Here is a 72089-nt window from a genome sequence, read left to right on the forward strand (position 1 = left end):
CAATGCTCCTCCTTGGGTTTATGCTTCCTGGTCATACGGAGGGCCTTGCGTGACCAGCCGAAGCAAGAGGAGGGACCCTGCCCTGGGTTTGAAAATGAACTGGCTCTGGATGTGAGTGAAAGCTGAAAATAAATGGAGGCTGCATTACAGTCCCATTCAGGGGTGATTTTGAAAGACAGTGGTGAGAGGAAAATCTTTACAGTGGCTGGAGCTTCGACGGTATACCTGAACGTTCACCTTGTGCAGAAGGAGAAAGCGTTCAAGGTAAGAATGTATAGAGAGAATCGTGGACGGTAATGGATGGCCTGGTAGGCTGGTCAGGGACCTAGAAGAAAAATTCTGGAAGATTGAAGCAAGGAGTTCTGGAATAGAGGCAAGTAGATACACATATGAGAAGGGGCACAAAATGGAAAGATCTTTGTATTGTATGTTAACACCTATCAGGAAGCATCCAGGGGCTCCTGGGTGGCTCAGTCAGTTAAGCATCTGCCTCAAGCTCAGGTCATGATCCCAGAGTCCTGGGATCAAGCCCTGCATGGGATTCCCTGCTCAGTGGGGTGTCTGATTCTCCCTCTCTCTCTATCCCTCTGCCCTGCTCCTGTGCATGCGCTTTCTTTCAAATAAATAAAATCTTTAAAAAAATAAATAAAGTCGGGGTGCCTGGGTGGCTCAGTGGGTTAAGCCTCTGCCTTCAGCTCAGGTCATGGTCTCAGGGTCCTGGGATCAAGCCCCACATCGGGCTCTCTGCTCAGCGGGGAGCCTGCTTCCCCCCCCCACCCCCCATCTGCCTCTCTGCTGACTTGTGATCTGTCAAATAAAGAAAGAAAATCTTTAAAATAAATAAAGTAAAACGATGTCTTTCCAGACTAAACTTCCCCTGCCAAAACCATGATCTGGGGGTGCCTGCATGGCTCAGTTCCTTGAGTGTCTGCCTTAGGCTCAGGTTATGATCTCTGGGTGCTGGGATTGAGCCCAGCATCGGTCTCCCTGCTCAGCAGGGAGCCCACTCCTCCCTCTCCCTTGTGCTCTCACTCTCTCTCAAATAAACTAAACTAAACTAAAATAACCACCACTAACTGAAGGCTTAGAGTGAGGCACCTGCAGCCCTGAAGTCACACACGACACAACACGCAAGTGACTTCCCAGCAAAGGAAGTACAGTAGTTGGCCCACGACCATGAGATCCAATGGTTGTATCAGATACAATCCTATCCCAAAAGCAGCCAGGCTTCAACATCAGTGAAATGACCCACAAGGGTGCAAGCTTAAAGGCAATACTCCGTAATGCACCTCCGCGAGAAGCAGCACCCCCGTTGTGTGTGGAGAAGTGCCACAGCACAGCTCGGGAGAGGACCACGGCAACTGGTAACCATGGAGCTGCATCTCTGCGAGCTCCCTTGAAGAGCTTGGGGGTCTGCAGTCAGGAATGCAGTTGGCGGGCAGCCCCTCTCTGCAGCCCCTTCAGGGTCCCAATGAGCTGGGCAGCACCCCGCCAATGATTGAGCCATAGCTGCATGGTGTGGAACTCCTCTCTGGGTCATCTTTATATTGCCTTTGGAGGCAGGGAAATGGGGCTGAGACTTTATCCCCCTGCACCACAGTCTAGGGCTCTTCCTACCCAACAGTCTTTCTTTCCCTCTCTCCTTTTGGAGGTGTCAGACATGCATTAGATCCGAAGACTTCCTGTGCCTAATCTTGTTTCCCAGCTCCCTCCCCCCCTACACACACACATTCATTTAAGGGGATCTTAACCTGACAGTGATGTTTCACAGTGAGTCTTCTGCATTTGTAATTCTATCCCAGTGTTTCTTCCTGGAGGGCCTGAGCTGACACAAATGATAATCACATTTTTCCTACCAGTCAATACAATAAAATTAACTTAACATTTCCTGCCTCACCAATGGCCCCCTACTTAACACCATGCCGTTCAAGCACTTATTAATGACCTCAATTTGTGGTGTTAGCTACAGCTCCTATGAAAAGCCCTGAGTCACTAATGTATTCATTCAACAATTATTTATTTAGTACCTAGTCCCTGCTAAGTACAAGCACTAGAAATACAGTAACAAATCGGGGTGGGGGGGAGTCCTTCTCTTCATGGAACTTATATTCTTTTTTTTTTTTTTAAGATTTTATTTATTTGAGGGGCTCCTGGATTCCTCAGTGGGTTAAAGCCTCTGCCTTCCGTTCAGGTCATGATCCCAGGCTCTCTGCTCAGTGGGGAGCCTGCTTCCCTCTCTCTGCCTGCTTCTCTGCCTACTTGTGATCTATCTGTCAAATAAATAAAATCTTTAAAAAAAAAAGATTTTATTTATTTGAGAGAGATAGAGAGCATGCATGCGCATGCACGCACGCACACACACAACACACACAAGCGGGGAAGGGGCAGAGGATGAGGGAGAAGCAGACTCCCCGCTAAGCGGGGAGCCCCACTCAGGCAGAGCTCAGTCCCAGGACCTGATATCATGACCTGAACCAAAGTCAGACACGTAACCAACTAAGCCATCCAGGTGGCCCTGGAACTTACATTCGAATGGAGGAGACAGACAATAAAAAAAAGAGAGATCACCAGAAAAATGCATATCTATTGTATATTGGGTTTTTTCCTAGTGAAATTGCCTTTCACAATTACAACAGCCAAGAGTTAGTTTGAGCTTTCTATTATGGGCCAATATAAGAGAGAGTCATATGTAAAATCTCCACTGCATTATTTTAGTTAAAAAAAAAAAAAAACACCAACAACTAATTATAAATCCAATTTAGCCTATATTAGAAAGAGTACTTATTAAAAATGCACACAGGCTTTGTTCCAACTTCTACTTTTAAGAATTTATCCCAAGTAAATTATCATGGATATTCAAAAAGGTTTATTCATAGGAATATTAGTTGCAGGGTTTTTATACTTGTAAAAATAAACTGAAAACAGGGGCACCTGGGTGGCTCAGTTGGTTAAGCGGCTGCCTTCAACTCAGGTCATGATCCTGGGGTCCTGGGATCAAGCCCCACGTTGGGCTCCCTGCTCAGTGGGGAGTCTGCTTCTCCCTCTGACCTCTCTCGCCTCATGCTCTCTCTCTTGCTAACTCTCTCTCTCAAATAAATAAAAAAAATCTTTAAAATAAATAAATAAACTGAAAACAGCCTAATATATGACAACATAGAACCGCTTACATAAACATTTGGCTATCTATACAATGCAATACTGCACAGCATTAAGATGATATCATAGAAAATATAGCAAGGAAAGTGGTTCACAAAAGATGTAGTCAGAGCGGGGGAAAGCTAGTCACAAAACAATACCCCAGGGGCGCCTGGGTGGCTCAGTGGGTTAAAGCCTCTGCCTTCGGCTCAGGTCATGATCCTAGGGTCCTGGAATCGAGCCCCGCATCGGGCTCTCTGCTCAGCAGGGAGCCTGCTTCCTCCTCTCTCTGCCTGCCTCTCTGCCTACTTGTGATCTCCTTCTGTCAAATAAATAAATAAAAATCTTTAAAAAAAAAAAAAAACACAATACCCCATACTCTAGCTATAGGATCGTCCCATAAAATGTGTATCTAGAAGAACATACACCAAAAAACCAACTGTGTTACTTCTGGACAATGGGGTTATGAATCATTTTAATTTCCCAGTTCGCTTATTCATAGCTTCAAATTTTTCTACAATAAACAGACAAATTTCTCTAATCTGCTACCTTAAATTTCTTACACTTGTGTTTTCACTTTTGTTTTTGGTAAAGAAAAGGCAGTCAACATCTCTGACTTGAACATCCATAAATAAACCCGTCAAATGACTTTCAGGTTGGTAGCTGGAGATGTTCTAGAACTAAGTATTTTTAACGGCCACAACCCTCCCCCTCACGGCCGCTCTGAGAAAGGGGTTAAATTGCCTTGCACTCTCCCTTAATTAGCCTGAAGGAAAAGCAGTCCCCAAACACCGGTGTCCTCAGAAGCCTCTGCCCAGGAGCACAGATGCAGAAAAGCTGCTGAGCAACACAATGTTCCTTCAGCATTAATTGATTGATTATAATTGGTCTCCCTCTATGTCTCAGTTTTCTCTCTGTTAAGAGGTCTTCTCTTCTTCCCTACCTAAGTTAAGAAAAAACACACATATGAACACACACACATAGCATTCTGCAATACCAAGTTATGAGGGTTTTTTTGGAAAGGATTTTTTAATGAAATTCAAAGAAGGAGGGGAAAAAAACCCTCTTCTGCCTAATAAGAAGTCAGAAGCTGTATGGGAATTGAAAAAAGATTAACCCTTCCAGAATTGTAATGCTAGGTGTTTGAATTTTAATATATGTTTTATAAATAATTAAGGCTATTAATTAGATATCAATATATCTAATTAGATATCTATTAGATATAGATACATCTATATATGACATATACGTATGGATATTTTTTCAAGGCCAGTCATAAGGGGAAAAAAAAAACAAAACAGGCTGCCACTCCAAGTGTACACATCTCAGTAAAATTTCCCCTCTCCAATTCTTAGCATCTCCTTCTACTCAATTTTCAAAATTGGAGAGAAAAAAAAAAAGACAATGACTCAGACTGTACCCCACAAAGTCTTCAAAATTGAAAGGAATCTGGGAGAAACAACCAGCATCCGGGCTTCAAAGCCAATGGACTGAGTTCCACAGAGGAGGGAAGACATAGCCAGGTGAGGGAGAGGCAGCCCACAGGTCTGGGCTGAGAGGACTCCCGCTGGGGGACCAGCACCCTGCAAAGCGCAGCGGCAGGCAAGGCCAAGGCCAAGACCAGCTGACAGATTCAACTGGTAAAAACAACCGAGCCCTTTTCAGAGACAGGCGGTTTATTACAGATAGCAAAAGAGTAGCCTGTGGCGGTAGGGGGTGGGGGTGAGGGGGTGAAGGGGTGGGGAGGTGCCTGGGTAGTTGCGATGGTTAAGTGTCTGCCTTGGGCTCAGGTCATGATCCCAGGGTGCTGGGATCGAGACCCACGTTGGGCTTCTAGCTCAGCGGGGCATTTACTTCTCCCTCTCTCCCTGCCTCTCCCCCTGCTTGTGTTCCTCTCTCTCTCTCAAATGAATAAATAAAATATTTTTTTAATATTTATTTATTTACTTGACAGAGAGACAGTGAACACAAGCAGGGAGTGAGGGAGTGGGGGAGTGGGGGGGGGGGGTGGGGGAGGGGTTGGGAGAGGGAGAAGCAGGCTTCCCGCCAAGCAGGGAACCGGATGCGTGGCTTGATCCCAGAATCCTGGGCTCATGACCTGAGCCAAAGGCAGACGCTTAACAACTGAGCCACCCAGGCGCCCCAATAAATAAAATCTTTAAAAAAAGAAGAGTAGCCAAAACTCCAACTCCATCTTATCTTGTCCCACACAACAAAGAGGATGACCCCCAAATAATAAGAGGCAGAAGATTGCAACAAGACACGGCGGGGTGTCCCATGGCTGCAGAGCTAATTCTAGAATGCAGCGAGCGGGCTGTGTATTCTGCCGCCATATTCCAAAGGGGCGTGGCAGAAAACTCCATACCTCACCGCACCCCTAGGCGATGAGGAGCTCAGGGTTGATGGCCTTGGGCCACCGCATCATAGATCTCCTGTCCTCTCATGTTGTGGGAGAATAATAAGGCAGTCTGCCGAGACTCAGATTCGCTGTAGCTCAGACTTTTGCAGATATGACCTATGTGGGTGTGTATAAGGTTGCCACCCGCCATATGGAATCCTTCCTCTGGAGGCCCCACATAAATCCTATCCCTGTGAATCATATGCAAAGACTCAAATAAACATCTGGAATTCTGTGGATGCTTATTTGCAAACGGTAGGGGGAAATCAAACACCCAACCAACAATACTCAGGAGGAAGAACCAGGGAGGTCCAAAATTTCCTTCCTTCAAGATCATCTGATTGTTAGCCTGAAAATAGTATGTTAACCAAACCAATTTTACTAGTGGTCTTCACCACCTCCAAAATAAATTAACCCAGATTGTAGAGATACTGATACCCATGTTGAAGTGATTATAAAGACCAATTTGGATACTATATATGAAAAGCACAGTATATAGTATGTGGCAGATGCTCATCAAATGATAGTTCCTCCCCTCTCTTTATGCTCTCTCTCTCTCTCAAATAAACACATAAAATCTTTTTAAAAATTTAAAAAATAAATTATAAGGAAACTAATGAATGAAAGGAGCTATCATTTTAAAACCTTAACCATCAGCCAGATATTAAGTCAGATACTAGATAGATGTTAAGTTTAAAGTACACAAGGCCTGATTCTCATGAAGTCTCCAAGCTGGTGGGAAGACAGGCAAACAAAAAATATATATTCACAATTACGTATGCTAAGTGCTAAGCAGGAAAACCAGGTATTACACTAGACCTATGGAGAGACACAAAAATGTAAGGTACCTGATAACCATTACACCTTGAAGGAGCCTACCTAGTAAGGAGGATATGATGTTTGTGTTTTTTATAGAAAAATTTTACTGAAAAGACGTTTCAACCCCAGAACTTCTGTTTTGTTTTGTTTTTTTTTTTCCAATTTCTCTTTATTGATACCTCTGTTTGGTAAAGCATTGTTCTCACAGTTTAATTCTTAAGATATGGTTTCCTTTATTTACATTTATGTATTTACAATATTAATATTTATAAGTATTCATGTTTATATTTATCTTATAAATAGGAGTCCAAAATTCAGACCCCTCAGGAATAGTTTTCCAAGAGTGGTTTTTGGTTTTGTTTTGTTTTGTTTTGTTTCCCCTGGGCATGGGCCATGCTTTCCTGTTTCTTTGCAATCACATAAAAAAATTTTTTTATTGAAAACTGGACATTTTTAGGGGTGCTTGGCTGGCTCAATGTAAGGGGCATGTGACTCTTGCTCTCAGGGTTGTGAGTTCAAGCCCCATGTTGGATATAGAGATTACTGAAATGATTTTGTTTGAAAAAGTAGTCATTTAAGGGGCGCCTGGGTGACTCAGTCCTTAAGTATCTGTCTTTGGCTCAGGTCATGATCCCAGGGTCCTGGGATCACCAGCATCGGGCTCCCTGCTCTGCCGGAAGCCTGCTTCTCCCTCTTCCACTCCCCCTGCTTGTGTTTCCTCTCTTGCTGTCTCTGTCAACTAAATAAGTAAAATCTTTTTTTAAAAAAAAGCAGTCATTTTAGATAACGTGACAACTCTGGAAATCAGACTTTTCCCACCCCAGTGTCTTTTGTTGTTGCTGTTTTATTGTTATCGGGGCCACTGTTCGTTTCGCTAGTGGTCTTTCTGTAGAGACTGATTTTATAAACTCTTTATTCTCTAGAGTGCACAGACACTGAATTCTCTTTTCAATTAGCTTAGTGGTCAGTTAATGATTGGCCAGAGATTTCCTGAAATGCCTGGAACCAATACAAATTGCAACCTTTTGTGAGAAGCTCTGTGCGTAGGTATGTCGGGGCATGACCTCGCGACACGCGGGCTGTTTATAATTCTGCCTTATCCGTCACCTCCTTACACAGGGCCTCCAGCCAGCTCCAGGCAGCCAGAGGTGGGAGACGGGGGGGGGGGGGGCCCTCTTGGGTCTTTTCCAGGCATGCACACAGCCTAGCACAATTGCAGAGCCTTTTAGAACCCCAGGAATAAGTCAGAGCTTTTCAAGTCCTCCTACAGACACTTTGTTCCCCCAAATCTGCCTTTTAGGTTTGGGCCAGGGTCTTGTTGGCCCCAACTGGCATCACAGCTGTGGTGTGAAACAAAGGCTGCTGGTTGTTTTTGACGAGGGTCCCGAGGAAGGAGCTTTTCTGCAGATTAAACTCAAATCAGGACAGAAGGCAAAAAACAAAAAACAAAAAACACCCATCCTGGGTTTTCTTCCAGGAAGCTGCAGGACAGACAGCTCAAATAGAGCGAGTGTTCTGGAGATAGGACTTTTTGAGGAGCTTGATACTCACTCTGGCCCCTCCAGGAGCTGCAAGGCTGCGGGTTACACGATGACAGGGGAGCTGGGGAAAAGGTAACGGGAGCAGGACAGGTTAAAATGCCACAAAGCCCACTGTTCCTCCTTGAGAGGCAGCAGTTTTTCCTGAATAAACATTCCTCATAGTACTGCAAGACTTTGGTTAATTTCCCAAGTTCTGGAAAAGTAGATTTGGACATATTTTCTCAGCATTCTCATTGTTCCTGTGGATGGGAACATGTATAGAGGTGTTCACTCTATCGGTCCAGAGACCTTGGCCTCTTTTAGAAGACAGTAGGCATAAGATGAAGAAGTCCAAGAGGAGGTTAGTAGCCCCGGGATGGGAGATGGGAGAAAGTGTAAGTAAATGTGTAATACAACTTGGCATTAGGATATGGTGGCCAAGAAAAAAGTGAGGAGACAGAGATGATGGTGAGTCTACTGTGTTATTCTCCCCAACCCAACTACAGGCTCCTCGTGTTCATTCAGAGGCTGGCGTGATTCACAGGCAGAGCGGCCTCTGCTTAAACACTGGGCCCTCCTCCCTCACCCAGGGCGAGCGCTCAGTGCCTCCAGTTATCATCAGGCACTTTCCTCTCAAGCAAATACTTCCTGAACCATTTCCTTTTTTGTTTGTTTGTTTGTTTGTTTGAAAATTTTACTTATCTATGACAGAGAGACACAGCGAGAGAGGGAACTCGAGCACAGGAGAGTGAGAGAGGGAGAAGTAGGCTTCCTGCCAAACAGGGAGCCCGATCCTGGGCTCGATCCCAGGACCCTGGGACCATGACCTGAGCCAAAGGCAGGCACTTAACAACTGAGCCACCCAGGCGCCCCTCCTGAACCATTTCCACACAGTTTTATTGTGGTTCAGAAGAAAAAGAGAATTACTTTGGCGTGAATCCTAAGCCCTAAGTACTATATAATGAAAACGTTTCTGTATGTCTGAGAGAAAGGTCACATTTTCAAAACATAATCACAAGCTTTTCCATTAGACAGGGGTTGAGGAAGAATGCCAGGCTCCGTGGTTATTCCTTAGAGCAATTTAACTCACTAAATCTGTACCAGAAGTACTTTAAGGACTTTAGCCTGTTAAACAAAAGTTCTGTTGCCACAATATACCTGCACCTAACTAAAAGGGATTTTTGCCCACAGTCTCACGGATGGCAAGAGAAATCAGCTGCTCTGTGACTGAAAAGGATGTAGAAAAAAAGAACAGAGGGTTTAAATTTACATAACTTAAGCCACATCATTTGGAAGGAGTATAATCAACAATATCTGAGAAGAAGCTAGTCTTCTCTTGATTAACACCTAAAGTGAAGTGGCCATTTTTCTTCAAAATAATCCTCATCAAAATCTTTCATTTAACAGGAATTTCATACATTTTCTCTCTGAAAGAAATTATCTCCCGATAGAGGCATGTTTGTCTGAATTAGAGTAAGTGCCCTGTAGGGACTCAACCACCGTGTCCTCTGTGCGGGCTTTGTGCTTTTGTTCAAAAGCCTTCGGAGATGGTTGCTTTGAAATACAGTAGCTGCCCCTTATCTGCGGGGCACACATTCCAAGACTGCTCATGGACGCCTGAAACCATGGGTAGTATTGGCCTCTATATATACTGTTTTTTTCCTATACTGACACACTGACAATAAAGTTTAATTTATAAATTGGGACAGTGGGTGGCTCAGTTGGTTAAATGTCTGCCTCTGGCTCAGGTCATGACCCCAGGGTCCTGGGATCCAGCCCCACATTGGGCTCCCTGCTCAGGGGGGAGCCTGCTTCTCCCTCACCTTCTGTCCCTCTCCCCCACTCGTGTTCTGTCTATCTCCTCTGCTCTTTCTCTCTCTCAAATAATAAACCTTTTTTTAAAAAGTGACAAGAATACACCAAGGGATTAGAGCAGTTCGCCCTCACCAACAGGTTCAGTTCTCCAGGGTCCACCTCAGTCTAGAAGCCGATGACCGCCTGCTGGTGAATCACTAGAAGGCCAACCGCAGCCTAACTCAACTTCATTAGCCTCCGCCATTCACCACACTTCATCTCTTGTCAGGTCAGTGTTTAATCATCTCACATCAATGCAGGAAGGGTGAGAACAATACAATGAGATATTTTAAAAGAGACTACTTTTATCACAGTGTATTGTTTGAATTGTTCTATTTTATTACTAGTTACTGTTGTTAATTTTTTAAAAGATTTTATTTATTTATTGGAGAGGGAGCACAAAAAGGGAAGCTGCAAGCAGAGGCAGAGGCTGAGCCACTCAGGCACACCTCTTGCCACTCTGCCTTAAAAAATGTCTCCCTCAGAAAGGGGAGCGGAAGAGAAAAAGGAATATGGCTAAAATTGATGATCAAAGGAGATAAAAGTCATGAAAAGTTTCCTTCTTTGTAAAAAAGAAAGTGACTTCAAAGAAATATAACACTGTTAGTAATCTAGATGAAAGCAACATGGATGTTATTTAATATTCTTGCTTTCTCCTTTATTTTATAAATCTCTCAATATAAACAATAATGTAGATGGTATACAGATGTGCCACATTCACCCAGAAGGGACGGCTAAAGGTGGGCGACACCAAGCTAGGCCAGTTGCCTGTTGCAGGGGGTGCAGAAATGAAAAGCACATTCCAGCCCTCACAGTGTTGTGGTCAAGCATGAGACTGAGAAAAGATAGTTGCAGGGTCTGTGACAGAGGTGAGCCAGGAAAGGCTACCTGGAGGAGGTGAGACTAGAGCTGCCTTTAAGAATCAGGGCTGGCGGGAGGAGTCAAGATGGCGGAGAAGTAGTGGGCTGAGACGACATCGGGTAGCAGGAGATCAGCTAGATAGCTTATCTAACCATTGCAAACACCTACAAATCTAACGGGAAATCGAAGAGAAGAAGAGCAACAATTCTAGAAACTGAAAATCGATCACTTTCTGAAAGGTAGGACCTGCGGAGAAGTGAATCCAAAGCGATGGGAAGAGAGACCGCGGGGGGAGGGGCTGGCTCCCAGCAAGCAGTGGAGCGACGGAGCACAAAATCGGGACTTTTAAAAGTCTGCTCCATGGAGGGAAATCGCTCCAGAGGCGAAACCAGGGGGAAGCCCACGCAGGGTCAGCGTAACCCCAGGTCCCGCGGGGACACAGAAGGACCGGGGGTGTCTGAGTGCCGCAGAGCTCCCAGGTATTAGAGCGGGGAAGCCGGCTACAGCGACAAAGCCAAGGAGCGAGCTCTAAGCCCGGGGTTACCTTGTGCCGGTCGCAGGCTGGGTGGGCTCAGAGCGCGGCCGGAGGCCACAGAGACAAAAGTGACCCGGCGCTTTTCTCCAAGTGCCAGCAATTGACCGCTTTACTCCAGGTGCAACCGGAGGTCAGGGAGGCAGAGGCCGTTGGGCGCTTTTCTCTGAGGACACACTGAGGAGTGGGACCCCAAGCTCTTGGCTCCTCTGGGCCAGAGATTGGGAGGCCGCCATCTTCATTCCCTTCCTCCTCCGGAACTCTACGGAAAGCGCTCAGGGAACAAAAGCTCCCGAAACTAAACCCCAGCGGATTACTTAGCCCGGCCCCTGGCAAGGGCGGTGCAATTCCGCCTGCGGCAAAGACACTTGAGAATCACTACAACAGGCCCCTCCCCCAGAAGATCAACAAGAAACCCAGCCAAGACCAACTTCACCTACCAAGAACAGCGGAATTCTAGAGGAGGAGAAAGCAAGTCTTATCTGGACAAAATGACAAGGCGGAAAAACTCACCACAAAAAAAAAGAACAAGAGGCCGTACTGAAGGCTGGGGACCTAATCAATACGGACATTGGTAACATGACAGATCTAGAGTTCAGAATGACGATTCTCAAGGTTCTAGCCGGGCCTGAAAAAGGCATAGAAGATATCAGAGAAACCCTCTCTGGAGAGAAAAGCCCTTCTGGAGAAATAAAAGAACTAAAATCTACACAAGTTGAAATAAAAAAAGCTATTAATGAGGTGCAATCAAAAATGGAAGCTCTCACTGCTAGGATAAATGAGGCAGAAGAAAGAATTAGTGACATAGAAGACCAAATGACAGAGAATAAAGAAGCTGAGCAAAAGAGAGACAAACAAATACTGGACCACGAGGAGAGAATTCGAGAGATAAGCGACACCATAAGACAACACAACATTAGAATAATTGGGATTCCAGAAGAAGAAAGAGAGAGGGGAGCAGAAGGTATATTGGAGACAATTATTGGAGAGAATTTCCCTAATATGGCAAAGGGAACAAACATCAAAATCCAGGAGATGCTAAGAATGCCCCTCAAAATCAATAAAAATAGGTCCACACCTCGTCACCTGATAGTAAAATTTACAAGTCTTAGTGACAAAGAGAAAATCCTGAAAGCAGCCCGGGAAAAGAAGTCTGTAACATACAAGGGTAAAAACATTAGATTGGCAGTGGACCTATCCACAAAGACCTGGCAGGCCAGAAAGAACTGGCATGATATATTCAGAGCACTAAAGAAGAAAAACATGCAGCCAAGAATACTATATCCAGCTAGGCTATCATTGAAAATAGAAGGAGAGATAAAGAGCTTCCAGGACAAACAAAAGCTGAAAGAATTTGCAAACACCAAACCAGCTCTACAGGAAATATTGAAAGGGGTCCTCTAAGCAAAGAGAGACCCTAAAAGTAGTAGATCAGAAAGAAACAGAGACAATATACAGTAACAGTCACCTTACAGGCAATACAATGGCAATAAATTCATATCTCTCAATAGTTACCCTGAATGTTAATGGGCTAAATGCCCCAATCAAAAGACACAGGGTATCAGAATGGATAAAAAAACAAAACCCACCAATATGCTGCCTACAAGAAACTCATTTTAGACCCGAAGACACCTCCAGATTTAAAGTGAGGGGGTGGAAAACAATTTACCATGCTAATGGACATCAGAAGAAAGCTGGGGTGGCAATCCTTATATCAGATCAATTAGATTTTAAGCCAAAGACTATAATAAGAGATGACAAAGGACACTATATCATACTCAAAGAGTCTGTCCAACAAGAAGACCTAACAATCTTATTAAATATCTATGCCCCTAACATGGGAGCAGCCAACTATATAAACCAATAACAAAATCAAAGAAATACATCGACAGTAATATAATAATAGCAGGGGACTTTAACACTCCCCTCACTGAAATGGACAGATCATCTAAGCAAAAGATCAACAAGGAAATAAAGGCCTTAAATGACACACTGGACCAGATGGACATCACAGATACATTCAGAACATTCCCTCCCAAAGCAACAGAATATACATTCTTCTCTAGTGCACATGGAACATTCTCCAGAATAGACCACATCCTGGGTCATAAATCAGGTCTCAACCGGTATCAAAAGATTGGGATCATTCCCTGCATATTAACAGACCACAATGCTCTGAAGCTAGAACTCAATCACAAGAGGAAATTTGGAAAGAATGCAAATACATGGAGACTAAACAGCATCCTTCTAAAAAATGAATGGGTCAACCAGGAAATTAAAGAAGAATTGAAAAAATTCATGGAAACAAATGATAATGAAAACACAACGGTTCAAAATACGTGGGACACAACAAAGGCAGTCCTGAGAGGAAAATATATAGCAGTACAAGCCTTTCTCAAGAAACAAGAAAGGTCTCAAATACACAACCTAACCCTACACCTAAAGGAGCTGGAGAAAGAACAACAAAGAAAGCCTAACCCAGCAGGAGAAGAGAAATCATAAAGATCAGAGCAGAAATTAATGAAATAGAAACTAAAAAAACAATAGAACAAATCAACGAAACTAGGAGCTGGTTCTTTGAAAGAATTAATAAGATTGACAAACCCCTGGCCAGACTTATCAAAAAGAAAGGAGAAAGGACGCAAATAAATAAAATCATGAATGAAAGAGGAGAGATCACAACCACCAAAGAAATACAAACAATTATAAGAACATACTATGAGCAACTCTACGCCAACAAATTCAACATTCTGAAAGAAATGGATACATTTCTAGAGACATATAAACTACCACAACTGAACCAGGAAGAAATAGAAAGCCTGAACAGACCCATAACCAGTAAGGAGATTGAAATAGTCATCAAAAATCTCCAAACAAACAAAAGTCCAGGACCAGACGGCTTCCCAGGGGAATTCTACCAAACATTTAAAGAAGAATTAATTCCTATTCTCCTGAAACTGTTCCAAAAAATAGAAATGGAAGGAAAACTTCCAAACTCATTTTATGAGGCCAGCATCACCTTGATCCCAAAACCAGACAAGGATCCCATCAAAAAAGAGAATTACAGACCAATATCCTTGATGAACACAGATGCGAAAATTCTCACCAAAATATTGGCCAATAGGATCCAACAGTACATTAAAAGGATTATTCACCACGACCAAGTGGGATTTATTCCAGGGCTGCAAGGTTGGTTCAACATCCACAAATCCATCAATGTTATACAATACATTAATAAAAGAAAGAATAAGAACCATATGATACTCTCAATAGATGCTGAAAAAGCATTTGACAAAGTGCAGCATCCCTTCCTGATTAAAACTCTTCAAAGTATACGGATAGAGGGCACATACCTCAATATTATCAAAGCCATCTGTGAAAAACCCACTGCAAATATCATTCTCAATGGAGAAAAACTGAAAGTTTTTCTGCTAAGGTCAGGAACACGGCAAGGATGTCCGTTATCACCACTGCTATTCAACATAGTACTAGAAGTCCCAGCCTCAGCAATCAGACAACAAAAAGAAATTAAAGGCATCCAAATTGGCAAAGAAGAAGTCAAACTATCACTCTTTGCAGATGATATGATACTATAGGTGGAAAACCCAAAAGGCTCCACTCCAAAACTGCTAGAACTTATACAGGAATTCAGTAAAGTGTCAGGATATAAAGTCAATGCACAGAAATCAGTCGCATTTCTTTACACTAACAACAAGACAGAAGAAAGAGAAATTGAGGAGTCAGTCCCATTTACAATCGTACCCAAAACCATAAGATACCTAGGAATAAATCTAACCAAAGAGGCAAAGAATCTATACTCAGAAAACTATAAAGTACTCAGAGAAATTGAGGAAGACACAAAGAAATGGAAAAATGTTCCATGCTCATGGATTGGAAGAACAAATATTGTGAAAATGTCTATTCTACCTAAAGCAATCTACACATTTAATGCAATCCCTATCAAAATCCCATCCATTTTTTTTTCAAAGAAATAGAACAAATAATCCTAAAATTTATATGGAACCAGAAAAGACCTCGAATAGCCAAAGGAATATTGAAAAAGAAAGCCAAAGTCAGTGGCATCACAATTCCAGACTTCAAGCTCTATTACAAAGCTGTCATCATCAAGACAGTATGGTACTGGCATAAAAACCGACATATAGATCAATGGAACAGAATAGAGAGCCCAGAAATAGACCCTCAACCCTATGGTCAACTAATTTTTGACAAAGGAGGAAGGAATGTCCAATGGAAAAAAGACAGCCTCTTCAACAAATGGTGCTGGGAAAATTGGACAGCCACATGCAGAAAAACGAAATTGGACTATTTCCTTACACCACACACAAAAATAGACTCAAAATGGATGAAGGACCTCAATGTGAGAAAGGAATCCATCAAAATCCTTGAGGAGAATGCAGGCAGCAACCTCTTTGACCTCAACCGCAGCAACTTCTTCCTAGGAACATCGCCAAAGGCAACAGAAGCAAGGGCAAAAATGAACTATTGGGATGTCATCAAGATCAAAAGCTTTTGCACAGCAAAGGAAACAGTTAACAAAACCAAAAGACAACTGACAGAATGGGAGAAGATGTTTGCAAACGACATATCAGATAAAGGGCTAGTATCCAAAATCTATAAAGAGCTTATCAAACTCAACACCCAAAGAACAAATAATCCAATCAAGAAATGGGCAGAGGACATGAACAGACATTTCTGCAAAGAAGACATCCAGATGGCCAACAGACACATGAAAAAATGCTCCACATCACTCGGCATCAGGGAAATACAAATCAAAACCACAATGAGATACCACCTCACACCAGTCAGAATGGCTAAAATTAACAAGTCAAGAAATGACAGATGCTGGCGAGGATGCGGAGAGAGGGGAACCCTCCTACACTGTTGGTGGGAATGCAAGCTGGTGCAACCACTCTGGAAAACAGTGTGGAGGTTCCTCAAAAAACTGAAAATAGAGCTACCCTATGACCCAGCGATTGCACTACTGGGTATATATCCTAAAGATACAAACGTGGTGCTCCGAAGGGGCACATGCACCCAAATGTTTATAGCAGCAATGTCCACAATAGCCAAACTCTGGAAAGAACCTAGATGTCCATCAACAGATGAATGGATAAAGAAGATGTGGTATATATACACAATGGAATACTATGCAGCCATCAAAAGACATGAAATCTTGCCATTTGCGACGACGTGGATGGAACTAGAGGGTATTATGCTTAGCGAAATAAGTCAATCGGAGAAAGACAACGATCATATGATCTCTTTGATATGAGGAAGTGGAGATGCAATGTGGGGGGATTGGGGGCAGGTAGGAAAAGAAAAAATGAAAGAAGATGGGATCGGGAGGGAGACAAACCATAAAAGACTCAATCTCAAAAAACAGACTGAGGGTTGCTGGGGGGAGGGGGGACGGGAGATGGTGGTGGGGTTATGGACATTGGTGAGGGTATGGGCTATGATGAGTGCTGTGAAATGTGTAAACCTGGCGATTCACAGACCTGTACCCCTGGGGATAAAAATACATTACATGCTTATTAAAATAAATAAATTAATTAAAAAAAAAAAAAGAATCAGGGCTGGCACCCATCAACAGATAATGGGATAAATTAAATGTGAGATAGCCATACAATGAGATGTTACTTGGCAATAAAAAGAAATGAGGTACCAATCCGTGCCACGACATAGATGAACCTTAACATTATGCTAGGTGAAAGAAGCCAGTCCCAAATAGGCTACATATTAAATGATCCTGTTTCTTTGTTTTGTTTTAAAGATTTTATTTATTTATTTGACACACAGAGAGAGAGAGATAGCAAGAGCAGGAACACAAGGAGGGGGAGTGGAAGAACAGAACAGACTTCCCACTGAGCAGGGAGCCGGATGTGGGGCTCGATCCCAGAACAAAATGGCCAGGATAGGCAAATCCATAGAGACAGAAAGATTAGTGACTGCCAGAAGGCTGGGATAAAGGGAGGCTGAGGGAATGGAGGACAACTGCTAACAAGGATGGGGTTTCTTTTTGGTGGCAAATGCTATTTATTTATTGATGGCTGGTGTGCATGGGGTTTCATTAACAAAAATGTTCTAAAATGGATTGTGACAATGTCTGCACAACTCTGTGAATATACTAGAAACCACTGAATTGTACTCTAAATGGGTAAATTCTATGGCATATGAATTCTATTTCAGTAAAATGGTCATATAAAATAAAATAAGAATAAATTTTTAAAATGTTTTAAATATTGAAGTCATTTAGGGGTGCCTGGATGGCTCAGTCAGTTAAGTGTCTGCCTTCAGCTCAGGTCATGATCCCAGGGTCCTGGAATCCAGCACCGCTTTGGGCTCCCTGCTCAGTGGAGAGCCTGCCTCTCCCTCTCCCTCTGCTCCTCCCCACCGCACTTGTACTCTCTCTAATAAATAAATAAAGTCTTAAAAAAAAAAAGTTAGGTCATTTAATTAGGTGATCCAAACATATTAAAAATAGCCAAGCTATCGTCTTTTTTAAAGACTTATTTGAGAGAGAGAGAGAGAGAGAGAGAGAGAGGTGGGGCAGAGAGAATCTCAAGTAGACTCCATGCTGAGCTCGGGCCCAGTCATGGGGGTCCATCTCACAATCCTGAGATCATGACCTGAGCCAAAACCAAGAGTCAGACCCTTTACAGACCGCACCACGCAGGCGCCCACTATCATCAATTTTAAAATGGCCACTTGGTTATAGAGAATACTAAAATTTAGCTTTTTTATTCACCACTTTTTTTTTTACCCCACCCCCCCACACACACCACCCCTCTCTTCTTTTTTTTATGTGCCTTTTTTCATGTAATTTGTTTTGTTTCATTTTTTTATTTCTTTTCAGCGTAACAGAATTCATTGTTTTTCACCACACCCAGTGCTCCATGCAATACGTGCCCTCCTTAATACCCACCACCTGGCTCCCCCAACCTCCCACCCCCCCCAACCCCTTCAAAACCCTCCGGCTGTTTTTCAGAGTCCATAGTCTCTCATGGTTCACCTCCCCTTCCAATTTCCCTCAACTCCCTTCTCCTCTCCATCTCCCCATGTCCTCCATGTTATTTGTTATGCTCCACAAATAAGTGAAACCATATGATAATTGACTATCTCTGCTTGACTTATTTCACTCAGCAGAATCTCTTCCAGTCCTGTCCATGTTGCTACAGAAGTTGGGTATTCATCCTTTCTGATAGAGGCATAACACTCCATAGTGTATATGGACCACATCTTCCTTATCCATTTGTCCGTTGAAGGGCATCTTGGTTCTTTCCACAGTTTGGCGACCGTGGCCATTGCTGAGATAAACATTGGGATACAGATGGCCCTTCTTTTCACTACATCTGTATCTTTGGGGTAAATACCCAGTAGCGCAATTGCAGGGTCATAGGGAAGCTCTATTTTTAATTTCTAAAGGAATCTCCACACTCTTCTCCAAAGTGGCTGCACCAACTTGCATTCCCACCAACAGTGTAAGAGGGTTCCCCTTTCTCCACATCCTCTCCAACACACGTTGTTTCCTGTCTTGCTAATTTTGGCCATTCTAACTGGTGTAAGGTGGTATCTCAATGTGGCTTTAATTTGAATCTCCCTGATGGCTAGTTCACCCCTCTCTTCTGCCACTTGGAACCATCCTCATGTTCTGCCACCTCACAGGATCACTCAGCACAGCTGAAGAAAAGTCCTAGCTCCAAATGCTACCTGGCAGTCGTTACTGGTTAGGCTGGGCAATTTGGGATTACTGTTTGTTCTCAGAACACTGTCACACACTGTCATGCAAGTTATATTTGATGTGAGATTCTTTCTCTGTGGGAAAAAAAAAGAACTTTCTAGTTCTGCTAGGTTATGGATATGTGAAGTAGCATACCCAGAATGAAAACCTGAAGATGATGACTTGTAAGGGTCAAGTGGTTTCTCTGACTCTATAGAGCCATCAATGCTCCCTCAAATACTCCCTTAAATACATTCTAGATGTAAGAAGGAACAGTGTGAAGCTACAGCAATAGTTACAAGACCACCACCATTTGGTACAGTGAAATAATCATGGTACATAGTATTTGCAAGTGGTCACTCACCTCAATAATTTCAGCACAATGGATATATCATGTAATTCATTATCTGTGACCAGTAGTAACAACTCTCCAAAAAAACTTAATAAACCCTATGTTTTTCCCGTTCAAAAGAGCTGACAATAGCTCGACTCAAAAACTAAACGGCTGCTGAATATGTCAGCTTGTCCTTAGGAAGTCTGTTCTGTGCCCCATTAAGACAAATAACTAAGGGAGTCTATGTAACAATTCATCTTGACTCATCAAACCAACAGAGACTATTCATAATAATGCAAACACAGGAAAGCAATCTTTCCAGATAATGATGAGAAATGCCTTGCAAATAGTCTCAGTGCGAAGTTGATAAATTTTTCCACACCAAATAGCAGTATCTCGTGTTATCTGTATAGGTTTACTAACAATCTTTTGAAAGGACAAGAATAATGCTGCATGCCCACTAACTTACCACAATTGAAATTCTCTGTCACTCATATCAGTTAATGAAAGTGAGCAACTAGAGGCTTGTGTGGTTGATGCTTGGACCCTTGGCACCCACCAGAGGACTTGGCATAGGGCCAGAGGTACTGAGGTTATGGAGAGTAGTATTTGTTAAGTGTACACATAAACTACCGTCTTATGTATGAGTTGGATGACAAATATAAGGAAATTCTCCTTCCCAATTGTCTCAAAATTCAGTTGTGGAAAAATGTTACTGTTGATAACTCGGTTTACCCACTACAAGAGCCCCCATTTCAGATTATTAAAAGTTTTTCCTCTAAAATAAAGACAAAGGCTGGATATTTTCAATCACCACTTTTATTCAAACTGACATCACATGGCTGCGATTATGATACATTGAAAAGTCCACAGAATTTCTGCCCCCCCACCCCCGCAAAGCATTAACTATAAAGAAACACCAGACAAACTCAAACTGAGGGACATTCCACAAAGAAACTGGTTTGTACACTTCAAAATGTCAAGTTATTAAATACAAAGAAAGGCTGAGGAACTGCTCCATACAGAAGGAAACTGAACAGTCATGACAGTGTGTGATCCTGGGTAGAATCCTGGACCTAGAAAGGGAACTGTAGAACAATCTGTAAAATCCAAATGAGGTCTGTGGAACAGAGTTATACCATTATCAATGTTGATTTCTTGACTTTGATGGTGTGTACTGGGGTTATGGAGAAGTGTAATTGTAAAGAAGAGTGTTCACCATGACCAGTACCATCACCAACACTGCCTGGCTCTCCAGCCCGTGGAGATTAAGAGAATGGCTAACTTGGATGTGATTCTCAGTTCTGTTACATTCAAGCACTCCACTGTGAGAAAGATTGGGAAAACACAGGATGTGTTGACAATAAAAATGAGAATTCACAGAGCACGGTGAAGAATGCCAGGATGGGCAGTAAAGGGAGTAAGAGTCAAAGACAGAGAAGTATAAAGCATTCAAGTATGGGATAAGGGCACTTAAAAAGGCAGATATCCAGTTGGTCTTGGAAATGGGGTAATAATCAAGGGTAACAGGTATGAGAGTCATAAAGGAACAGCTAGCCTCAAGCCTAACAGCTTTTATCATATTTGTCAGGAGACCAGCATTCTGTTACCAGCTTCATTAAAAACTAATTATAAATACTATTCAGCAATAAGAAAAGAACTAAATACTGATACATGCCACAACATGAATGACCCTCAAACACACTATAGTAAATGAAGAAGCCAGACACAAACACCACATATTGTATGATGCCATTTACACAAAATGTCCAGAAAAGGCTAAACTATACAGACAATAGATTAGTGGTGTCCTGGCACTGGGGACTATAATCCCCATCTGAACACAGTAAATAACAACTCATTTGTAATCCCAAAATTGAGGCATAGAGCTATTTAGTGACAATCACAGTACCTAACTCATAGGGCTCTTTGAAGATCAAATGAGATAATACAGGTTAAAAGCTCAGAACAATGCCCGGCACTTAGTAAGTAAGGGCTCAAGATGTACACGCGCACACACACACACACACACACGTCCAGCTTAAAAACTTAGAAAATAAAATGCATGTAAAAAAACCAACATGCATATAATAAATTATAAACGTAAATAAAGTATAAGTTCATACTTATTTAAAGATTCAGCAACAAATTATAGTTCATCCTAGACCTATTTCTTAATCAAGGTAAATTGTTTAAAATATTTGGGGAGAACTTTTTAAATACACGTATAAAGTATAAGAAGAACAAAGGAAACTTACTGTCTCATTTCCCAATATTTGGGGTCTAAATAAAGTTTAAGGAAATGTTGAGACTCTTCCTCAGCCTCTCATCTTCTCAGGTTGACATTTTGATGTGTTAATTCCCTAATTACATGATTTTTCAGTATGTTCCACATTTTATTATATAGAAAAGTCCTTTTGTGAATATGGACATCCATCATATATTTTTACTTTAGTAACTTTTTATCACAGAGAGTAGGCTGTTGTTCCATCTTAGCAATATAATCCTGGACCAAAAAATCCCAGAAATCAGTACTATTGGGGCCCAAGGCCCTGACCTCAGTGACATACGTATACTTTTCCATGTTTTCTTGTCCTTTATAACATACACTATGATACTGGAGGCACCGAAGTTCTCTCTTCCCACCAGGTGTCAACTAATGATGTGGCTTCTGCCTCCTGAACTCAGTCCCGTTCATTGACTCTTTCGATACAGGTATACGAAGTGAGAAGTTGCTAACCTGCTACTCCACCAGAGAAACAAATAGCTGTTAAATTTAATCCTTTGAAATAAGTACTCCATGAACATACCTGTATATCTTTGGTTAAACTATTTCCTCACCAGCATCAACATTTATATTCTCTTATTTATTATCTCTAAGACCATTTATAAAATGAACTCGTTTTCATTATTCTCTGATTCCTTAAGTATTCCCAGAAAAACTTCCTAACTTGAAGAGAAAGTAGAGACAAATTTCAATATTTGATAAATTTTATCTTGGCAACTTTGAAAACAAATTTACTCTTTAAACTGCATTATAAAAAATACATTAGTCTTCACATTAGCTTTACATGGAAATATATACTTGCTTGAATATTTAAATATAGTTTCTCTTTACCAAAAAGTGTCACTCAGAGCCCTAATTACACAAATAATTTAAATGCACAAATGCAAAACACACTTCACACAATATTGTCCACATACTGTATAACTTGGGACAATTATAATAAAAATTTATGCAAGATACTGAACAAGGACAAGATTAATAAAATATTCATTGTGGTTATAACTTGATTTTTCACTATTAAAAGAATTTAATGCACTCTTGAATACACAAAAAACATCCAACTGTTTCATCTAAACTGCAAATGAAGCCAAAATATATTTTGACAAAGGGGCACATCTTGTAGCCTACCAAATTCTGAAAGTAATTCATTTCTAATTTAAATTATAATTTTTACAATTTCAAGTTTTCAAGCTTGTTTAGAATAATGACTACAGGAACTTATAAACATTTGCAAAATGTTAAAAAAAATAATCAGGACTGTACTATACTTTGATATTTTTAGTAATATAAATTTTCAATATAAACCTTTTTTCTCTCAAAAAAATGGTATTTAGAAGAGTCTCCAATGTGAAAAAAGTAGTAAAATTTTTTAACTGTTTTGATCATTTCACTTATAAGAACTGTCCTCTCCGCGTGATGCAATCACAATAGATATGACACATCATATTCATTGAGTACATTATTTCCATATGATCTCCTGCTTTTTAACTTAAGCCTAAAGCATCCAGAATGCCTACTAATAGTACTTAAGGAAATTACCGTGTCTACTTTATAGGGAAAAAAAGACACCAGTATCCACAAATAGAATATTTTCACATATTAACTGCTGTTTACTTCCTAAACAATAGGACAGTTTTCTTTCTAAATTAAAATTGGAGGATTATTTTAAACTAGTGGCCCATAGTATCATTTTAAGGAGGGGAATTAAAATATGTTTGTACATGAGGCAAGGCTGAAGTTGCTTTGCAACTAAAAATATAAACATTTGCCCATGTTTTTCAACAGAATTACTGTTTTAAATTTAGAAGTAAAGAAATTACAACAGAACGCCATCATAACATACCCACAGGTTAAAAACGGCCCCTGAAATAAAACTACATTTAGACACCAACTGTTACACTATATTTCATTAAGTCTAAAGTAACACATTTTTATCTCTGAAATCATGGTACACTGATCTAGTTTCAATAAGATATGGTTTATACAAGAGAGTTGAAATTCATGTTTCCTTTAACATTAATGATAGAAAGGATCCAGGATCCTTGTCTTAAACAGGGTAATTAGATGTGTCTGTACCAGCTCAACCAGTGTCCCCGAATAAAGGATCTAAACATGTTCTGAGTATCTCAGATCTAACTGCTTATCTTAACGTCTTTTGTTTGAACTATTAAAATCAGTTAGTAAGTTTAAGGAAAGCCAAACGAATGTACAAATATGTAGTTTTTCCCTTGCAAAACTGGCCTCCACGTAGGTTATCAGTTTTATTAGATCTTTTGAAATACTAAGATTACAAATAATTTGTTAAGGACAATTAACGGTCTGCCCAAATTACCAAAGCTGTAATTTTAGTTCAATTTCTGTTCAATAATTACAGAAAATGATATGATAGTGGCTGAAATATTTTTAAGAGGTAAGGCCATAAAGATAACCCAGATTTTCATATTAAACCACCAGTACTTCAGGTGGAGAGAAATAAAGGTGGTGGGAAACATAATTACACTGGCAAGATCATTTTCCCCTTAAGATCTAATAATGCTAAAGAAAAACCTACAGAGACTGTATATGTGCATGTGTCCAAATAAGTTAGAAACTTGCAAATCCAATTTAAAGGTGTGTATGTATAGAAAATCACTAAGCAGTTTTTAAAAACTGGATTAAAGATTACGGAATCTCATTTTCTTGGATGCTTTTAAAAGAAAGATCAATTCTATTTTGTTGGTGATTATTTAAATCAACCTCACTGGAAAGCTGAAATAACTTATTCTAGTTTTTTAATTCTCCAGTTAGAATACGGTATTGACAATGCCACTCTGAAACGCACAGAAGTACATATTCCTTTGTTTCAATTTTTAAAAAGTAAAAATAAGATAGCATTTAATGTTTGCCACATTCATTTTTGCAGTATTATGACCTGCTGACATGAGATACAATCATAAAAAATAAATAAGAGGGACGTGATTTGAGGGAGAAAAAATGTGTATATATACTGTGCTAAATTATAGCTATAAATTAAGGTGAAGCTCTTCTATGGCAAATGGACAAAGGATGCGTTTGGATCTCTAAAAAAAAAGAGAGAGAGAGAGAGAGGACCTTAAACACTAATTTTAAATGAATTATAAAAGTTCTGAAAAATAATGTCTGTAGCAAAATAGTTGAAGGTAAATTTTTTTCACCGAAGCTGGGAAAGCTATGTGCACAAATGTGTTTCGAGTGAAGCTCGGACTGCTCAGCTCGCCTCCACGCGTCTAGACGGTCTCGTTAGCCTCGCGCTTGCTTGATAGCCGAGTCCTCATCCTGTCGGAGTAGGGCACCTGGGAATACAGGCTTCTCAAAGCGTAGATCTTCACGGGTCGGGAGAGTCGTCTTCTCTTCTTCCGAGAGCGTTTCTTACCATTCCTCCTCCTGCCTGGCCCGCGCTGCCCCGGCGGCTTGGGGGCGGAGCCGGGGGCCGGGAGGGACCGCCCCTCGGCCGCCGGCGCCGCCACCAGCGGAGCCCGCGGGGCCGGGGGAACCGAGGGAAGCCGCGGGGCCGGGGGAACCGAGGGAAGCCGCGGGGCCGGGGGAACCGAGGGAAGCCGCGGGGCCGGGGGAAGCCGCGGGGCCGGGGGAACCGGCGATTCCGCAGGAACCGGCGGATCCGCGGGCACCGGCGCAACCGACGACCTCAAAACCATATGGGTGGTGCTCCTCGCCGCCGCCTTCGCCTTGGGGGGGTCGCATTTCTTCTGGTTAAGATGCAGTCGGAGAAAGGCGCCCCTGGACTGATACTTGCGACGCAGGAAAGAGTATTTTGAAAGATACTTCCGAATGATGTCGTTTACTTTGGTCTGAATCCAAATTGGCCGTTTTTCGAAAGCGATCCTGGGTTGTGCCTGGAGACTCATCGGTTTATAAACCTTCGTGGGGAAGTCTGGCTTATCATCATTCGTCGTCACCCTCCTCTGAATTTTCTTTTTACCTTCTGACAACTTCCCGGTACCTGCTTCCGAAGAGGTCCCGGCGGCGTCGCTGTTGAGGAGCGTTAACTGGAAATTACTTTCCTTCGGAGCTGCGCCCGCGCTCGAAGTCCCTGAAGTCCCCGAAGTCCCCGGCCGTGAAGTCCCCGAAGTCCCGGGCCGTGAAGTCCCCGAAGTCCCCGGCCGTGAAGTCCCCGAAGTCCCCGGCCGTGGCACTCGCTCAGGTGAAACAGGGGCCCCCGGATAGGCCAGCAGTTCATCTCTTATGGTCAAAACGGATGTTGGGTCACAGTCTTCAGCGTCTTCTTCGCCTGAACTGGAGCTCAGGTCGCTGAGACTAGCTTGAAGCCAGTTAACTCTGTCAGGGTCTGATACATCTATGCTCAGAGGAGGATTAATTACAATTTCCTTACTCAGTGGGTCATAGTAATTAAAGGAGCTCCGTTTGTATTTGTACTCTATGCTAACATCCCGACTTCTGGGGGTGCGGTACTTTTTAGCGAAGTTGGCAGTTTCACTGTCCTGAAATTTCATGTTTGAAGAAATAACGTAGACTAAGGCATTGGGTTGCAAAGGCTTCAGAACTTTAGTACATGTTTCAGGATATTCATGTGCTCCAATTTTCACTTTCTTTTTTGTTTTTTTGTCCTGTTGAAGCGAACGCTTCCCTGTTGGCGAGTCGTCCTCCTGTCCACTGTCTTGTGTGTCTGACTGATTTGAGAAATTGGTTTGAGTTCCATGGCTGACTTTTACAGCCTGACATCGAGCAGCCAGTCGCCATGATTGTTCATAATAAGGCCTCTTGACTGTAGAATGATGGCTAGATTTATCTAAGGCCACTGGAAAGTCATCGGTATCTGAAACGCCACCTGTATTATCATCACAATCTGAAAGAACTTGAATTGCGGTAGTATCCTGACTCGCGTCAGTCCAGGTAATCTTTTTTTCTTCATTCAAATTTTTTTTTTTTATCTTCCTGGTCTCACCGTCATCATCAAAGTAACAGTGGAAACGACCTTCCTTAAATTCTTTCACAAGAGCATTAATTTTCATGTCATCTTCTCTCATTATCTGAGACCACGTTTTCCCCACAAATGAAGGAGGGACATGAGGCAAGGCTTCAAGGACAGGTTCATCAGGATCGTCTTCTATGACCTCCTTTACCTTTTCCAGGTTCCTGGCAGGATCAACTATGAAAATAGAGGTTGGGTGGGAATCACGGTTTGTTTCTTCTGGGTCCAGAGACATCTTCTTGTAGAGTCCCGTTTTATTAACGGCTTCTTGAGGCTGGTCAGCGTCAGACTGAAGAGAGCACTGGAAACTCATTCCAGAACCACATGGTTCACAGCTCATACTTTCTGGATCTGCATGTTTTAACTTCAAAATCTTTCCCTTACTACCCCTCTGATGGACTGCTGACCCAGAAGAGGCACTACAACGCACTGCAGAAACAGTAGCTTCACAGTGCTTTTCTTTTCGGCCAATGGTTTCTAGACCTTTCCTTTGACAAATGTTGATTCCTTTGTCTTCTTCCTGGAGCTGCTCAGCCATTGGCTCAGCATCGTCTTCCCATTTAAAATCTGTTTTAGGACTATCCGATTCACAACTCTTCTCTTCTGAGTCAATAATTTTCACCATTTCTTTATCAGACTCTTGTGATGAGTAAGTCACAGACCGATCTGGGGGGTCGATTTGAAAATTTATTTCAGAACCGTAAGACTCACAGCTTGACTCCTGCAGAATGATATAGTCTTTCTTCTGGTTTACCACTTTGAAAGTCTCTTTGCATTGGTTTGCCAGTGACTGCGGAGAGGCTTCACAAACATATCCTATTTCAGAACCACAAGAGTCACAGCATTCACCTTCTAGATCATAGCCTTCCGTATTTATACAATCGATTTCTTTGACAGTCATGTGAGGTGAGTCAATCACTGGCTGAAAAGGCATATCAGACTCCGCAATCACTTCACAATCACTATCACTGGTCACCAGGTCCACAAAGAGCATCTTTCGAAGATTTGCTTCTTTAACTGACACTTGAAGTTCGTTAACCACTATTTCAAGAGGGACGTCAGAATCACACATTAATTCCGAATCACTAGGTTCACTGGTCTTTACTTCCATGCCAAGATGCCCTTCCTTCGGAAGATCTATTTCTTTGCACACCACGTCGGACTGGTCAACTTCTAACTGCAAATGAACACCAGAATCACATTTTATTTCAGAAACACTAGGTCCACAGCTCTTATTTTCTAGGTCATTTTGCAAGTTTATTTCTTTGACAGCCAAAGGAGACTGATCAGTCACAAAGTGAACAGGAACATCAGAATCATAACTTACCTCGAAGTCACCTAGTTTGTAGCTCTTATCTTCCAGGTAAATATGGTCTTCCTTCCAAAGACTGACTTCTTTAACAGATTTTTGAAGCTGGTCAGCCACCGACTGAAGATGATCATCAGAAATGAAAGTTATTTCAGGACAAGCGATAGCGCTCTTATCTTCCAAACTGGCATGTTCCCCTTCCAAAAGGTGCGGTTGCTCAACCACTGATTGAAGAGGGACATTTGAAACATAAATTATTTCAGAATCATTGGGTTCATAGTCCTTATCAGCCAGACAAACATGTCCTTCCCTCAGAAGATTTATTTCTGCAATAGCATCTTGAATTTCATTAGGCACAGACTGAAGAGGTTCATTAGAATCAAAACTTATTTTAGGATCACTAGGTTCCACAATCTTCCCTTGCATGTCCACATGCTCCTTCCAAAGCTTCATCCCCTTAACGACTTCTTCAGTTTGGGCAGCCACTGACTGATAAAGGACATTAGAATCATACATCATTTCAAAACCCTTGGGTTCATCCCTCTTATCTTCCACATCAGCTTCATGCCTCTTATCTTCCACTTCAGCTTCTTGCCTCTTATCTTCCACATCAGCTTCATCCCTCTTATCTTCCACATCAACTTCATCCTTCCAAAGGGTTATTTCTTTAACAGTTTCTCTAACCTGCTCAGCCACTGACTGAAGAGGATCCTCAGAATCAAAACTCATTTCAGAACCACCAGATTGACTGTGCTTATCTTCTACTAGCTCAGTATGGTCCTGATCCAAATTAGTTACTTGAGGCTGATCAATTATTGACTCAACCAAGAAATCAGAATCCAAACTCATTTCAGAACCACTACATTGGCTGTTCTTATCTTCCACGTTCACGTGACCTTCATTCTCTGGGTTTACTCGTTTAATAGCCCCTTCAGGTTTATCAGCCCCAGACTGAAGAGAAACACCAGAAGAGCATATTAATTTAGAACTTTTAGTTTGAATCTTTTTATTTTTCATTACAACTTTCCCTTCCTTCCTCAGGTTTGTTTTCTTAACCACTTCCCTAAATTGTCCAGTCAATAGCTGATGAGGGTCACCACAATCATATCTTATCTTACAATGACTAGATTCACGGTTTTTATCTTCCAGATGAACATTTTGTTCCTTCAGGCGGGTTAGCTGAGGTTGGCCAATGACTGAATGAAGAGGGGCACCAGTATCCAAATTTACTGCAAAACCTCTAGCTCCAGTACTCTGACCTTCTAGGACAACACGGTCCTCCTTCAAAACAGCAATGTGAGGTGTTTCAGTCATTAAGTGAGGAAGGACATGAGAACCAAACATTATTCCAGAACTGCTGTATTTATCACTCTTTTTTTCTAGAACATGTTCTTCTTTCTGAACATTGATTTCTTTGACCGCTATCTGAGGTTCAGTCACTAAATAATGAGGGATGTCAGAACCTGTTGCAGAACTACTAAATTTAGGACTTTTACTTTTGAATTTAGCATGCCTTTCTTTTTGAAGCCACATTTCTTTAACAGCAGTTTCAGGCTTGTGAGTCACTGACTGATGAAGATGGACACCAGGATCCAAACTTGTTTCATAAACGCTTAATGCATTATCCTTATCTTGTAAGTACATGTGTTCCTTCTGATGGCTCATTTCTTTAACAGCTATGTTAGGATGATCAGTCATTAAATGGTAAGAAAGGTCAGATTTCAAACTGATTTCAGAAACACTAGGCCCATTACCTTTATTTCCCAAATGTATGCGCTCTTCCTGAAGATTCATTTCTTTAAGGGGATTGTTAGAATGTCCAGTCATTGAATGATAAATACCATAATCTAAACTTAATTCGGAACCACTAGGCTCATTGTCGTTATTTTCTAAGTATATCTGCTCTTCTTTTTGAAGGTTTAGCTTTTCCATAGCTACTTCAGGAGGGTCAGTCACTGAATGAGAAGGGACATAAAAATCCAAACTTATTGCAGAACCACTGGGTTCATCATTCTTCCTCCCTAAGTGTATATATTCTTCTTTCTGAATGATTATGTCTTTAACAGCCAGTTCAGGTTGATTAGTCCCCAAATGAACAGGTATATCAGAATCAAAAGTTACTTCAGCAACACAAGATTTATTAGTCTGATTTTCCACATGACTCGGTTCTTCCACATAAATAGCTACTTGAGGCTGGTCAACTCCTGAGCGAAGAAGAATATCAGAGTCAAAAGTTATTGCAGAACTATTTGACCCAGAGTGCTCACCTTCCAAGTTAATGTGCCTCTTTCTTATTTCTTCCATGTCCATCTCAGAATGTTCAGTACCCGACATAGCAGGGGGATCAGATTCAAAAGTCAACTCAGAACTGGAGCACCCATAGCTCTTAACTTCCATGTCAACGTTTAACTCTTTCAGACTTATTTCACGTTGATCACTAGGTGACTGATAAAGAGAAGCACGAGAATCAGAACTTTGATCAGAATTGCTAGATTTAACACTCTTATCCTCCAGGTCAAGACCTACTTCTCGAGCGTTCACTTTTTTAACTATTACTCCAGACTGGCCAGCCACCAATCGAGCATCAGTGTGAAAACTCATTTCAGAACCATGAGAATCATAGTTCATATCCACAGGTTCATTCTTCTCTTCCAGAAGATGTATGTCTTCAACAGCCCTCTGAGATTCATCAGTCACTGTCTCAAGGGAGACAGCATAATCAAGAAGGGCTTTAGCACTGCTGGATTTAAGGTTATCTTTCAGGTAGACCTGTCTATCCTTTACATTTCTTTCTTTGACAACCAGGTGAGGATGCTCAACTACAGACTGAGGAGAAGCATCGTTATCAATACTTGTGTCTGAACAACTTGAACCATAGTTCTTATCAACCAAGCCAATGTGAACCTTCTCAAGTTTTGCTTCTGTGACAGCCACTGGGAGTTGGTCACCCACTGACTGAAGAGGAAACGGAGAATCAGTACTTACTTCGGAGCTACTAGATCCATAGTTCTTATCAACCAAGTCAATGTGTTCCTCCTTAGGAAGGTTTCCTTCTTCTGCAGGTTGCCGGGGGTAGTCATCAGTTGATTGAAGTAAGGCATCACATTCGAAATTAATCTCAGAATCACTAGATTCATAGCTTTCATCAACCAGGCTAATAGGCTTTGCCTTCTGAGCACTTACACCTTTAACGATTACTTGAGTTCGGTTGGTAGCCAACGGAAGAGAGCCATCACGATCCGAACTCACCACAGAAATGAAAGATGTCTTATTCTTACACTGCAAATCTGCATACGCTTCCTTTGAAAGGTTTACTTCTTTGGCAGTGACCTTAGATTCATCAGTCAGTGAATGAGGGGAACTGCAGTCAAAACTCATTTCAGAAGCTCTCGAATCATAGTTTTTATCTTCTTGGTCAATTTGCTCCTCCTTCCAAAGGTCTTGTGCAGTCTCTTCGGGTTGATCAGACACTGACTGAAGAGAGCCACGAGCAAATTTCACTGCAGAAATCACTGAGCTCTTCTGTTCTAAAAAGGCTGACTTATTAAAAACCAAATGCTTTTCCTCGTGGGTATGATCCATACCAGAAAGGAATTTCTCACGGTGCTTTGCTGTAGCATCTTCAAAGGTTCCCTTATTAGAAGGCATGCCACTTTTATTCAGGCTGATTGCTTGGTTGACAGATAATTTGGAAAGAGATTCAGATTTTAAGGAGCCTTCAGCACCCATAAATTCACGGACTTTAGCGCCAGCTGACAAAGCTTTACGCTGAGATTTTACAGCTTCCTGTATGATCAATTTATCTGAATTTGTACCTAAAGATTTCCTATTTGGTTCTTTAGGTTTCTGATACAAAACTGAAGAAGTTTCTAGGTTGGACGACGGCACAGGATTTCTAGAGCCCCTGTCTGGCTGTTCAAGGTATCTGTCAACTTTGTTCGGGTCACATTTTCTGACTGAATCGGAACCGGCTGCTGCTGCTAACTTAGTTGTTTTCGTTGTCACTGGTCTGTCAAAGGAACTTCCAGCTAAACAACTAGCAGGAGCACTAGAAATCACTGACGGACATATTAAGCTTGGTCTAGTATGTGTAGCTTGACCAATACCAACTGGGTTAAATTCTTTCATGCCACTCCCAATTTTCTGAATGAAACCCAAGGGTTGCTGCTGTCCCTTCTCCAGTTTTTGAATAACTGATGGTCTTACTGAAACACCCTGTATACATTCCTGAGATTTGCCGGGTCTAGCATGTAACTCTTTACTAGGTTCAGAACCCTTGCTGGAGCTCTCTCCTTTTACGCCAGCGGCATCCTCAGTCGCTTCTTCAGAAACAGAATCATCCACAGGAACCACTTCAGGAGGTGGCGCGGTATTCGTAAGAAGTCTCTCATGTTGGGTTGATCTAAAAAGCAAGGGGGAAATCCATAAAAATATTCTAATATCTATTTTAAATGTTACAATAAATGTACAATAAACGTTTTCTTGCTATCCTGGGCCTGACTGTTAGAGGACAAAGAATCAAGGCGATCACATGAGGCTATATACCGTATGTATTTTCAGGGAGGGAAATCAGTAGAGAAGGTGGAGGCAGCTCCACCAATTGCTACTTAATAAACACAAATGGCTCCTAAACATAAAAAGCTGTTTTAAAAAAAAAAAAGCGATATATCATTTATCAGTTATCCCAGCAGTCAACAGCAAAGTGTTACATATGTTACTTAATGTTCTAGGCTTCATTTCTCTCCCCCAAAAAAGAACATAATGTTATTTTCCCTCATGAGATTGTTTTAAAGAGTAAATTAGTTGTTATATGTTAGGAGCATTTTTTAAAAGCCTGGAAAATAAAATCATTCAAATGTTAGCTATTATTTAACACACTGTTGGGTTTTTTAAAAGTTTTTATTTAAATTCCAGTTAGTTAACATACAGCGTAACATTAATTGCAGGGGTACAATTTAGTGATTCAACACTTCCATCAGATGCCCGGTGCTTGTCACAAGTTTAACTCCTTAATCCCCATCACCTATTTCACCTCTCCTCCCGCCCACCTCCCTTCTGGTAACCATCCATTTGTCCTCTGTAAGTTAAGAATCTGTTTATTTGTTAGCCTTTCTTTTTTTCCTCTTGTTCATTTGTTTTGTTTCTTAAATTCCACACATAAGTGAATTCATATAGTATTTGTCTTTCCGACTTATTTCACATAGCATGATACTCTAACTCCATCCATGTCATTACAAATGGCGAGATTTCATTCTTTTTTATGGCTGAGTAATATTCCTGTGTGTGTGCGCGTGCGCGTGCGTGCGCACGTGCACGTACACACACATTTCCTTTAGGCTACTGTAGATAACGCCACCATACACAAAAATAAATTCAAGATGGATTAAAGACCTAAATGTGAAACATGAAACCACTAAAATCCTAGAGAAGAACACAGGTAGTAACCTCTTTGACATTGGCTGCAGCAACTTCTTCCTACATGTCTTTCTGGAAAAATAAACTATTGGGACTTCATCAAAATAAAAAGCTTCTGCACGGTGAAGAAAATAAAACTAAAAGGCAACCTACCCAAATGGGAGAAGATATTTGCAAATGACCAAATGGTTGGTATCCAAAATATATAAAGAACTTATAAAACTCAACACCTAAAGAACAAATAATCCAATTAAAAAATGGGCAGAAGACATGAATAGACATTTTTCCAAAGAAAACATACAGATGGCCAACAGACACATGAAAAGATACCTAGCATCATTCATCATCAGGGAAGTACAAATCAAACTACAATGAGATGTTACCTCACACCTGTTAGAATAGCTAAAATCAGGGGCGTCTGGGTGGCTCAGTCAGTTAAGTGTCCAACTCTTGATTTTGACTCAGGTCATGATTTCAGGGTCACGAGAGCAATCCCTGCACCAGGTTCTGTGCTGGGCATGGAGCCTGCTTAAGATTCCCTTCCCCTCTTCATCTGCCCCTCCCCACCACCAAAAAAAAAAAATTTAATTGCCAAGAGGAGTTGAGTTAATGGAACATGGTTATCCCAGATGGGACCTTGAAACAGAAAAAGTCATTAGGTAAAAACTAAAAACAGATGAATTAACTACAGAACTTAGTTAATGTATTAATATTGGTTCATTAATTGTAACAAATGTGCCATAGTAATGTAAGTTCTTAGTAACAGAGAAACTAGGTGGAGAAGGTATCTAAGAACTCAGTACTACTGTCTCAAGTTTTCTGTTGATCTAAAACTGTCCTAAAGTGTAGTCTATTAAAAATAAGTAAGTTTTTAAAAATAGATTAACACCTAAAAAATACCTTTATTAAATATTTTTCTATTTGAGAGATGCTTTAATCATCTAAGAGAAATGTATACATGCTCAGCCACATGCAACTTTTCTTTAACATGTCATAAATATCATTATTTCTTTCCCATAAAAATTTATTATAATTAACACTAAAAGAACATTTTTTTGGTATTTGTAAAATTAAAAAGTTAACCCAGGCCAAAAAATTCCAGCATGTTTCACACTTCTGAACTCTAATCAAGAAAAGTGCAGTACAATTACCATTTTACCCTAGTTTTTCAGAACCCTAGAAGACTATCACAATATTCTCAAAATAAAATTAATCTTGTAACATTTGGCAAAGGAAGTAAGGCAGAATCATAAAATCAAACAATTCGGCAAAATCCCAAAAAAGTTAGGAATCACCATCTCGGTGCTTTGATTTGCCTCTGTATTTGCATGTGGTTAAAATTAACTAAATCACAATGTGTATTTCTACTCATTTTAAACTAATTTCACAACAAAAAGCCCTCTAAATATCTAACCATTAAAGATTAAAACCCCTTTTATATAATTCTTGTGCTAAATTTTTGAAATCTATAAATAAAATTTAAGAACTACACATCAAACCTATGAGATGTAAGCAAAATGGAAACCTCACTCTTTTAAATCTTCCACTAAAAAAAGAATTAGTAGACACAAATTAACTAAATGAGCACTTAATTCACAAAGAAAGATAATCAAATTCCCCCCCCACCCAGGAAATTTGAGGAAATTAATTAGGAAAAAGGAAAACCAATAAATAGAAAAAAAAATAAAGTAAGAGCTGATTTCAAAAAGATTAAAATAGAAAAACCTACAATGTCTAGATAAGGAGGGGAGAGAAAAAACTTTTAGAAATAAACTGTAATTTATAACGCTTATAAACATAAATAATGTGTTAGCATGGGATTAAAAAAAACTCAAGGTAAAAAAATGGAATTCAAAATCAGATCTACTGATGGGAACGTAGATATAGATACACAAACAGAGGAATTTATGGTACAGGTGACATTTTTTCTGTTTTTAAAGTAATCTCCACACCCAACATGGTGCTCAAAACACACAACCAGTAGATCAAGAGTTTCCTGCTCTACCCACAGAGCCAGCCAAGCGTCCTTACAAGTGACATTTTATATCAATGGAGATAATTAATATACTTTCACAAAAAAAATAAGAAGTCCTGCCTCACACCACATATGACAACAAATTCCAGAAGATTAAAAATATTTAAAAGCAGAAATAAGGACATGAAGAAAAGACATGAAAGAAGCTATAAAGGAAAATTCCGCTTACATCTAATTATGTCAAAATGTTTAATTGCTATATGGTAAAGGACAATACACACAAATGAAAGATACATGACAGATGCTGGGAAAATAATTATATTTAAAATACAAAGGACTATTATCTATAAATATTGCATACAAATCCAGAATACAGAAACAATTCAATAGAAAAACATGCAATGTCTACAAATAATCCATAAAATAAACATATGGCTAAAAAAAATTTATGTAAATAAATGTTCTATTTTACTCATAAGTAAATAAAGGCTAATGAAGGGATATGCCTTTTTGGCCTATTATGAGGAAAAAAAGAAGTTGCTAATCCCAGTGTTAGCAAGAGCAACAGTAAATGAGCACTCTCATAGACTACTGGTGTATATGTATGTTATATAAATTGTATATAAATTGGCATAGTCTTCTAGGAAGTGTCTCAAGAATTTTAAAGTTCCACACACCACCTGAATAAGTAACAGTAAATTATTAACACCCACAGAAGACATAGCCATGAGTTTAAAATGATATAAACAGATAAATTAGATAACAAGAAAGTTCTTCTTTATGGAGGCTAATATACATAATAACTGTTTCAAGGAAGAATCATCAATGAACGCTTACAATAAATGGGTGGAAATGAGAAACAGGATATTTATTTACATAGTCTCAAAGGAGTTCTCCACAAGTCTTATTAATTATAATGGGGAAAGAGTAACATTAGAGAAGCCACCTTAATTAAGTGATCAAAGTTAACATCACCAGCCATGAGACATGGAAACATCATGGATCGCTTGAACACACTGAGAAGGGCACAACACCAATTATAATTTACTCTTGTTCCAAATGCATAACCTAACTTTAATCATGAGAAAGTGTCAGGCATACCCCAACTTGGGGAGATCCTACAAAATAACTGGCCAGCAGAGTCCAAGGCTTGAAAGCAAAGACTGGGGAACTGTTCCTGATTAAGAGTGTCTGAGATGGGGCAACTAGATGCCATGTGTGATCCTGGACTGAATCCTGGTCCCAGAAAAAGGACATTAGTAAGACAACTGACAAAATCTGAAGGAGGACTATAAATAGCATGTAATTTCATGGAGTTGATCATTGTACCGTCATTATCTTAGATTTAACATTTGAAGAGTCCAATGTTTTTGTAGCAGTTTTACAACTTTTCTGTAAGCCTGAAACTATTCCAAAATGAAAGGTTAAAAAAGAGAAAATATTTTCTAAGGCCCAGAAACTTGAGCCCAGAAGTTCAAGTTCTAGAATTCTACATCACAGAAATAGCTGCATGTACAAATGTCCGTTGAAGCATTGCTTATACAAGCTATAAGCTGGAAATTTATACTGACCCCAAGACGGTCTATCCTTCCAACAGCTAAAGAAAAACATTTATGGGGCACCTGGGTGGCTCAGTGGGTTGAGCCTCTGCCTTCGGCTCAGGTCGTGATCCCAGGGTCCTGGGATCGAGCCCCACATCTCTGCTCAGCGGGGAGCCTGCTTCTCCCTTCCTATCTGCCTGCCTCTCTGCCTACTTGTGATTTCTCTGTCAAATAAAAAATTAAATAATTTTAAAAAAAAAAGAAAAACATTTATTTTTTTAAACTTTTTCCCCATTTAAACTTTTTCCCCATTTGCTCAAGTCTGGGTTGTGACTTGCAAAACAAAGCATTCAAGAAGTTTATCCTTTTTCTACTGCTGGTGCTTATCTCAACTATTCTGCACAGATATGCTAATAATCTGTTTTGCTTTATCTCCTACAGCTACAGCTACAAACCTACACACAGTACTTAATCTAATCTTCTACCAATGTTTTCTTTGACATACATTAACCCTTAAATGTTGGCAAAATATTTATTTTTATTAAAACAACCAAAACACTGATACAAAATAAGCTATCAAGACACTGACAGATTAATAGCCGATTGCATTTGTTACCTCTTCTCTTCAGTTAGCAAATAATTCAGTTAAGGTGGAATGGACTTACTTTACTTACTCCGGGGCAGTCACCAGCTGGTCCGTTCCTGATCTTCTAAAAGCTATCTTTGCCCCCCGCCATTTTCCCCTGCTTAATCCTATGATATACTTAACAGAACACCTTAATGATGGATAACCATTTATTGACCTAAGGCTTTTATTTAAAAAAAAAAAGCAGGATGCGGCTCATATCTTTTACAGTGAAATTTCTTATTTAAGCTAGAAAAGATTTTAAAATAGAAGCAAAGAGAAATTACTAGGTAAAATTTCACTTTATATTCTTTAATGAAAAGATTTACTTTAAGAAGTACGAGACTGTAAAAACAGTCTGGAAAAACATCGAACACACAAGAATGCTGTACTAACAAAATTCCAGTCAGCTACTTTCTTTACCTGTTTTCTTGAGAATGATATGGGTGGTGCCGGAGCACGTCCTGCAGGAAACGTTCCATCAAGCTAGTGGTGCCCATCCTCTGTCGATTCTGGGTGGTCAAGTATCTGTGCTGGGCACTGGCCATGTGCTATTAAAAAGAAAAAACAAACTAAGTAGTTTTAAACAGGTAATACTCAACAGTAGTGAGAGTTTCACAAATGGATTCATTTAGATACTCTGGGTAGAAGTATAAATTGAGACAGCCTTTTTGCAGAGCAATTCTAAAATGTGTATCAAAAAACAGAAGTTTCTTTCCCTTGGATATAGTGATTACATTTCTCTAAATCTCTTGGGAAATCATTGTAAATGTGGATGATTTATGCAAAAAAGGAGGCTTATCACAGCATGACAACAAAAAACTGGAAATCTTCAAAGTGTCTAATAGTAAAATCTATAGCATGACCTAAAACATAATACATGCAACTATCTAAAATAATATGAAAAATTTTACATAACATGGAGAAATGTTAGATAAGAGAAAAATGGGGGATGCAAAAATCACATGTATGCTTTTACCTAAACCTGTGGTTTTAAAACATACAAACAAAAATAAAATAAGATAAAAAAAAAACAAAATGTACAGACAAATCAATAGAAGAAAATGCACCAAAATCTTAAAAGCATTTACATCTGTGGGCTACACTTATAGGTAATTTTAATTTTTTTCTTATAAATTCTTATATTTGTACTGAGCAAATATTTTTATAAAAATCTGTTAAAGAAGAGGGTTGGATCACTGTATTTGTAAAAGTTGAAGATTAATAATGCACAAGTCCATCATTTTTCTTCAGAGATTACAACTCCTCGCTTAAACAGAATATTGGAATAAATACAAAGAATTTTTCTATTTTGGGGCGCCTAGGTGGCTCAGTGGGTTAAGCCTCTGCCTTCGGCTCAGGTCATGATCTCAGAGTTCTGGGATCGAGCCCCACATTGGGCTCTGAGGTCAGCAGGAAGCCTGCTCCCCCTGCCTCCCTGCCTGCCTGTCTCTATGATCTTGCTCGCTCTCTGTCAAATAAATAAATAAAATCTTTAAAAAAAAATTTTTTTTCTGTTTTGTAATTCTCTCCACAGAAAGAGTCTGTGTTCACAAGTGTCATTCAGTGAACTATCAAGAGGTGTGGGAAAGAAGCCTACTGAGCCCGTGTAACGCATCAAACACAGTGCTATTCCATTCACGCAGTAATCTCATTGAATTTTCACTGAGTATGAATCTTGTCCCTATTTTGATATAAAGAAAGTAAAACACAAAGGATTAGAGTAAACTGCCTCCAGTTCAGCAGCCAGGGACAAAGCCAGGGTTTCGATCTGCATCTAACTCTAAAGCTTATCCTCTTTCCCTATAACACGCTACTGCTAATGCCCTATTTCCATTGTGAGTTATTGACAACAATTTAATAACATGTTTTCATTTAACAATACCAAGGAAAAGTCATATTTTAAATATCATAGTAAAGATGCCAAAAGAACTTAAGCCAGGTTGCCAGCTCCTGACCACTGTTAACAACTCCTGGAATTCTCTCCTTCCATGTTGACTTCAGGGATCTACTTTGATGCTGCCTTAGCTCCAGTAACAGTCTAAATTCTGACAGTCTCAAGATCCTCCGCCCTCAAAGCTCCCCACTGTCCAGTACCCTCGCCCTCCTGGTTCATGAAGGGAACAAAGGTACAAGGAAACAAATAAAGGTTCAACTAAAATCCAACCTCATCCTCTCTCTGCCTCAGTAAAAATTTTAAAAAGTCAACATAAATGGAAAACTTGCACTGACAAAAACCACAGATAACACCACACTATATATCCCAGAAGGTGTCAGTTTCTTTAAATTTTCTGTATTGACATGCACATAAAGATAAGTGCACAAATCATATGTATAGCTCAGTAAATGATCACAAAATAAAACACATCCATAACCATCTATCCATGAAAAACTAATGAGCACTCAGAACCCTTCTGATGTCCCATACCAATCTAATATTCCTTTCCTCTTCCCCCAAATTAACTATTACCTAAATTTTAACAATATAGATTAGGTTTGAAAGTTTCTAAATTTACGTAAGTGTAATCATACAGTCTATATACTCTTTCATATCCATAGTTATCCAAATTAGCTGTAGTCCATTTGCTTTAATCTGTGTAGCATCCCATCATATGAATAGACCATATATCATTAATTCATCTCATTCTTGATGGACATTTGTGTCTTTCACAGCTCATGGCTGTTATAAATTATGCTGCAAAAAACTTTCTTATATGTGATTTTGGTGCCCACGTGCATGCATTTTTGTTGAGTGTATTACTAAGGCTGGAACTTACGGATCATAAGGTTTGCATATACTCAGCTGCAGTACCCTCTGTTGACTAGTCTTCCAAAGTGGCTGTACCAATTCACACCCTCCCCAGCAATGGATCATAGTTTCCATTCCTCTTTCTCCTCATCAACACTTGCCATTGTCAGGCTCTTTAATTTTAGCTACTGGAAAGGGGGGTGGGGATTCATGTTGTATCACTGTTGCTTTGCAATTTTTGTGATAGCTTTTCATTTTCCTGGCCACCTGCATATCTTCTTTTACGGTGTGTCCAAGTCTCTTCCTGTCTTTCAGGTGCATCTTTCTTTTTTTTAAATGAACTATAGAAATTATTTATTCTGGACATGAGCTCTTCTTTCAATTTTATGTGTTTCAAGTATCATTCCCTGTGGCTTACCTTTTCACTTTCTTTCTTTTGGGCGGGGTATTCATAAAGAGTGTGTGTGTGTGTGTGTGTGTGTGTGTGTGTGTATCCACAGCTTTTCCAGAAATAGTTACAAGGCATTTTTCCACCTTCTTAATCATCTCTCATTGCTTCTTACTGCAGTCCAATTTACCATTTTTTTTTCTTTGCCAGTGCTTTCTGTTATAAGTTTAAGAAATCTCTCCCTACCTCAAAATCATGGAGATTTTCTATTGATTTCTAGAAGCTTTATTGTTTTACCTGCAATATTTACATCTATCATCTACTTGGAACTGACTTTTGTGTCCAGGATGAGATAGTAATAGAGTTTTATTTCTTTTTCTCCATATGGACAGCCAACTGACCCAGTACCCTTTACTGAAGAAATTCCTGTCCTCACCATGCTTTAGCACCACCTTTGTCACAAATCAAAGACTCCAGAGTCTTTTCTGGAGTTTCTGGTTTATTTCCATAATCCTTCTTTGCACCCTTGTCTTAAAGCCTGTAGTTTAGTAATAAATTTGGATATTTATTACTTCTGACTTTGTTCTTCTTCTCCTTCAAGAGTATCCTAGTTTTCCTTAGCCTTTTGCATGTACATACATATTTTTAGAATTGGCTTAATTTTCATTAAACACAATTTTACTGGAATTTTGTTTGGAATTTCACTTAATATATATATTTGAGGAGAAATGACATGCTTATAATATTGATTTTTTCAATCCATGAACACGGTATAGCACACCAATTATTTAATTTTTCTTAACTTTCTCAATGTTTATACTTTTTTATATAAAAACCTTATATACATATTTTGTTACATTTATTCCTGAAGAGTTGATGTCCTCTGATGCTGTTGTAAGCATCTTTTTAAAATCTCATTTTCTGTATGGTGTTACAATATAAAAATACAGTTTCTTTTTGTGTTGGCCCAAGAAGCTTTTAAAACTCACTAAAAATTTTTTTTAATTAAAAAAATAATAAATTCACTTATCAGTTCTAACAGTTTACCTAGATATCTTTAGGATTTTCTATGTCCACAATCACACTGTGTACAAATAACAGTATGTTTCTTTTTATCTAAACTTTTGTCATTTTAATTTCTTTTTCTTTCCGTATTTCCCTGGCTAGAATCTCCAATAAAATATTAAATATAGTTTAATTCAAGCACCAAGTCTATTTTCACCTAATATTCTACTAGCATATTTCTCTTTAAGCTTTGTTTTTATTTTTAAATCTGTTTTTTATTATTCTTACCTATCCGATGTCCCTTTTTCTCTTCTTTCTTGCCTTCTCGTGGACTGCTTTTTATTATTCCAAGGTTTCCCTTTCTGTTAACCTGGCAGTTAGTTATAGCCTAGGCTCTTTTTCTAGTCTATTAGCAGTAACAGATTATAACAAGCAGCCCAGAACTACCAAGATCTAAAATTACTTGTTACTTTTAGTCTCTTCTTGACCAAGGACTTAACTTGATTTACTCTCTTTACAGTGTCTATGCCATTGTTGTTGACCCCTCATACGAGATACTAAGCATTTAGATCTCCTACCGCCTGCCCTTCTCTCTGAGCTTCCAACTGGAATCATTTTCCTTCTATCTGAAGAACTCTTTTTAGGATTTCCTTCAGGGAGGATCTGCTGATGCTGACAAATTCCCTTAATTTCTTTTTTTGTTGTTGTTGTTAAGTTATAGCTTTTTTTTTTTTAAGATTTTATTTATTTATTTGACAGAGATCACAAGTAGGCAGAGAGGCAGGCAGAGAGAGGAGGAAGCAGGCTCCCCGCTGAGCAGAGAGCCCGATGTGGGGCTCGATCCCAGGACCCTGAGATCATGACCTGAGCCGAAGGTAGAGGCTTTAACCCACTGAGCCACCCAGGTGCCCCTTCCCTTAATTTCTTTTTCTGAAAATATTTCTATTTCATTTTTTTTTCAAGGATGTATTTCTTAAGCATAGAATTCTGAGTTGGTAGCTATATTCTGTGTTTTGGTTTCCATCGTTTCTGTTGAATATTCACCTAGATTTGGGCGCTGCATTTCTCCACTACCTTAAAAGTTCTCCAAAGCCATGAAATTTATCCATTTCTTTAATCTATTTATTTAATTATTATTTATTCAAATCTTTATACTTAGCACATATCACTTTGACTGTCATCAACAGTTTTTTTAATGTCTGTTTAATGCATGAGTATCCAAATGTCTAAAAAATTATTTTAAACCTTAAGAAAAAGTTAGACTGAGTGCTTACCGAATACAGCTTGTAGTTAAAGATTTAGTATATTTTATTACTATCAAAAGTTCAACAAATAATCTTCCAGTCAAGGGATGCTATAATTATCAATTGTGACAGAAACACTAAAGAGAGCTTTGAAACATATTACCTGCTGACATATTACCATTAGAAAGTTTTTTTTTTAAGGCAGAGATCTAGAAATCACAATAAAAACATTTCCTTAGTATGAATTTAAATGATGACTGTTGACAATTCAAACAAATGCAACTATATATAGTTGAATTTTTATGTATTACAATTTGTCTTAGATTTCACTTGGGATAAAACAGTCCAGCACTACCAGGACCAGAGCTTCGTTATATTACGACTTCACCTATGACACAATTCCTCAGCCTAGACCCTGAAGAAAACCTTGAGACTCTTCCAAGTTAACAATCCCTGTCAGAGGACTACAGCTACTATTCCCATGAAGACTTGCTTCAAAATGTCCATATACGAGGCTTCACAAACTCTTCCAACAAAAAGAAAAGAAAGGAGCACTCCTCAGTTCATTCTAGGAAGCCCCAATACCAAAACCAAAGACATCCCGAGAAAAGAAAGCTACAGACAATATCCCTTATGATATAGATATAAAAATCCTCCACAAAGTGCTGGCAAACCAAATCCAGCAACATACAGAAGGATTAAACACCATGACCAAGTGGGATTTAGCCCAGGGATGCAAAATTGGTTTAACAGCTAAAATTCAAATCAATATAATTGCTACGGACTGAATTGTGTCCCACCCCCAAAATTCGCATGTTGAAGTTCTAACTCCCTGTGACTATCTTTAGAGACAGGGCTTTTAGGAGGTAATTAAAATCACAATATATATTTTTAAAAATTAACTGAAAATGAACCCAAGACCTAAATGTAAGAACCAAAACTAAAATTCTTAGAGGAAAATACATGGCAGAAATCTTCATGACCACAGATTAGGCAATCTTTTATGACACCAAAAACACAAGCAACAATAGGAAGGGGGGAAAGCGACATTTATCTACAGCAAAACTTTAAACATTGGTGTGTTAAAGCCTAAACTTCAAAGATCTTCCCTTATTCTACAACATCTTACAGAATCTAATCCTCTGAATTCTTCCCCTCTCACTTAACACCTGCCCTCCAACTGGCCGGCACTGCAGCCACACGGGCTGCCAGCTTCGGGTTAGCATGCTGACCACCCCTCTGCCTTGGGGTCTCCGTTCTCTCTTCCCTCTACCTAGAAATTCTCCCCCCAAAGATAAGCAAGCCGGGATCCCACACTTGGTTCAAATCTCAACTCGAATGTCACTTCCTTCACCGCAAGGGCTACTCTATCTAAAACTGCACTCTCTTCTCTCTTTTGTTGTCCTCATAACGTTTATCCCAATCTGACATATCCCTGTATTAAAATTTATATGACTATTTATTTTCTGTCTTAGCACACTACGAAGTAAGCTTCATGAAGAAAGGTAGCTGGATTTGCTCACAGTCTCACCCTGAGAACCTTAAACTGTCTACCGACTAGAAGATTTGCAACACGATCTGCTCAGTGGAGGAATAAGTGAATTTAACGTATTAAATAAACGAGGTCTTCTGAGGTTCAAGCCCGTTAGCAGGGGGCCTCTCACCTGCTCCAGGTTATTGTAGCGCACGCAGCAGTAGCTGCAGTATCCTTGTCTGCTCTGCATGGTGAGTGACCAAAGTCAAGCGGCTACGGTCCTGGAAAACTCAAACTGAAAAAAAAAAAAAAAAAAGAAAGAAATGGCAAAACACAATCATTCCCTACTACCGTGCGGAAAACAGCTATGATAGTGTCACAGAGCAGAAATGCATCCTCGAGTCCGAGGCTCTCTTCTTTCTAACAATTATGGAATTAGGTGAGGCTGCCGTGAGCTGTTGCATCCTTCGGTGACCCTGGAGTGCACATGAGAGCTGTGCATCTTCTTCTTCTCTCTCTCTCTCTTTTTTAAGATTGGTTTATTTGACATAGGAAAAAAGAGGGAGCATAAGCAGGGGGAGTGGGAGAGGGAGAAGCAGACTCCGCGTCACACTTACCATCTAATTCTGCCACGAAAATAAAGATACCACACGTACCTTTCGGCTTATTCCACAAAGGGACAGAATTTAAATTATCTGAGAGAGTCGTTAAAAATCAAAAATTACTAATTCACGTCTGAAACACAAAAGACACTTCTCTTCTGACAACCACATAAAACAAGTTAAATATGAGGAATTTTTTCCAGTCGGTGAAACGAGATTTCTTCTACAAATAAAGTTCCCAAGTTCCTACTCCCTTAAAACTATAATCCTTCCACATTGCATTATTGCAGTGGTTCACAAGCCAGGCTGAAATCAAAATTATTCCCCCAAATTCTGATTTAGTAGGGCTGAGACACAGCCTAGAATTCAGAATTTAATTCCCCAAGTAATTCTGATACACAACCAATTTATTCACTGACACAGAGTGTTTACTATTACTGATTATGTTACGTAATAAATCAATACAATTTCAGTTTTGGAGCTGTTTCATTAAAGTGCAAACGGAATCGTAAGAAATAATTTCATCAAGTTTTAATTCTAATTATTTTAAACATTCTTGTCTGTTGGAAAATATGGAACAGAATGATCCTATAATGTGTTGAGTATTTCTGATAAGATGAATCTGCAACACAAAAAGTTTACTAATTAAAATCATCCTTTAAAAATGAAATCACAGCTTTGAAATCAAAGAAAACAGGAGAGTTTTATTACATGAAAATGCTACCATAACATTCCCTTACCTGTTACGTCTTATTGTAAGAAACTCTGACTTTCTGACTTCCACGCTTACGGGGAAAATAAATCAATTAAACCAGCTTCTGAAACAGAAGAGTATATAAAAAAATGACTTCCTTAAAATATGGTCTTTTTTTCTATTATTTTACTTCATTTACTGTCCTGAAACAGCAAAATGAAACAAGCTTTAGTTGTATTTATAGACAGAGCAATTTTCCAGCTGAAAGAACCATAGCACTTAAATCTAAACTTTGAAAATCAAAAAATAAAAAAATTTTTAATGCTTTTTTCAAAATATATTTAAAACAATCATTGAATGAAAGGCAAAATTAAAGTACGAATCTAATATCAAACACATAATTGAACTTTAGTTTTTTTGATCTTCAACACTTACAGTCTTCAATTCCCATTTTTATTTCCCATTCCCATTCCGCGTTATCATCCGACATTTCTATGACATCTCTATCATCTCCTGTCACATACATGCCGTGATGACAATGAGCTACAATGACTAAGAAGCACCCGGATGTGCATTTTTAAAACTTTGCATGCGAGAAGCCCCACCTGAAAATCCTACCGAATCAGAATCGCCTGGCAGGGAGCCAGGCACATGCATCTCATGCATATTTAAAATGCTCTAAGGTGATTCTGAGACAGGCTGAAGCAATGACATAAGTCATCATTTTTTACGCACTAATAAAATTCTTACTTATTAAAGGGATCATTTCTTTGGGGTCTGGGATTATATTACTTTTCATGACTGAATGTGTCTTTTACTACCAATTCTGAATTCTACTGGTACCTGGTATTTTCATAAAGTAACAAGTCACCTACCTTGAGTAGGAAAGAGCAGGTATTACATCAGCTGTATTAGTCCTGGCAAACATCTGTAAATTAAAGCAATTAAAAAAAAAAAAGATAAGCCCCCTAAGTATCTTCCACGGGCCAACTACGTACCCCCCTAAAGAGTCATAGTTAGGTTTGAAAAATAACACAATTAATTATGCTTCAACGGGGAAAAAAAAAGATTAACTCTTGAACATACAAAACACTTTATAAAATACTATGACTCACTGAATCCCACATGACCTCCTAAGATGCTCTGGAGTAGAGTAACTCTGATGGCCCACCCGTATAACCCACCATCCCGTATTTCACATCTCCGGGTTTCGGGAACAAGCAGCTACAAAAGAATAAACTGGGTCCCTGGTAAGGTTAAGAACAAAGATGCTATAACCTCCTATGAGAAACGTTCATGGGAAACGATTGAAAGGAATATTTACATAAAATTAACTTTGGGTCCTGGACTAACCACATAACTCAGCTCCTATTTTAGTTTCAATGAAGAATGCTGTCAGTTCTTTATCATCTCTCTATATCAATCGACAATTAAGCCAAATTATCCATTTTTTTATTCTTCCGCACTGTTGCTGGCAGTGTGTTGCCCCTTGCCCGGAATCACTGGTTAACAAATAATTCCAACACTTGGGTTCAGGAGAGCCCGGGACAGCATTGTCTATCAAAGAATAAATATCTGGTGCCTACCCTGTGCAGAGTTCCACGCTAAAAGCTTTAAAGGATAGAAATAGACAAGCTTTCTTGCTCTTGAGTAGTTTAAAATGGCATTAGGAAATGAATGCAAAAATACCAGGTGGTATCTGAGAAATGCACAAAATAAGTGCCAAAACGTCACAGTGGATGTGGTTTTTTAACCGGACATTGGAAAGTGGGTAGGATTTGCTTAAACAAAGATCAGGAAAAAGTATTCCAAGTAACAAAGACGCATAAGCACAAAAGCAAGAAAGCGGAGGTACATTTAGAGATCGTAAGCTGACAAGTTCAGCTGGAGCCAAGATTTCATTTAAAAATTTAAGGGGCAATAAAGCAAGAAAAGTAGATTCAGTTTCAACATGATTGTATTTAAAAGAAAACTTGAGAGTTTAGACTACATATTTAGGCAGTGTGGATTTTTTTTTTTTTTTTTTGGAAAGCAGTTAATACAGAGAGCTTTAAGAAAATTCTGGAACAGAATTTAAGAAAATTGAACAGAATTTAAGAAAATTCTGGGACAATGGTTCTTCCCTCTTCAAGGGAGCTTTTCACAGGGTAAGTTAAAATATTCAGCACCATTTTGTAGAATATTGGAAAAATTAGTTTAAAAAAAGTCCAAATTCAAAGGATCAGTATTAGAGCAAAGACTTAGTCTCATTTATGCTTGCAAATTAGGAAAACACACGTGAGTTTTTTTCTTTAAAAAATTACTTTTATTAATTTTTATTAGGAAAATTTTTATTATGGTACAATTATAAAAATAAAGAGCATAAAATCAGTCATAATCCCACTACCCACCATTAATATTCATCATATATTCTTTGTTCTAAACATGTTTTTACAAAAATGGAATGACACCATACAGTCTACTCTATAGCCTCTTCTCTCACTTAACCATATGCCATGAGCACCTCTGTATGATATTATATATAATTCCAAAACAGAATCTTTAATAACTGTGTAGTATTTTACCCGTGTAAGACAAAAGCCCTCTTATCTGACAAGATAAGAGCTAGCAGTCAGTGAGTTAACGATTTAAAAATGAGAAAGAAGACTTCAAAAATACAGACACACATCATCAATATTTTGTCTAACCTAAAATATATAAATGTATATGTTTGATTCAAGGCCAAGTTAAGCTTTTTGTTTCACTGAGGTTTTTTGTGGCGAAGACAGCTAGAGTTCCCAGTCATGTTTTTTTCATATTTTCATAAAACCACATAATAATTTACCATCAATGAGTTTTTCACTTTGGTTCCTCTAAAATAGAACAAGAACTTAAAGACATTTCTAAAACTGAGAGCAGTATTATGATTAACATTTAAGATTTCCCCCAACCTTTTACAGTTGTCACACCCAATTAAGTACTCTAGCAATGGCGTTTTCTTTTTTTTTTCCTTTGAGTGCAAAGCATTCATTTTTTATAAAAATAATAATGCTATACAAAAAGACAATGCTTACATTCTATTTCATTGGTTCATGAAACAATTAAGACTGTATAAACTGATGGGGGGCCATGAACAAAGACCTCTGAACTGCCTGAGGTGACTTCAACACAAATGTCTCAAAATTGCATTTTTTTGGGTCTATTTCTTGCACACCTGAGATCTGTACCCACTGCAGAGATAAACACACTACTGAAATGAGTTCAGAGTTGTAGTGTGTGTTTCCCAAGCTGACTGCGGTATTTTGAAATAAGAGCTAACAAAATCCAGAATCCCTATGGGAAATATTTTTCAACCACCTAACAAAAGAGACACCAACTTCATATTAAATTTAAAAAGACAACAGAAAGGCTTTGGGTTTATTGAGTAAGATCATCTAAATTACCTGTCTAGCAATAGGAAAACAATTGGGGAGTGATCACAAAACAATGGCCAAATGAAATGAAAAAAAAACATGTTATTTCAGTGTCCCTTCCCTTACGACATTAACTCATTTTCAACTTCCCACTTGTTTGGATTATCCGTCTTGTGCATCTGGTGACAAGCATTATCCTAGACCCTCCATTCAGTCTTAATAAAATAATAATGGCTAACTTTTAGTGAATACTTAATCTGGGCTGGGCACTACGTCAACAGTTTTATATGCATTATCCTACCTGAACGGCAAACAGCATTAAGAAATTGGTGTCCTGGGTACTCCTACTTTATAAATCAGGAAACTGAGGTTTAGAGAAGAGCAGAATCTTGTTCCAGGTCACACACCAACAAACAGTGTAGGGGGATTTGACCCTAGGTCAATCTGAGCAGTTTATGCTCTTAACCTCTTAACGTCCATAAAAATACTTCGTCTCTGTATTTTCAAGAATGCTAATTGATTGTTTTAATATTATGTGAAAACAAATAATTAGGAATCTAATTTGCTGCAATAAACACTGTCACATATTCCAAAGAAAAGAGTGAAGATAACGTTTAGCTTAATTGCATCATTGCTCCCATTCTGAGATCAGTGCTGACAGTACCTTGGATTAGGGACTTTCAAACTTAATTAGCATGGCACAGAGGAAGCAATACATTTTATATCGCAACCCAGTACACATACGCAATCACACATGCAACGCACCTTCACACGCATGCACCCCACACACGCACCAGCCCCCCCAAACACACACGCAGTTAAAACAAAGCTTACAAAATATCCTTGCTACGTGTAATGCATTCTGATATTTCCTATGCCATCTTATTTCGTTAATTTCAAGTACTAGCTATGACCCACAAAATTAATTTCACAGTTCACTAATGGATGAAAACTGCAATCTGAAAAAAAACACTGCCTCACATTAAGCAGAACCGACAATACTTTACAGAAGATGGCTGTTAACCCTGAATTCAGCTTTCTTCTATCCAGTATCTTGGCCACTGCGGTGATACTTTGTCAAATCTCTAACGAGTTTTACTAAGGTTGGCCACTGGCCAAGGTGCAGGGAGAAGAAAATTCTTGCCTTCCAGGCTTTGGGTCCAAATCAGTGCAAGTTAAGAAGGCAGTGCAAAGACGCTTATGCACTGATACAGAAAAAAGCCACAACGCATTAAGCAAAAAAGGCAGATTACATTAGTATCCGCCTTTATGTAACACGAATATGCGTTTACGTACCCCTAATTGTTAATACTGACTCCCTTGAGGATGAAATTGCTATGGGCTTTTTCAGTGGTTCCCCCCCCCCATAGTATATAACTGCTGTAAAAACAAATTAAATACAATTACGTTCTGGGGGTAAAAAAACGTTTTAGTTCTTTGCGAGCCAGCATCTCGTTATGCATGTCTTCCCCGCGCTGCCAAAATCATCGCGACGGATAACGTTAGAAGCTGCAAAGGGCCTTCTCAGGAGCACGTAATAACGACGGCGTAATCTGCCCAGATTTACACAACTGTTGCGCCACAATAGTGAAACGATCGTTCACACAAAAATCTAACTCTCCCAAAAGAAATTCCAGTCGCCAGAGACTGATAAAGGCCTAGGTCTGGGGACAGCTGGATACAGCGCAGGACATTGGGGGAAGGGGATCTGTGGACAGGTGGTTCCGGATCTCGGCCCCACAGGTGCCCCCGCAAGTCCCTGCGGGTACAAAGCCCCAAATCCGACCTGGGCGGGCAGCCCCCTCCCCACCGCCCAGCCCAAGGCCTCGTCCGCGGGCCCCTCCGACCCAGGGCCCCCCGACAGAAGCACAAGGCAGCCTGCGCCCCACCTCCACCCCACGCCCCAGCCACCTCGATCCGGGCCCGGAGACGCCGGCCCCGCTCCCGCAGGAGGTGCAGAAAGGGGAGTGGGGAGACGAGACGCCGAGGAGGACCTGCGAGGCGGGTGCGGGAGCCCGGCGAGCTGTCCGGCCGCCCCTCGGGAGGAAGAAGGCGCCCGGGGCGCGAGGCGAGCAGGCCCCACCCCCGGCCGCGCGCACGGAGCCCGCGGGCGTCGCCCCGGCTGCGCGCCGCCTCGGCTCGGCCCGCCCCGCCCGCGCCCGTGCCCGCGCCCGGCGCGGTGCTCTGCGGCGCGGTTCTCACCTCCGCGGAGGCCTCCTGGATTCCTTCCGGGCCTGGGCGCCGGCCGAGGACCGGTGGGCGCGCTCCCTTCCTATTCCGGCTCCATGGCGGTGCCCGGACCCCCGGGGCCGTCCAGGGCGCCGCGGCCGCCCGCTGCCTGCCGCCCGCAGCCCGCGGAGCCGGACACTGTGGTCCCCGGCCTCTCCCGCCGGTGCGAGAGGAGCAGCGAAGTGCGAGCGTCACTCGCGAGCCCCGGGCTCCGAGTCACGACTCAGCCCACGTAGACATCCACCGGGAGCGTAGCGCTGCGGTCCTGATTGAGCTTTGACGTCAGGGAAGGTGCGAAAAACAGGGCCCCTTCTGACGCAGGAGCCGCGCACCGCCCCCCGCCCCCCGCCCCCCCCCGCCCCCGGCGCTGGAGCCCCCTTCCTCCCGCCCCCACACTCCCCTCCCCGAGCTCTTTTAAAGCGAACACTGCCTCCGGGGTCAGGGCCCCACTCGGGAGCCTGTAAAATCAAACCTGTTCTAACCAAAATGCCTGGGCTCACAGCGGACTCGAGAGGCGAGACAGACCCCAAGGTTCTAGCATTTGAGGGCCCCGAGGGAGACTGCTCGCCAGTGCACCGCGGCGCAGGAACCGGCGAAAAGCAAATGCGGCTGAGAGGGCTCCGCGTTTGCGCCGCTCGCGTGTTTGCCGCAGTGAGCTGCAGCCCACAAAAGCTGCGGTTTAATGAGCGCTTACTTCGTGCCAGGCGCCGTGCTTCAGGCTTAGGCATGTGTTCTTGCGCTTCGTGCTCAGGGCAGCCCTTTAGGGGACCTGACTAGGAGTCCTACTGTTGGAGAAAACTGAGCCTTAGGGAGGTTAGGTATTGAAAGACCTGCCCTGCGCATGAAAGGGTTACAAATATTAACCAAAATCCCCTCAGTCATTCGGTGGTGTTCTGTACCACCCACTGCGAACATGGTGCTGTGCAAAAACAGCTGACTGTAATGGGCGACACAAACCTGAATCGATGAAAATCTGTGATAGAGAAAATAATCATCCCTAAAATGAAGATAGCCTCCAATGGGAGAGCTTCTGTTTTAGGTAAAAAAAATAATCTTAGAATGAGCTACCTTGTTCTCTGGCCATTGTTATAATTATCATTACTTTTTTTTTTTTTTTAAGCTTAGGGACCTTGTCCCTTTTTAAAAATTCTCCGTTGCTTTTGCAGCCATGATTTCCATTCTTTTTGTATTACTCTGATCTTGCCTCACCCAGGACATCTTTCTGTGATTTTTAAACCTGGGCTATTTCAACTATTTGGTTTATAACCCCATTTAGATTTCTTTTTAACATACCAAAAAAAGAATACTGATTTCTTCTAAGGCAAGCTCTTTCCACATCCCAGCCTTGGAAATGGTGAAAGAAAGCCTATTATACATTAACCCAGCCACCATGACATAATGTATTTCACAGATGCGAAGACACACATTTTTCACATTTTGACATCTCAGAAATCAGGGTGCATTTTCCAAACAGGTCTCTTCATAGTACTGGCCAGGTGGTTATATGAACCTAGTTGTCATCACCTCCCCCTGCAGTAACTTGGATGTAGCCTTTCACATTGTCCTTATTTCCACTCACTTAAATGCATTGTTTAATAAAACCCACAACCCTAAAAGGAGGAAATTAACAGGCATAGAATTCTCTTAAACTTGAAGAGAGCTTTTTCCTAAGAAAAAAAGAACAGATTTTCCTAGGACCAAAAAGAGATTTCTTTCAGCACTAAAAAAGAGATATGACTAGCGAAAAGAGTTCAGTCTTCTGAGAGTTACCAAGTACATTAGTTCTTGATGCATTTTAGAGAACTACATCTGAACAGTTAAATAAGCCTCACAAACACACACACAAAGTGAAACGACCTGCTTATTATTTTTAATGGTATGGTTTGTCGATTACAGCCCATCTTAAGTTTGGGTCCAAAAAAAAAAAAAAAAACCATTGAAGAAGAAAAATGCATTCTGTATGTTCCTGGGAAGCCACACGTTGACCTCTTCTGGTTACATCAGAAAATGCCAGCATCAAAACCTGAGGAATAGGATCAGCTCCTTGGAGGAAAAAAAAATCCTAGACTTGATGCATCACCAACACTTCTGGTGGCTCTGGAAACAATACTGTATGGAAAACCACAGGATACAACTGATTCAAAAAGTGACCTAGAAAAGTTGGGTTCCAGGGGCATCTGGATGGCTCAGTTGGTTAAGCGGCTACCTTTACCTCAGGTCATGATCCCGGGGGTCCTGGGATGGAGCCTCACTGGGCTCCCTGCGCAGTGGAGAGTCTGCCTTTCCCTCTATCACTCCTCCTGCTTGTGCGCTCTCTGTGTCAAATAAATAAAATCTTTTAAAAGGAGGGGGGAAACTGGGTGCCTCAGATGGTTAAGCATATGTCTTCAGCTCAGGTCATGATCCCAGGGTTCTGGGATCCAACCTCAAGTTGGGCTCCCAGCTCAGCAAGCAATCTGCTTCTCCCTCTCCTCCTGCCTCTCCCCTCCGCCCCCACCAACCCCGCTTGTGCTCTCTGTGTCTTTCTATCAAATAAATAAATCTTTAAAAGTAGTAAAATAAAAATGAATTTTAAAAAGTTGGGCTCTGAATGTAAAGAAGTTTTTGAAATCCCTTAACCAATCTTACTTCTATTTCCCTTTATATGCATGTGCAAGACTGATCCAGACCAAATCTAAGCCTGAAAGGGCTATTTCACTTCTTAGGAAATAAAAATACTAAACTATAAAAAATCAACGTGCTTTGGTTGGCAGCATTTTTTTTTCAGCATGATATTATCCTATAAAATTCAAGGAAGTTTCATCCTACATCAGATTAGCAGTCCCTCCAGACTAGATTTCTGGCTATTGGCAACGAGTACTTTTCTGGCTGAGCTTAATTATCTATAAGGTTAAGCTTTAAAATTTTTCAGTTCCCCACAATTTTTTATTAACCCATTATAGATCTAAACCTGATCAGCAAGTATTTACTTAAAGTACATTAATAATCAAGGTTGGTGGAGTGCCTGGTGGCTCAGTGGGTTGAAGCCTCTGCCTTCCGCTCCGGTCATGGTCCCAGGGTCCTGGGATCCAGCCCCACTTCGGGCTCTCTGCTCAGCGGGGAGCCTGCTTCCCCTCCTCTTTCTCTGCCTGCCTCTCTGCCTACTTGTGATCTCTGTCAAATAAATAAATAAAATCTTTTTAAAAAATCAAGGTTTTTATGTACCCCATTTGTTTCCAGGGAGAAAAAGGATCCTATATATGTGTTTTTTCACATTCTTCCTTAAAAGGAAGAATAAAAGCTGTTATTTTATGTCAGAAATCATTCTGATAGTGCCTTTGTTTTGTGAGCTGTTTAAGCTAACATTAGCTTAATGTCTTAAGGAAAAAGGGAAAGCCTAGATCTCATTCCCAAATCATAAAAGAATTTAGATTCTGTCAGTTTAGAGTTTGGTTTATTTTCTCCTGAATTTCTCTTCTTGCGCATCTACCTATTCATCGTCAGGTGATATCATTATGAGGATTTTTACCCATCATTGGCCTTTCTTTTTTTTTTTATAGGCTCCACGCTCAGCCTGGGGCTTGAGCTCAGGACCCTGAGATCAAGAGTCTCATGCTCTCCCGACTGAGCCACCCAGGTGCCCCTAGCCTGGCATTTTTATAAAGAGTATATAAAGAGTATAATGCCATCTTTTATAGAAAAGGATTTGCTCATATGTCCCTTCCAAATCATAATTTAAAAATTAATAAGAATGATTACAAAATATCTCTATTCACTTTGTCATGTTCTTGATTCTTCCCTGTAAGACAGTCCCCGTCTTTGACAAAAATTTCATTTGAAAGGTAGAAGGCAAGATGGGAGTTGGAACAAGAAGGAACAAAAAGGCTCTTGAAAAAGGAATACAAGTGAAAGTGTGTAGCTTAGAGTTGCAAGGCTATACGGCAGACACACGGAGCATGGCGGTGGATCTCAGTGTGGGGAGAGGAGTGCAGGGGGAGATCATAGAGATGAGTTTAATCCTCATCCATCATACAAGAATTAAATAATGGCTGAAGTCGGCAAACCACAGTAGAGCAATATAAGCTTTCTTTTTTTTTTTTTTTAAGACTTATTGATTTATTTGAGAAAGAGAGTACAAGCAGGACGGACAGAGGGAGAGGGAGAGAGAATCCGAAACGAACTCCAAGCTCTGTGCTGAACACAAGCCGGACACAGGGCTTGATCCCACTATCTCACGGATCGTGAGATCATGACCTGAGCCAAAACCAAGAGTCACACACCAAACCGAGTGCGCCACCCAGGCATCCCAATATGCGCCTTTAAAAAATAATAATAATAAAGATTTTTATTTATTTGGCAGAGACACAGCAAGAGAAGGAACGCAAGCAGGGGCAGTAGGAGAGGGAGAAGCAAACTTCCCGCTGAGCAGGGAGCCCAATGCGAGGCTCAATCCAGAACCCCAGGATCATGACCTGAGCCGAAGGCAGCCGCCCAACAACTGAGCCACCCAGGCGCCCTTATGCGCCTGTTTTTAACTAAACATACAGTTGATCCACCAGAACTAAAGACAATAAAATTTTTTTTTAATAGTCGTCTCTGTCAGGAGGAGATGCCGGCAAAGGAGCGGCAGCAGGACAGGCGACCACAGCTCTAATATCATCCCGGGGTCCCCACGTGGACTTAAAATTATGCACAATGAGATTGAACTTCTCTGTTACACTCTCCCCACTCTATTCTTGCTTCAGTCTAACCAAACCAACTCTTTCCCACTTTCACATTCTGTGGATACAACTTAATACACCTTTATATAAAGACATCAATAGTGCAGAGTTTGAGATAGGCTTTTTCTTTTTAATTTATTATTTTTTAAGATTGTATTGACCCATTTGAAAGAGAGCACAAAGCTGGAGGGAGACAGAATATGAAGCAGACTCCCTGTAGAGCACAGAGCTCGACTCAGGGTTCGATTTCATGACCTAAGCTGCAACCAAGAGTCAGCCACTCAACTGTCTGAGCCACCCAGACACCACTGACATAATTTTTTCTAGTAATCCTTTACCAATTCTTACCATATTCTACTGTCTTTTTTTTTTCTTTCACTCCTTTCCCTCTTTCATTTCTATTCCCACATTGTTTCTTTACTTTTTTTTTTTTTGTCTTGCTCCCTGAAAGAACAATTTATAATCCTGAAAGATAGTGCCTCTAACTTCTGGTGATAATCGGGACTGAATATGTGACTAACCACACACTTGTTCCTTCCTCTAATTCAAAATTCATTTCAAAGTTTATGTCCTCTGGAGCTTTGAATTTAAAAAAAAAAAAGTAATAATTACTATTGGCTTTCATAAGACTAAGTCATCAATATGAGAACTATATTTTTGAGACTTTCCCTATATTTAAACTTCCAATTGTTGGGGCACCTGGGAGGCTCAAGCAGTTAAGGGTCTGCCTTTGACCTGGGTCATGACTTTGGGGTCCTGGGATCCAGCCCAGGCTTCTTGCTCAGCAGGGAGTCTTTTTCTCCCTCTTCCTCTGCCCCTCCCCCTGCTTGTGCTCAGGTGCGCCCCGCCGCTCTCTCTTTCTAAAATAAATAACATCTTTAAAAAAAAAAAACAAACTCCCAATAGTTTTCATCAGTCAACTTGCAAAATATAGAATTATTCCCCTTAAATATAGTTACATAAGGACAAATTTAGAAGCCAGTATGAATTCCATAGACCCCGCCTTTAAAAATTAATTGATGACACTCAAACATTATTTAGGAAGAGCTCTGGAATATAGTAGGTGAAAACAGCAAAGCATAATAAATTTTTGCGTAAGAAAGGGAGAACTCGGGATATAAATTTATAATTATATTTCCACAGAAAAACTCTGAAATGAAACCCAGGAAGTAATAAAATCGGCTATGGCAAAAAGGAGGTGGTGAGACATGGGGATGGGGAGGGTGGGGAGAGTGACATTTGTCACCGTGTGCTTATCATGTTATGGTTTATGAGCCCTCTGAATTTTTTTCCACTAAAAATAGCAGCTAGATTAAAATTCAAAGTAGGAGACATTAGAAAGGGGAGAAACGAAATTTGGACGATGGGTTCTGGCACAGGAGCCTGCCCTGGAGACATGCAGAAGAAGGAGCACAAAGGAAGTCCATATCCTCAGAAGCACCATCTACACTGTTTCAACTAAACTGACTTCAGCATCCCTTCTGGGCGACTGTATAGTGAGAAGCAAACTGAAGTCAAAACTGGAGTCATTTTTTTCTTCAAAATCTGAAGTGCTGCTTGCCCTCCGGACCTGGGTCCTCCTAAACAATTTTACTTCAAGCCACCACAGGCCTGAGAACAGACAGACCGTCCGCCACCTGACAGCCCCGAGTGGCTTCCTGGCATCAAAACAGATGAGCCAGGCTACAGCGGACTTACTGACTTCTCGGAAAGAATTTTGGCTTGCTGCTGGAGAGGACCTCACCGCGGGAGGCATGGCTCCTGCCGGCACACGAGTTCACAGTTCAAAGTGACCTCACCTCCTGCTCAAGCTCTTTTTTAAAACTATCCCTTGGACTCAGCCCAGTTGCATCGCTCCACACTTATGCCATCCTCCCAGACTCCTGACCCCGGGGCTCTTTGCAACAGTATCACCCACCAAATGTCTATTTCTGGGAGCTGGCAGTTCCCTTCACCTAGGACCCTGTTATATCCTATCCTGCCTTCAAACTCAAGTAACAAGCCCTGTGATTGCAAAGCTATGCTGCTAAACATGCAATCGTTAAGATAAATAATGAGATCAAAAACTGGCGTCTGACCCGTATCTCCCAAATTCAGCCCCTCAGGTGACAGTTAAGGGCAAACTTGAGCTCCACCTGGAGAGATGGGTAGTTTCTGTTTAGACCGAGAAGAACACGGATGACATTCACGGAGGGAAGAGAAGCACATAAAAAAAAAAAAAATCCACGTGGGATCATAAACAATATACTTCCAAGGCTATCACTTGAAATATACCCTCTAATACTACTGCGCTAACATGTTTAATTTTCCATTTACAAGGCTGGCCCTTTCTATGCGTAGTGCCACAGATCTCCGCTGATTCTTGTGAGCGCCTGCCTGCTACCATACATTGCTCATCCCACGCCTTCACTTCGCCAGCCCAATGTTCTAAATCTACTTCATCACGAGATTTTTCACAGCCCCCACCAACCACTCATTCTTTGCCTATCAACCTTAGACCCACACGTTTAAAGCCAAAGGCCAAGCAACGCGTCTTCCCCAAAGTCATCCCGATACAAGCAATATTTACATTTTACTCTCAGAAAGAGTAACGCAGAGTTCAAATGCCCACAGTTGTGGGGCCTGGCCTCCCTAGACCTTCCACAAACCTCCCGCTACATGCATACCCTACCGACATAGCTGAGCTCCCTTACTGGTGAAGGTTAACCAGCCCAGAAATAGTCCAGTTCACTTCAACACTCCCATTATACCAAGCTCCTGAGATTTCAAAAAACTGTTCTCATTAGGGGATCCTCTGGATAGGATTTGTACCTACCCTCCCTGCTAAACGCTATTGGCATTTTTTTGCTCAATCGTAACATGTGTGCTTTTGGCCTTCATACAGCTCACAAAGAAACTAAAAGAATTATGCTTAGGATCAAAATTTTGCCTGAAGCCATGTACTTCGGGATTGGGCTTTTCTTAAGGCCCGTATAACAAAAATCAATGTCACCTGTACCTGTGTTGCCCAATAAAAATTGGATTCCCATTCAGTCTTGCTCACACTGGGGCTTGCTATGACTATATATCAGTCTCAAGCACCATTCCCTTCAACTTCACTTTGGCAAGGGCATTGATTGACGTGACCCTACTGCCATTCCCTATTATGTGGAACGGGTCAATGGGAGTTGGAGGCTTTTCAACTGGGGTCACCGTCATCAGCAGACAAAATCAAATCACAGAGAACTATCAACGAATGTCTAAGACTTTATCTAATTTTGACTAAATTTTGAGGCACTGCACCTATGAAACACGGGTCAGAACTCTGTGTTCTGCAAATCCTTAACTTATTTTCATGGCTGGCTAAGAACCAGCTTCCAAATTAGGCTAATTTTACTAATAGGAAAGTTAGTGATCAATTTCCTCCTTGTTTGCCTCTTAAAAGACTGCAATAATGCAGTTCCCTACTATTATACATAATATATTTTATTTTATTGTGGTAAGAACATTTAACATGAGATCTACCCTCTTAACCGATCGTTAGCGTATAATATCGTATTATTGTCTCGGAGCACAATGTCGCACAGCAGATTTACAGAAGATATTCACCTTGCAGATCTACCAGGCCTAACATATCTCCCATAATTCCACTGAAGCACCTTGAGAAGCCCACGCACCACAGGGCCAATAGCATTAGCTATATTTTCTTAATCATATAATTTCCATGCTGCGGAATTTGGAGGCTTCTGACCCAGGGAAACCACCCACCCAGGATTAACTAATTCCAAGAGATAACAAACAACCTGCTGACTAGCAAAGCTTTGATACATAAGCAAACCAACCCGAGTCCATACCCCCAACCTGGATCCATTAATCGGACCTCAAAAGCCCAGGATTCAATTCTCTGCCCTAATCACTACTGGGCAAAGTACCAGACAACTGGAGACCATCCCACCGCCCAGAGTCCACAAAAACTATTCAAACTTTCCAATTACAGCTTGTACGCCTTGCTTACCTTGCTTAGCCTTCCTTCCCGAAAAGAAATCTCCATTAAGGCTCCCGCCTGCAGTCTCCCTACCCCCTCTCTCTGCTAATCAGACAGACTCTCTCCCCAGTGGCCTTCCTAGCAGGCCTGCCATCTGTTTCTAAGGGACCGTGAGTATAATGAAAATATTTTCATTCACGGCAATCACTTTCATGTCCCTGTCTCTTACGGTTTCTCCTCAAAACAAGTCAGGGAACGTTATTAGAACAATCGGTGCAGACAGCGTGTCGCTTCACACCAGAAAGGGATGCTATCTCCGTGAACGGCTTGGGCTCACCAACTAAACTCAGCAGCCCCACGCACTGCCTAAAGGGCACCGCTGGCTGTTGACACGCTTGCTGCTTGATGGCTATTGAACTGTGTTGTTTTTATCAGGGATTGCCACGATTTCCCAGCCTAAAATTGGAGAGCTCAACGGAGCCGAGCCCTCCCTGAGCTATCACATCGAGAGTCATTTGCCCAGGTGCCCGCAAAGCTTCCGCCATAGGACGTCTCCTACCACACCACACAGAATGCCTCCGAGAGTGCCCACAAGACCGCGGCACCAGGTCTGGAAGCGTACCAGGTTCTTTTTTTTTTTTTTTTTTTTTTTTTTTAACCACAGCGGGATGAACATAAAATTCATTAGCAGGAGAAGTTTGGAAAGTGCACAAACACGTGGAATTAAACCACAGCTCCAGAACAACCAATGAATCAAAAAGGAAATCAAAATGGAAACCAAAAAAGTACCTTGAAACAAAAAAAAATAAAACCACAACAAAGTTTATAGGATAAAGCAGAAGCAGTGCTCAAAGTAATGTTTCACTGAAAAATTACACTAAGAGGGGCACCCTGGGTGGCTCAGTGGTGGGTTCAAGCCTCTGCCTTCTGCTCAGGTCATGATCCCAGAGTCCTGGGATAGAGCCCCAAGTCCGGCTCTCTGCTCTGCGGGGAGCCTGCTTCCTCCTCTCTCTCTGCCTGCCTCTCTACCTACTTGAGGTCTCTGTCTGTCAAATAAATAAATAAAATCTTAAAAAAAAAAGAAAGAAAGATTACACTAAGAATGCAGAAAGATCTGAGGTAACAATTGAACATGAACCACAAGAAACAACAAACAGAACTACTGACGTCACCGAAAATTAGCAGGTAGTAGAAAATAATAAAGTCAGCAGAAATCAAAGAAATACACAATGGAAAGATAAAAGAAAAGATCAGTGATAAAGAGTTCCCTTTAATAAAGATAAACAAAATTGACAATTTTCGTTAGACTGACAGACAAAAAAAATGGAAGACTCCATTTAGTATAATCTGGAGTGAAGGACAGGACACTTCAGTTCCTACCACAGACGGACAAAGCAGCAGAAGAGACGACTGTAACAACTCCATGCCCACAACAGGACAGCCTCCAAGAAGTAGTTAGGCCCCACGTTTCTGAGTCTCCTTGACCTTGCTTTGTTCACTCCTTCCTGACGAATCTCCATGCAGGCTCGGTCCGCAGGGCCCCATCCCCCTCTGCCTACTGACCTTGCAGGCTGCTTCCCTCCGGGCCCTGCCCACCAGCCTCCTCCTCTGTTTTCGGGGACCATGAACAGAATACGAACTTCTTCCTTCAGACCAATCTTTTTCCTGTCTGTGTTCCTCTCTCTTTCTGCCCAAAACAACATCAGACCATGTAGGTGGGACAACGGGCCTGCAGGCATGTGGATCCCCACACAGGGCCGAGGACACACGCCCCGGATGGCTCGGACGCACAGAGGGGACCCAAGGGCAGCGGCCGCCCCCTGAAGGGAAACCCTGCTTGGGGCTCCCTTGCTGCCGGAGGGCTGCCGCGCTGTGCTGACTACAGCCGCGTGTGGCCACGACATCCCACACTAACACCGGGGAGCTCGAAAGTGGGGTCCCCTAAGTGGCCTCAAAGATGCGGTGAAGAGCACCAAGCCCCGCAGAGCCCCACACTGGACCCAGAGGAGCCCCAAACGCGGCCGCATGCGGTGCCCAGAGGGGGCCGCCAAGGAGCGCAGATGGGGCTGAGGACAGCGTCGCAGTGAGCTCGGGCTGCACGCTGTGGCCACGACGAGCCTCCGCAGAGAGAAAGGATATTCCATGACTTGTTAGGATGGTAAGGCAGGCATGACTCAGATCGTAGCAATAGATAGAGGGACCCCTCCAACCGGGACTTCACTTTGGGGAGACAGCAACCTTCACTCCAACCATAGCACGGGTCAGTGGGAATTATGGCTAAATAGCAGGTTTCAGGACAGTTGATAGAAAATACTACCAGGTAACCAAGCAGGGTCCTGGTTAAAGACAAGGTACCAAGGTACAATGCCGCCTCAGAACCACTCAGGGGCACACGTGCGGGGCCGTGGACCGCGCTGCTCATGGAGCCACACAGTGCAGAAGAGTGATGCCGCCCATGGTGTCCAGCGGCAGGGGGTCACAACGACCCTGCTAAAGGAAAGGAGCATTCAATGACCTTGTTCAACATGGGAATGCAGACCTTCTTCAGGACCCCAGCATTAGGTATAGGGACCCCTATTACTGGGACTTCTCAGTGCAGGACTGACTGGGACCAACTCCAAATACAGCATGGTGAGTGCGCATTTGTGACTGGGGAAAGACTGGGCTCAGCTCAAAATCCAGTCTCGACCACTGTGACTACAAAATTGGAACTAATAAATAAGTTTCCTTTAGCAGCTGGGACTGTGGCAATTTGTTACACAGCAATGAAAACTAACACAGTAATCAATGTGAAATCAATGATTTTATTTATGGCATAAAATACAGAAATATATGGTCCTGATAAATACTTGAAAAATTGATCTATGGAACTATATCAAACCTTAAAACTACTATAACTCAATGCAGAAATCCACAGAGTAAAAGGCAACTTACAGAAAGAGTCAAAATAATTGCAAATCCTACACTGAATTAGGGAATTTCTATCCAGCATATTTCGGGAAATCCTACAACTCAACAAGAGAAACACGAATAACCTGATTAAAATAAAGGCAGAGGATTTAATAGACATTTCTCCAAAAAGGGAATAAATATGGTTAACAAGTATTTGAAAATGTTTCACATCACTAATCATCAAGGAAATGCATGGGAATGCATCAGGGAAATTACAACCCCGATGATATAACACCTCGCATGTATCTAATGTCCCTTACCAGAGGAACAGAAAATGACAATCCGTTGCAAGGCTGCAGTGGGAGGAGATGAAGAAGTTGGAACAGTAGACCTATTGTGTGAACGTACTTTACCCAAATAGTTTATGCATGCAAACAGGAAACAGTAGGGAATTACTCAAAAATATAAGAAGAGAGGATACCATATGATCCAGTAATCCCACTTGTGATTTCATCCAAAATTACTCAAAGGATAATCTTAAGGAGATAGTTGGACCCCCATTTTCATCACAACATTATTCACTGTTGCCCTGTTGTAGAACCAATCCTCATGTTCATTGCTAGATGAACAGATGGAGAAAATAGGATATGTACATACAATGGAATACTCTGCAGCATTAAGGGTATAATTCTTTCACATGCTACTAAATGAACGGACTCAAGGATATCATACTAAGAGAAGTAGGCCAGTCTCAGAAATGACAAATACTATATGATCCCACTTGTTTGAACTATCTAAAGTACTCAAAAGTCATTAAAAAAAAAAAAAGTAGAATCCCAGTTCCCAAAGGCTAGGGGAAGAGAGAGGAGACATTAGTGTATTGGTTATACAATTTCAAAACTGGAAAATAAAAAAGACTTAAGGAAATGTTCAACACAAAGTGAAAACACTGAACACTAAGTATACACTCAAAAATGACTAAGATAATAGTTAGGAAAATATTTTTTACACACAATATCCTCAATGGCATAAATGCTTCAGGTCAGAGGAACTTGAAGGATCTCTATGTTGAGCTCTGTGCCTTGGCTCACCGTCTAGGAGAAGCAACAATGAAGCAAATGGCTTGTTATCCAAAGATTCAGGACTGATTGGAAGATCTTTACACTCTTGGAGACCAGGTTTTACATGGCCAGGAACCATCGCTCTATCCTGCTGAGTGACCACACTGTTCAAACTCTCCAATCATAGTTTGCACCCCCTTGGTTACCTTGCTTAGTCCACTTTTTTTTTTTTTTTTTTTTTTTTTGGTCTTTCAGGTAAGCTCTGCACCAACATGAGGCCTGAACTCAGGATCCCAGAACAAGAGACATAAGCTGGGTACCTGAGTGGCTCAGTTGGTTAGGCAACTAACTGCCTTTGGCTCAGGTCATGATCCTGGAGTCCCAGGATCGAGTCCCAGGATTGAGTCCCGCATCGAGTTCCCAGCTCCATGGGGAGTCTGCTTCTCCCTCTGACCTTCTCCCCTCTCATGCTCTCTCTCTCTCTCTCAAATAAATAAATAAAATCTTAAAAAAAAAAAAAAAAGTCACAAGCTCTACCAATGGAGCCAGCCAGGAATCCCCTTGCTTAACCCATTTCTGCCTGAGGAAAAGTCCAATAATACTCTCACCCACAGTTTCTGCCCACCAGCCCTCCCTGACCCAACGCACCTGCCAATCATGCAGACTGCTACCCCAGGGACCCTTCTGGTCACCCAGGTCAAATAATTCTAGGACACTGTGAGTATGAAAAAATATTTTCCTTTTTAACAATCCTTTTTATGTCTGTGCATGTAAGTATCTGCAAAACCAAGCCCAGGGTACCTTATTAGAACAACTGGTACAGACGCCAGAGACGATTCACAAGGAGAGGATGATACATCCTCCGACTGCTTGAGCTCATCAACAGGACCCAGGAAACCTAGCAACCACCTATGGGACACCACTGCTTGTTGGCATGTTTGCTGCTTTACTGCGACTGCATTCTGTTGTTTTCGTCCAATCCAGCCAAGATTTCTCAGCCTAAAATCTGTGCTCCCTGCAAGAGCCGTCATACAGAGTGCGGTCTTTAGAGACCCGTCCCAAGCCAACGGGAGAGCAGATTGTACTGCCCCACAGGGACTGCTCCGAGGCCGCCTGGGATGCTAGACTGTCAAGGCTGGAATCCGATCCAGTTCCGTTCTCCCCACAGGGAACGAATTCACTCTACATGTGTGGACTCAAAATATGAAGAATTCACAAAGCTGTGGAAATTGAAACACAACACGAGAACAATCAATGGTCGATCAAGGAAATCGAAGGGAACTAAAAACTAATCTTGAACAGAAAAAAAATGAAAACTACATATAACAAAGTGTGAGATGCAGCAAATTCAGTTATCAGAGGACATTTGTCCTGAGCACATTACATGAAGCTTAGAGAGAGATCCCAAATAGCACCCAAACTTTAACCTCAGGGAAGAGGACTGAGAACAAACCACTAAATCAAAAATTAACTGTAGAAGGAAATAATATGGATGGAATAAAAATGAAGGATAGACAGAGAACAGAAAGATCAACAACTCTTTACTTTCTAAAGATTTATTTATTTTATAGAGACAGCACAAGCCAAGGAAGGGAGAGACCAAGAGGGGAGAAGAGTCCTAAGGAGAACCCGCGATGAGTGCAGAGACCCATCTCACAACCCTCTCAAAACCTTGAGATTATGATCCTAGAAAAACCAAGAGGTGACTGCTTAATGAACCATGCCACGGAGATACCCCAAAATGAGACTTCCCTTTTTAAAAGGACAAGCAAAACTGACATGTTTTAGTTAGACTACCATACAGAAATAAGGAGGAATCCAATTAACAAAATCAGAAGCAAAAGAGGAGACATTACAAGTATTACCATAGAAATATCCAGCCCGTCCCGCCACCTTTCTTTTTCTCGGGGACCCTGAGCAGAATAGGAACTTCATCCTTCAGGCCAATCTTATTCCTGTCTGTGATCCTCTCTCTTTCTGCCCCCAAAAACCGCAGACAAGGTAGGTAGGAAAACTGGCCTACAGCCATGTGGACCCCCACACAGGGCCAAGGACACACACCCCGGGCGGCTTGGGCACACAAAAAGGACCCAAGGGCAGCCGCCGCCCCCTTGAAGGGAAACGCTGCTTGGGGCTCCCTTGCTGCTGGAGGGCTGCCACACTATGCTGACTACGGTCACGTGTGGTCACGACGTCCCACACTAACACTGGGGAGATCGGAAAGTGGGGTCCCCTAAGTGACATCAAAGATGTGATGAAGGGCACCGAGCCCCGCAGAGCCCCGCACGCACGGGACCAGATGAGCGCCAAACATGGCCACATGCCGTGCCACACGGGGCCGCCAAGGAGCACTGATAGGGCTGAGGACAGCATCACGGTGCACTCGGGCCACTCACTGGGGCCAAGAGGAGCCTCCGCAAAATAAAGGATATTCCAGGAAGCCTCTTAGGATGGTAAGGCAGGCATGACAAGGATCGTAGCAATAGATAGACGGACCCCTCCAACTGGGACTTCACTTGGGGAGACAGCGCCATTCACTCCAACTACAGCACGGGCCAGTGCAAATAATTTCTAGAGTTGATGGTGGAAGGAACATACGCAGAAGAAACTAACGGGGATCCTGGTTAAGGCGACCACACAGGATTCTTGCTGACGAAAGCCCAGAGGCATCAGGCAGCACCTGGGGAAGGATGGCCATCCTACGTGGATAACTAGGATGTCCGCGATGGAAAGACCGGGTTCTGGCTCAGCTCACCAAGCAGAACTCTTCCTAAAACCGATTTACAAGGAGGTTCACAGATGACCTTTGGAGAAAGCTCGGGAGCCTGACTGAGGTATGGGACAAGAGAAATGTTGTCTTGGGGGAGGCCCATGGCCGGTACTCAGGCAAAAGTTCTAGGGAGCGAAGGGCTGCTGCACAGGTAAGACACTGTGTTCAGTGCCACCCGTGGTCCCCTGCCCTCTGTGCACAGTGTACACATTAGTGATACGTGCAGAGCAGCGGAACGGTGTCATATACAGTGCCACTTTACGGAAAACAGTCACTGACACTCATTCAGATGGTGAGACATGCTTTACAAGGGACCTTGGCAAAAAGTATAGGGAACTGTGACCTTGGGATTCCTGAATCGGGAAAAGACTGGCTTAGCTCTAAATACAGCCTGGGCAGTTGTCACTATGGAATTTCATGTAATACATGAGTTTCTTCAGCCGCTGAGTTTGTGCCATTTCAGGGAAATAAAAAAAAGTTTCAGTCATCAGTTAGAAATAAATTATTATAGTTGCTACACAAGAAACACACAAATATTACTCTTACAATTTTTTAAAGATTTTTTTTTTTGACAGAGAGAGAAAGAGAAACAGTGAGAGAGGGAACACAAGCATGAGAAGTGGAAGACAGAGAAGCAGGTTTCCCACAGAGCCAGGAGCCGGATGTGGGGCTCGATCCCAGGACCCTGGGATCAGGACCTGAGCCGAAGGCAGATGCTTAACAAATGAGCCACTCAGGTGCCTTACCCTTACAAATTTTTTAAAAAACTGACCTATAATACTCGATCAACCTTTAAGACTCTTGCACTTTATTGCCTGCGTCAACAGAGTAAGGGCAAAATACAGAAAAGGAGAACGTAATTACAAATCAAATATCCAATAGAGTTTCCTACGCAGCATAACTTAAGAGCCTCTACAACTCAACGAGATAAAAAGCAAATAGCCCCGTTAAAATGGGCAGAGGATTCAAAAGGCATTTCTCTAAAGAAGGTATACAAATCCCAACTAGCATATGAATGACGCCCAGCATCACTAATCGTCAGGCAAATGCATCTCAAAACCACAGTGATACCTTATCTCACAGTATCAGAAGAGCCAGTATCAAAAAAGAAAGGAGGGGCGCCTGGGTGGCTCAGTGGGTTAAAGCCCCTGCCTTAGGCTCAGGTCGTGATCCCCGGGTGCTGGGATCGAGCCCCCGCATTGGGCTCCCAGCTCAGCAGGGAGCCTGCCCCCCCCCCGCCTCTCTGCCTACTTGTGATCTCTGTCTGTCAAATAAATAAATAAAATCTTTAAAAAATTTTTAAAAAGGAAAAAAAAAAGCAGCTCTCTTCCTGGTAATGGCACTGCGTGCAGAGGTGGCGACCCTCTGTTACTGGGCATCATGACTGCGCTCAGACCTTTGGTGGAGCCCAAAGTCATTAAGAAGAGGACCAAGAAGTTCGTCGGGCACCAGTCAGACCGATATGTCAAATTAAGCGCAACTGGCAGAGACCCAGAAGCATTGAGAGCACGGTGCGCGGGAGATTCAAGGCCCAGACTCCGTGCCCTACGTTGGTTTTGGGACCAACAAGAAAACAAAGCACAAGCTGCCCAGTGGCATCCGGAAGTTCCTAGTCCTCAACGTCAAGGAGCTTGAAGTGCTGTTGCTGTGCAACAAATCTCCCTGTGCAGGGACTGCTCGTGACGTCTCCTCCAAGAACTGCAGAGCCGTGGTGGAAAGAGCAGCCCAGAGGCCATCAGCGTCCCCGACGCAGCGCCACACTGCGCAGCAAACAAAGTGAATAGACAGCTTGATGTGCCCGTCATCTCTGTGTCAAAAAAACTATAATACCACACACACACACACAAACATGACTATTGCTGGGGGACATGGAATGGAGAGTTAAGAACACAACATGTTGTTGGTGTGAATGTGAGCTGTATACCCTCCTTGATAAAAACAGTATAGATGTTATGCAAAAAATAAGAAAACAGAGACTATCACACGATCCAGGAATCCCATTTGTGGTATTACCAGAACTACTAAAGGTAGCGTTAGAAACACATTTGGACCACTAATTCGTTGCTAATTTGCAAGATCCGCAAGACATAGAGCTGTCCCAAAAGAAATCACTAGAAGAATGGAGAAGGAAATGAGTGCTACATGCAGCGCCATACGCTGAGGCCTTCAGGAAAACAACAACAACAAAAAAAACCTTTCAGATACTATGGCATGAACGCACATCAAGGACATTTTCCGCAGTAAAAGAACGCTGTCACAGGAAAGATAAATCTGTTTCCCCCACTTCCTTAAAGCATGGTACCACCGGTAGATTCGCCACTGCGGGGGACGGGGTCAGGACGTAGAGGTAACGCGACGTGGTTTCCTACACGGAGCCACGGTCAGAGGAAAGTGCACTCGAGGACACTTGGTAACAACAGTAATGCAGCCGTCAGTCAGGAGTGCAGCGACGCATGTAGGGACTCTGCAACTGGGCTTCACACGGGGGGTGAGACAAGAGTCACTCTGAATATGGCAAGAACAAACGTGCAATCGTTTCGGTGATTCTTCCTTATTTGTCCATGTGAGCAACTGTACCAAAGAGCAGAAGAAGACAGTGGATTGATCGAAACTCCTAAGAGGAAACGTCAAGGATAAAGAGGTTTCTGGAGGAGCGTCCTCTGTGGATCCCTGTAGAAGACAGGTCAAGGTGATGAGAAATCACGGGCAGACGGTGAGGATGACACACGCGGTCACACGTCCGAGCGATCGGCAGTGGAGGGTGCAGGTTCTGGGAAACACACTCCGCGACGTGCGAGTGGCAGCTCCATTTGACAAGGACGTGTGCGGAGTCTAAGAGAAGATTCCAGGCTGACCTGGTATGGTGAACGAAGAATTCTCCTCCCCAAACAGCGCCTGGAAAGCCTGGAAGTGTGGTGAGAGGTCCGGGCGGAGGTGCGGCCGCAGGAAGGCACCGAGGCAGGGGGCTGACCTCTGTACCGAGGTACGATGCCGCCTCAGAACCGTCAGGGGCGCAGCGCGGGGCCGTGGACCACGCGGCTCACGGAGCCGCACACAGTGCGGAGGAGCGATGTCCCCGCCTTGTCCTGCGGCAGCTTGTCACAGCGACACTGCTAAAGGAAAGGAGCATTCAATGACCTTTTTGGATAACGGAGTGTGGACGTTCCTCGGGACCGCAGCATAAAATCTAGGGACCCTCCCGCTCAGACTTCTCAATGCGGGACTGATTGGGAACAACTGCAAATACGACGTGGGACGTGTGCGTGGACACGAGGAGCCCGTGCGGACTATGCGGCGAGAATACTAACAGGGAACATCACAGTAAAGGGGGCTTCGGGCCAAACCATCTACCGCGAGGCTTGCAGATACAGAAGGGCATGGCCGAATGTCATTGCGGGATGCAGACGCCCGAGGATCCTGATCGCACAGCCAGCACGCTCAGATGGGACGTTTTCATGAAAACTATGTAGTAGGGATCATTCATATGTAGTTTAAAAACGAGTGCATACACGAGCCCTACGTGACGTTTTAGAAACCTGAGTAAGTATACTCAGGTATGGAACCTTTGTCACCAATGACTACGTGGTATAGAGCTGCGGTACGTAAGAAGAACCATCCCGATCTGGTGTCACCCACGGAACCCAGGTGCTGTGCGAAGTAGGGGACCGGGCAGAGCTGAGGGATGTGGCAGGGAAGGCCCCAAGGTAATGCCAGGTCAGGAGCCTGGATTCAGAGCTGCAGGGAACTCCACAGCTACCTGGCATGCAAGGACGGCAGTGAAGAAAAGGACGTGTAAGGACACCTGTTAAGATGGTACGAAAGGCTTTGCGCAGGTCCTTCGCAATACATATAGGGACCCGTGCGCCTGGGATTTACAACTGCGGAAGGGACTGGGCTCACCTCCCAAAAGATCCCGCGCAGTTCTGACCACACATCTTCTACAAGGACATGGGTTTCATATAAGCCTCTGGGTTTGTGGCAATATGTGTGCATGTGTGTGAACATATATGTTTCCTAATACTGATATATACTACGAGTAATGAAAAATATGACAGTAATCAATGTGAAATCAATTAGCCTATTTATTGCACAACCAATATACAAACATAGTACTTGCAAATTATCAACAATAGACAAATGTGACTTCACCAGATTTTAAACATCTGCACGGCCAAGGAAGCAATCACAGCAGTAAAAGCGACTCACAGAATGGGAGTTATTGTGACAAAAACAATCATAAGCGCACACACACATGCACACTAAAGAAAACACATAGTAACGGTTGATGAGACGCAGCAAACGCGGTTCTCAGAGGACATTTCTACTGAAAACTACTACCCCAAGAATAAAGAAAGGTCTCTAATAACAACACAACTTTCGTGTGAGAAAAGAATAAGGACAACAACGTATTAATCAAAAATTGTCTATAGGAAGGAAATAATACAGATGGAGAACTCGAGGATCTATAGATCAAAGCTCAATAGAAAGGATACAGGTTCCCCTGCACAAAGATAAACGAAATTGACAATTTTCGTTACATGAACCAAGAGAAAACGACCGAGGACGCCAAGCAGTACAATCTGGAACGAAAGACGGGACCTTCAACTCCTACCACAGAAGGACTTGGCCTCAGAAGAGACGACTGTAACAATTCTGCACCCACAGCAGGACAGCTCTAAGGGCGGTTAGATCCTAACTTTGTGCCTCTCCTTGACCTTGCTTTGACAAATCCTCCACCCAAGCTCAGTCCCACAGGGACCTCTGCCCCTCTGCCTGCTGCCGTCGCAGCCTGCTTCCCCTCCGGCCCTGCTCGCCAGCTGCCTCCACATTTTCGGGGTCCGCAAGCAAAATAGGAACTTCTTCCTTCAGGCCAATCTTTTTCCTCTCTGTGTTCCTCTCTCTTTCTACCGCAAAAAAACGGCAGGCCTTGCAGGTACGACAACGGGCCTGCAGGCATGTGGATCCCCTCACAGGGCCAAGGACATAAGTCTGGGATTGCTCCGACGCACAGGCGAGACCCAAGGGCAACGGTCACCCCCTGAATGGAAAACCCTGCTTGTGGCACCCTTGGTGCTGGAGGGCTCCCGCGCTGCGCTGACTACGGTTGCGTGTGGCCCCTGGGGAGCTCAGAAAGTAGGGTCCCCCCAACCGACCTAAAAGATGCGGTGAAGAGCGCCAACCCCCACAGAGCCCCTCACGGGACCCAGCCGACCCCCAAAGACAGCCGCGTGCAGTGCCACAAGGGGGCCACCAAGGAGCGCCCATGAAGCCGAGGAAGGCATCGTGGTGCGCTCGGGCAGCTCTCTGGGGCCAAGAAGAGCCTCCGCAGAAAGAAAGGATATTCCATGACACCTGTTAGGACGGTGAGGCAGGCATGACAAAGATCATAGCAATAGATAGATGGACCCCTCCAACTGGGACTTCATGTCGGGGACACAGCGTCATTCACTCCAAGCACTGCGCAGGCCAGTGCGAATAATTTCTAGAGTGGACGGTGGAAGGAACATACGCAGAAGAAACTGATGGGGATCCTGGTTAGGGCGACCACACAGGATTCTTGCTGACGAAAGGCCAGGGGGATCAGGCAGCACCTGGGGAAGGATGGCCATC

The 72089-nt window shown here is 41.9% G+C and overlaps 1 protein-coding gene across 1 annotated transcript; it reads right to left on the reverse strand.

The window, feature by feature from the left end:
* Positions 1–24726: 24726 nt before the first annotated feature.
* On the reverse strand, positions 24727–44425 carry ZDBF2 (zinc finger DBF-type containing 2; the record flags this gene model as incomplete). The annotated part of the gene is made up of 4 exons (XM_080799453.1): positions 24727–27627; positions 27778–32161; positions 37739–37866; positions 44366–44425. The coding sequence occupies 4 exons, from the start codon at positions 44423–44425 to the stop codon at positions 24727–24729; spliced, it is 7473 nt and encodes a 2490-aa protein (XP_080655579.1).
* Between the last annotated feature and the right edge of the window lie 27664 nt (positions 44426–72089).

The sequence above is a fragment of the Martes martes genome, assembly GCF_963455335.1.
Source record: "Martes martes genome assembly, chromosome: 3".
NCBI lineage: Eukaryota > Metazoa > Chordata > Mammalia > Carnivora > Mustelidae > Martes > Martes martes.